The 72089-nt window shown below is 32.5% G+C and overlaps 1 protein-coding gene across 1 annotated transcript; it reads left to right on the top strand.

The window, feature by feature from the left end:
- Nucleotides 1–14306: 14306 nt before the first annotated feature.
- LOC134683958 (sodium-coupled monocarboxylate transporter 1-like) lies at nt 14307–70044 on the top strand. Its single transcript, XM_063543266.1, has 16 exons — nt 14307–14792; nt 16806–16874; nt 19507–19558; nt 20441–20508; nt 21244–21324; nt 32150–32223; nt 32938–33078; nt 52624–52753; nt 56136–56224; nt 57044–57156; nt 58256–58326; nt 59297–59383; nt 60583–60746; nt 63054–63154; nt 63842–63951; nt 69194–70044. Exons 1-16 carry the CDS (start codon nt 14445–14447, stop codon nt 69692–69694), a joined length of 2199 nt encoding a protein of 732 aa, XP_063399336.1. The 5' UTR covers nt 14307–14444; the 3' UTR covers nt 69695–70044.
- Nucleotides 70045–72089: the final 2045 nt, after the last annotated feature.

The raw sequence follows: 72089 nt of genomic DNA, 5'->3' as shown, positions 1-72089 counted from the left end.
ATAATATACACTAAATCTCTAGTTTAAACATATTTTATTGTTCCAAAAAGAGACAAATGGATTAGACACAAGTTTTCCAACTTAGTAACGTCTTCTCCAAAATCTCTGTTTATTCGTACAGATTTATTGACAGAAAATAAGATGACACTTAAAAATATTTCTGTTTGAGATTAGTTAGAAATAATCACTTAAAACTAGTTGTTGTGTGATGCTGAATAAGTTAATTTCTTTAAGAGTAAATATTTAATCCATCGTCAAGCAAAATCATTTTTATGATGACAAGAAATCTGTAGCAGACTGTTTTAAAATTATTTTACAGAGAAATATTTTATTTTTATATCTAATCGGATAAAATAAATTCGAAAATAAATTGAAACCGTCATCTTTACATCAACAATAAAAAAAAAATCAGACGACATAAAAAATGTTATTACGAACAGTTAAAATGGTCAATAAAATCGAATATGCTTTTATAACAAAGTCATTTCAATTTCAATTTTGTTTATTAATAGTTTATGCTGAATCGTAATTAAAAAATCTTGGAAAAATAACAACGTATATTTTCATGATATGGAATCCATTTGACATTTAAAATATTGACTATGATTACATTACAACTCAAAAGAAGAACACTTTCATTTGAAATAAACAGATTTCCCAACTAGCTGTTTTGGAATACTGTATATTTATACTTTGTTGTTAATTATTAATTCTAGTTTTTATTTTATTTTTATTGGGTAAAATTCAGTGGTTGTCATTGGTTCATATCTGTAATATATGTTTTTCGTGCGTTTTTATTATTAATAAGTTCGTATGTCTTTCCTATTGTTTTGTTTCAGATTTTTTTAAGTCGATGTCTTTAACACAGACTATACGGTAAAAAGTAAAATCACAAAAATTCACTAATGAAAGTCTCTAATCAAATAGCAAAATCAAAAGCTCAAACACATCAAACGAATGGATAACAACTGCCATATTCCTAAATTTATACATGCATTTTCTTATGTAGAAGATGAAAGATTGAATCTGGTTTAATGGCTAGCTAAACCTGTCACTTGAGTGACCAAAGCATCAAATTCCATATGAACATTTCGTAACCTAGTTTTATTTATTGCACAGTGTGTTAGTGACCTAATACGATGTCAATGGGGAAATTTAATTCCATGTGGGATGTGAGCGAGTTAGCACATCGTGTACGAATTTATCTTACCGAATAAATTAGTATGTTGCATTCAGCTAGGAGCCTATCAAAAAAAGAGCGAAATATACATGTGAGACGGTCAAACTCGTAGATCGAAAATAACGTCATGTCTGTAAAAGAAAGACAAACAGACAAAAAATAGTCCACAAGAAAAACATAGAAAACTAAAGACTAACCATCATGTACCCCAACAAAAACTAGGGGTAATCTAAGGTGCTCCGGAAGGGTAAGCAGACCCTGCTCCACATGTGGCACCCGTCGTGTTGCTCATATTATTACAAACCCGATAAATAGTATAATTTGGTAGTGCCCATTCGTGAAAGGAAAAGGGTTGTAGTTATGACATAAGGAACATATCCGATATCATCTGTGAAAAAGGTTACTAACGTAATATTCATCCATCTCGTAATGACTTCCGTCAAAATTTGAAGGGATAATCTGAACTTCACCATTTGGAACTTTTGGTTTAATAGCTTCATTTTGAGCACCAATCCTCTATCAAGTAAATCATGGTAGGAAATACAAGCCCGTTAATATCGTACCAATTGAGAGATATATGCTCTGTGGGAAGGCGCTGTTTGGATGATGCTACATTCAAATGGAAACTTCACAATTGGGAAGCTGACATCAGCTCTTTTGTTGTAAAGTTTTGTTTCCAACCGACCCTCATTGTCAAATTCTGAGGCACCTACGCTAAAGTCATCAAGTCTTCAACGTTAAGAACCTCCTTCCATTGATCTTTACAAAAAAACTTGCCAACATTAAAAAAACTTGTTAGCATGTATATGTTTTCTGTTATACTTTCAGTCGTTCATTATCCATACTCATAATAAATTAACCTAGTTTTGCAATTTGCAAAATTTCAATAACAAATATTCCTTTTAATATCCATATTTCTAAATAATATATACTGTGAATAAATCAGAAATGCTGATCAATAAATTATTGGCATTTCTTCGAAAAGCTAAAAAATTAAAAAACAATATCTGAATGAACATATAATATATATAGTTCTATAACAATCCACATCATTATTATCTTTATCTGTTGTTTGGCCGATACATTTCAGAGTTATCGTCAACTTCATATTGCTTTTACCCAATGATATCCCTAGAAGAGGGACGAAATATACCAAAGGGACAGTCAAACTCATAAATCTAAAACAAAATGGCAACGCCATGGCTGAAAATGAAAAAGACAAAAAGACAAATTATAGTACACATGACACAGCACAGAAAACTAAAGAATAAACAACACAAATCCCACCAAAAACTAGGGGTGATCTCAGGTGCTCATGAAGGGTAAGCCGATCCTGCTCTACACGTGGCACCCATCGTGTTGCTTATGTGATACCCAATCCGGTAAACAGTCTAATTCGGTAGTTCACATTCATGAAAGGGAACGGGATTGTAGTCACGACGTTAGGAAATATCCGATATCATTTTTGAAACGGTTATTCCATAACAGTTAACCAACTCGTGATAGCGTCCGTAAAGTTTACGAATAATGATTTCAACTTCACCATTTGGAACTCTTGGTTAAAATGTATACTTGACTAACTAACGAATATTACTTAACATGTCAAATTTTAAACCTTAGGCTTAGGTTTTCGATTGATAGCCTTGTACATGACTGTTGATAAATAAAGTATATATTTTCAAATATTTTGTTATACTTGTGTTAACGTTTATTCATAAAAACAGTTAAAATGTAATAAAAAATGAGATAATATCTTACAAGTCCATTTATAGATGCACGAGAAATAAAACAACGGTAGTAAGAAAAAATTAAAAGCATTTAACTCTCCTTAAAACGTTGAAGTTGTGTTCTAACACTGAAATTATTTTTTTTAAATCAACTTGCCTCTGACAAAAAACTTCATCGTTATGAACAATTCTCTTAATTCATGTTATATATATATACCAGACAGCCTTGTTAACTTGTGTACTGAATGGAATGCTTAACATACGCATTTATAGACAATAAAAGATAAATTAGTTGGAAAAAAAAACAAATTAAATCTCAAATTCCTAAATACCTAATTTTTTTAGATATATATATTTTTAAAGACTTTTTGAACGATTTGTGCAAAATATATATATACACATAGAAAAAAGTATTGCAACACCAAATTGAAATTCAAATTAAAAAAACACTTTTTATTTTTTTTGTTAAATAATTTGTTGAAATAGAAATAGTTAAACATTATTATTTTAATCACCTGAGTTTTATCAATAACTATCGACTCTATCAGTTCTTATCTGTACATGCAGCTACTGTACTCGTAAACACTAAAACAGATGTTTTTATCCTCATTGTTTTCAACACTTAAAATAACCAAGTTAATAAATTTATGTTATTGACACCTTGTAATTGGTCATCCACAACTCATAACTGCAGCAAGATGGTAGAATCCAGCATGACGGAAGCAGGGATTTCGCTGTGATAATTGCACGTATTGTTGGTCATCACCATTCCACTATAAGTCGTTTTTAAATTAAAAATCAGGCAAGAAACGATGTTAAAGACCTTCCGAGATCAAGAAGACCCCTATAACATCTCTTAGGGTAAATAAAGCATAATAAAGGTTGGTCAGAAGGAAACCCATTGCAAACAATACAATCCTAAAAATAGAATGATGACCATACAGGAGCCCTTAAACAAGAACTGTTCGAGATCGGCTCATCGCTACTGGTAATTGTGCGATGATACCATTTCGGGGACCTTTGCCTACGAACAGACACACAGATGCCCGTATCCAATATAGATCAAAGCTCACCAAAGTTGGGAATTAGCGTCGTGGAAAAAGAACCAGTGTTCCAATTCGGTTTATCTTCCTTGGCCCAATCGTAGCCCGAATTTGAACCATATCGAGCATATATGGGACACTTTTGGGCTAAAATTGCATGAAAGGACACCCCAGTTCAAACAAGTCATGAAATAAACTTACCCTTCGTCGAAATGGTTGCTGCTAGCTTAGCAACAAATTAGTCGAATTATGGCAGGAATCAGAAGACGTTAAGATGCGGTTATCTGTTTGAATGGAGGCTGCGCACAAAGTACTAATTCTTTGGCGTATAACGATCAACCATGATGTAAACAATCATCTAAAAATTAATTTTGAAATGTCTGACATTGTAAACTTTGACTACAGCCAAACTTGTAAAATGCTTTTTTTTGTACAAAAAACACTTCATTTTGTTATAAAAATTTTGGTTAGATAAAACTTTTTTTTTTCCATTCAATTTTTGTTCGTTTTAAAGCCAATGTTAAAATTAACTACGTTTCAATATTATTTTACAAATATTTTATCATATTCCATCCAAAATAAGAGACTGATTTTTCAAGTTGTAAAAAATCAAGGTGTTGCAATACTTTTTTCCATGTGTATATATGACAATGGTTCAGGAGCCTGTAATTCAGTGGTTGTCGTTTGTTTATGTGTTACATATTTGTTTTTCGTTCATTTTTTTACATAAATAAGGCCGTTCGTTTTCTCGCTTGAATTGTTTTACAGTGTCTTATCGGGGCCTTTTATAGCTGACTATAAGCGGTATTGGCTTTGCTTATTGTTGAAGGCCGCACGGTGACCTATAATTGTTAAAGTTTGTGTCATTTTGGTCTTTTGTGGATAGTTGTCTAATTGGCAATCATACCACATGTTCTTTTTTATAAGATAACAAATATTTAACCTAATTAAAATAATTTAAACCTAATTGATAGTAAAGCCTTGAAATATATAACCCATATCTGCAAATATACAACCAATTTCAACTTGATGAGAAGAACTTCAAATCTAAACCTTGCATGAATGCCTTTTACAGTCAGGAATCAAGTAAGCCTTTTCGACACCGTTATCGTCAAATTGGTTACATTTTTTCCGTAATACGTCAAAATATACTGATTGTGATAGGTATATAAAAAAAAAGTTATGGTTACCGTAATTTTGTCAAAAACAAATTAACGTGATTCGACAAAATCAATTGATACTTGTATCGTCTTAAAGAAAGTGTACATTTCATCATGCACCAAAAATTACCGTTTTAATACATCATTTGGCAAGATTGGGTTCTATTTGGTATAAATAAAGGCAACAGTAGTAAACCGATGTTCAAAAAATGAAAATCAATCCGGTTTACAAAGAAAAATTTGAGGGAAAGACATCAATTTTAAGAGGAAAACAAAAGAACAAAAGAAGAAACGTAGCATACATAGAATCAAACTACATGTATTTGATAACAAATGCCATATTTCTGTTTTGGTACATGACATTTTATTACGAAATGGTGGTTGGTTGAACCCTGGTTATATAGCCAACCTATATCTTCCGTATATAAATCTTGCCAAACTATAGCTTCCGCATATATTGCAATTTTTAAAGTATCGCTAAAATGACAACACTCTGTGACAGCCCCATATCAACATCACTAGTAAAACCATGAATATATAATTATACCCGCCATCTGCGTTATCGGTAAAGTTTGCCATTGGATACCAGATATCTCCATTGCTGCTCAACCCACGAATATATGCCCCATGCATACCGTACATCAGTATCGCCGGGAAAACCGTGAATATATATTCCACATCTCCACATAATCGTGAATGCATACATACCAAACAGCCATGTCATTTGATAACCCCCATATCAACAGTACTAGTTAAACTAGTAGTGGTTAGTGCATCGGACTACTAACACAAAGGTTCCTGGTTCGATTCCCGTCTGAGATGAAAATTTCAAGGACTTAATTTTCGGCTCTCCCTTGACACCATTTGCGAGTATGGTCTCGATGATACGATGATAGTCCGTCGGGAGGGGACGATAAATGGCTGACCCATGTTAAGAGAAAGTCATATCCTTGCACGTTGAAACACCATTGTAGATTTCGAAAAAGAGCAGGCCAATGCAGAGCACTCGCACCCGCAAAGTGGAAAGAGATTAATATAAGTTACAAAAACTTGTTTTCGAATCCACTATAAATAAATATGTTTAAAACTAAAAAAAAATAGTAAAACAATAAATATTCAGACCCCATTGGTGGGAGCACCTGAAATCTTTTCTGACTTTTGTTGGAGTCGCTGTTTTTTCAGATTGTTGTTTACCTTTTTGTCATTTTTCTGTTTGGTTATTGTCTTTTGTTTTAAGTTCAAATAAAGTGACAATCGTTGCAAAGCAGCACTTTATTGTGTCTTGTACTGTAAAAATCAAAATATGTTGATGGCATATATAAAAGAACAACAGGTACTTCAGATTTGACCGTGAAACAGGCAAAATGTACCTTGTTTTTAAAATTGTGTGCGTTCTTTTTTCAATATTCATAATAGTAATTTAGAAAGTGTTCTACAATGATCACAAGTCATTAAGCTTTCATTGTATCCCAAAAATATCTAAATTCTTTTCATATTTTGAAAGTTACACTCAGGCGTAGGAACTATTTTGTGTTAAGTATGTACTACTCTCTGGTACGTGTATACATGTGCTTTCTGGCCGGTCCCCAATTAGTAATGTTACACCAATTGTACATGCTTATTATACTATTAAATTGGCTGTTTCTTTGATTTGTCGTCAACTAATTATTTTAAAGTACGGATAACGATATGTAATGCTTGGAAAAATACAAATTTTATTTACCTAACCTTGAATGACTTTCCTAGTACTATTAGGTCATTTCATATAATATATAGATTGTCATTCAATATATATAATTGCTAATCAAGCTTTATGGATATCTTCTAAAAGTACAATACTGTTGTAAAAAGGACGTATACCTTCTTAAATTAGATAATTCCAAGATTAAAGTCGACAATTTAAAGACAAAAAAACAAATGAAAAAGGAATGTTCTAATACGCTTCCGAATGTATATATATGTAACATTATTTTCGCCCCTTCAAATTTACTCTTTATGTTTAAGATTATTAGGACAATCAGTCTATAAAAGTAAGATTTATTCACTCAAAAAAATAATGGTTGGTTTATTAGAAAAATGTCTGGATGTCTATAGATTGTGTGATCCTTTATTTAGGTAATGTCGTTTTAAAACATTGTACATATAATCTTGGAGAAGATTACGGACGATTATGAAGGACATAATAGTTTCGAAATAGATTCATCATTGAACTAGTATATATATGTTTAGGGGCCAGCTGAAGGACGCCTCCGGGTGCGGGAATTTCTCGCTGCATTGAAGACCTATTGGTGAACTTCTGTTGTTGTCTGTTCTATGGTCGGGTTGTTGTCTCTTTGACACACTCCCCGTTTCCATTCTTAATTTTATTCCATTCTAATTGTCTTTCGAAGTTAAAATTGCAGAAATCAAAGAGGAAGATGTTCATGTTTAACCACCCATATTTGACAATTTAGTACAATTCTAATGATCAGACATAACCATAAAAAGAGAACGTCCATGTAAACTTTAGTGATTCCTTCTTATTAAATACCCCTAAAAAAAGTAAACAAATATATCTTGTTTTCATATTAAATTCAAAACAGCGCATTTAGCACCCACAAATGTAAAGATAGGCTTTCCACAATGAACAGAACCAATATGTTACACTTACAGGAGGGCCGGGAGTGGTCAAACCATATTAAAATTTGGACATTTTAAAAATCTTAGAGTTTTTTTCACACTTAACATAATGTTCATTAATTGCTAAAAGAACCTCTACGGAAAAATCGAGAGTCAATAATAATGGCGACCAATATTGCGGCCTAACAGATCTTTGTCATCGGCAAAAGTGAGTACATTGCGCAGGATCCAGTTTTTTTTTCTATTGATGACGTCTTTATACTAATTCCATCGGATTTTGAATATGTATACTGATTGATATTTTAGACTTAGGTGCATCATTTTTGTATTAGTTGTTGTTGGCTTTGAACTTCCTGTCAGTAACTGTACTCTCTGGTTTTTATTTAACGTCTGTATGTTTTGAGGATGTATAAGTACCCGTCCACGTTCACTCTTTGCTTTTGTTAGATTACTATTGTATCCATCCAACAGATGGGTAAGCATCTTTAAACTGATTTGTTTAGTGTGTCATTCTGCTGTACTGTTAGGGTTTGTGCCTTCAACGATTCAGCTCGCAACATTCTATATGTGATTGTTTTTTCGTTTAAATCTTCCCTTTTTAAAGGACGTGTGTGAATGCGTGATTTTCTCGTTGTGTTGAAAACATATTGATGGTCTTGGACTGTTTTCTGCTCTTTGGTCGGGTTTCTGTCTCTTTGACACATTCCCCGTTTCCATTCTCAATGGTATCTGTAAAAAAAATTAAAGAAGTAATATTATAAAGGTTCAAATTGTCAATACATTATTCACTATAGATGGGTTTTGATAACGTTTGTCAACTACAACAAAAAGTTACAAATGTACTTAAGATGGAATATGATAAAACGAGGTAGGCTTTAGACATCATATACTCCGCTATCGTGTATCAAAACACGATGAGAGTATTAAATGCACAAAAACCACGTCAAAAACTATATGCAATATGATATAGCCGATGTCAGCACGAGAGTACGTTTACTGTTATATCTTTAAACGTACATATTAGTCGATTAATAAAGTTTCACCTAATTTAATGACAAAGGTTGAATTAACTGTATTTTTCATGCAGATTACATCATTTTAAATGTTTGCATTTTGATTGGTTTTTGTGACAATATTTATTTCAGACTGGTACGTTTTTGTTTTATTTTTTTTTGCCGTTTCTATTCATATTTTTGATTTCTTCAGACGATCGAGAGTTATTGAAAACAACTGATAACTCTGCATTAGAGATTTCAGACGTTCGTGGTGTCCCAGGGACATTTTTTAAGTTTGAACAAAATCATTTTGAAAGAGAATCTTTTTTATCTTATCTATTCAATCGAAAAAAAAGAATACTAAGACAGACAAATCCACTTTTGATTTATGTTATTCACCGGAAACAAATAGTCTATTATGCGCGCCATAATGGTGTATTTTTCCAGATAGAGGGGTCGCCTGTATCCTTGCACAATTTGCGTTCATCATTTGTTCTGTAGGTACTTCCTCACGATTTCCACATGACAGCAATGCTATTTGAAAATCATAAGAATTTTATTTGCAATGTAGCATCACACTTATCTAACGAATCGCTTTTCATGGGAACATATATGACGATGCCCCTAAACGCACGAATGATGTTCACTAAAACCAAAGTTCTTGACGAAAATGTATTGAACTCGAAAAGTTACTCTTGGTTCTAAATAAGCGTTAGGAATTACATATTGTAACAATCACATTAAATTTTGAAAAACAAGTCTTTAGGGACTTAACGAATGAATTTTCCTCGTAGTTCATTAATTTTTGTGATTCTACTTTTTAAATAAGTATAAACAAAATTTATTATGAAATACAAAAAACACAACTTATACAATATTACTTCTTTATATAGTGACAAACAACTTTATATAAATCTGACTCCAAATTAGTAGAAAAGATTCACACCTTAATCTTCAACATTGGATTATATATTTTCAAATAATGATAAATCTCCAAAGCAAACTGTTAAGACTACGTAATCCGATTATAAGATAAATAAAGGTAATAATTTCCAGATTATAAGATGAATAAAGGTAATAATTTCCAGATCATAAAACTGTCTCTTGGGTAGGGTTGATGTATTCAGAGTTTTTTTTATTTGTAGTCTTTGATCTTGTTGATGCCTGTTAATACTTTCGTCATCTCTGTAAAACAAACAAATCTATGAATACAAGTTGATAGTTGCAATAAAGAAATTATAATCAGTGAAAGCATGTAAAAGCTTTTTATTCATATATTTGCGCTTTGGGAAAAATAACGAAGGCGTTTGGAAACTTTACGAGCTCAAAATACAATAAGATATATAAGCTTAATTTCGTTTTTGTTTAATTTATATTTTACGGTTAACATTCAAATTTAGTAAATCAATGCTCAAAATTGTTTTTGTATCGATTTGATGAGTTAAGCCTTTTTCCGCTGATTTTATTGTTTGTTAAATCTTATGTCGTGATATTTCAACCTTGTGACAGGACAAGCGGAGATTTGGCGCCCATAAACATATCCAACATATAAGAAAGAAGATGTGGTATGATTGCCAATGAGACAACTATCAACAAAAGACCAAAGTGACACAAACATTAACAATTATAAGTCACCGTGCGGCCTTCAACAATGAGCAAAGCCCATACCGCATATAGTCAGCGATAAAAAACCCCGATAAGACCCAACCCTGTCTCATACCATATGTGTCTTTTCCAAGATAGGAGTCTGTACATGTAACTCAGGGGCTGCCGTTTATCATATTTTATTTTCTTTCTAGTGTTGTGATAATGAACGTCCTATTTCTAGTTTAGAATTGTTTAACCTTTGTCATTTCGGGGCTTTGATAGCTGGCAATTATGCGGTGTATCTGGGTTTGCTCGTTTTTATTGGCCGCATGAAGACATATTATGGTAGCTAACCGTTACGACATTAGCTGAAGCACGCCTCCACATGCGGGAATTTCTCCCTGCATTTAAGACCGATTGGTGCCCTTCGGTTGTTATCTGCTCTTTGGTCTTGTTGTTGTCCCTTTGACACATTCCCCATTCCCATTCCCAATTTATTAGGTCTCTTGGTGTGAGTTGTCTCATTGACAATCATACCACATCATATTTTATATTTTAATGAACGAGTCGAGATATATAGTATTTACTAGAACACACCCGTGATATTACGGGTCCGAGACTGATTAAAGTATATAACTATGCGCAAGCCTTATTTTAGTATTAGTATTGTCATCTGGTAAAGTCATGCCGATTATAAGATACACAGTTTTTCTCTGCTTTCAAATCTTTCTGTTTGAACCCGTCGAACTGGAAGTTATCAATTATTGGTAATTTTAATTATTTGGAAAACAAAAGGTCCAGGAATTGAGTATTTTTTAATCAACAGCATTGTCCTATACATTTAGTTATAAAGAAAGTTGAATTCTTTGATTCGCTGTTTTACGTCATGCCCTCTAACAAATTAAAGTGCATATTGTCTATTAATCCTAAATACACCGTTTGGTGGTGCGCCTGTCAGATGCGGAACGTACAGATAAGGTCATAGGTAACAGGTGAATATACTATTGGTATCGGTATCGGTCTCGACCCGGAACTTCTTAATTATTGGCAATATTAATTACGTGGAAAACAAAGGGGCCTGGAGTGGTGTAATTTTTAATCTACACCTTTGTACTATATTAGTTATATATAAAGTTGAATTCTGTGATTCGTCGTTTTTACGTGATGACGGCTGACAAATTGGACCTCGTAATTTTAGTATTATAGATAAAGATAATTACGTGGAAAACAAAGGGGCCTGGAGTGGTGTAATTTTTAATCTACACCTTTGTACTATATTAGTTATATATAAAGTTGAATTCTGTGATTCGTCGTTTTTACGTGATGACGGCTGACAAATTGGACCTCGTAATTTTAGTATTATAGATAAGGTATACTATTTATACTAAAAAAAACTATTGAATTGCATCAGTATATATACATGTGTGATCCTTCCCCAAGTCACAAATTTTGATTTTACTTGTCGATCATTTAATCTTTATGTCGGTAAATATATAATATATGTTATCAATTGGTTGTTTACCAGATATATAAGATGCACGTGCCAAAACCTAATAACTATTAAGCACATAACGCTTAGACTTTTGATAAATAATCTAAAATCTCTCTGTCTTTGAGTCATTTTTTAAACCAAAATATAATCGGCTGCGTTAATACGTATACTGTTTCAGCACGTGAGAGCGTGTATTTTGAAATGATACTAGTATATTATTTTGTAATAAGTCTTATCATGTTTACACCTGAAATTTATAGGAAATGTGTCAAACAAATTATACAGAACTACAAACGAAAATCATATTTAAAAAGGCAGGCAGACCGAACAGACAAAAATCAAACACTCGACAAGGTGAAGGAGGATGTATGATACTGCGTCCTTGATTATACATAAATCAACCAACAGAACGACAGGTTAAAAACTGTTACATGTAAATTGCACGCATGGTACAGGACGGCTTGATAGATAAATTAATAGTAGAATAGAAACCTAATCGTACAGTTAGCTTAGCCCCCGCGCTAAAGAACGTATATTTTTTTCATTTTTCATTATTCAAAACTCAATAAATAAATGAATAATGAAAAAGTTTATAATTCACTATTTAAGTTGAAAATTGAATAATGAAACAGAAAATTTATTGTTTGACTGTGACGCTATATATCCCATATTTCTGAATTCGTGATTTTGGTGTTAATATTTAACAAATATTCAAATTAATTTAAGAAAATAAAATTTAAATATACTTTAAAATGTTGTCTCTAAGTATGTATGACAGTTTGCTATCGTGGCTTGTTTGGTCTTGAAAAATAAGCTTCCTCTTACTCACCCAAACACATTAATTTAGAAATTATCTGTCGACTACCACGAGATCATACAGTCAAGACTTTTTTAGTCATTAAAAACAAAATAAATTTGTTCCTGAAAAAAAGTCCCTTACATTTGACAGTTGTAGGACAAAAGCGTTTCATTTCATTGCAGACATTTTTTTCTGATTTGTAAGCAAGAATCTGTCTTTGTTAATTTCGTGTTTTTATTAACTATTTTTAAACAAGATTTAACATGGTTAGTATAATGCTTGTAGATAGGGATAACAGTGTTGCCACTTTGATTGGTTTATTTTCGATGATGTTTTTTTCTTTCTTCTATCCATGCAAGTTGTACAGTTATGTAGTCAACTTTAGATGCATTCATATAATTTATGCTCCAACTAGGGGCATTATGTTTTTCGGTCTGTGCGTCCGTTCGGTCGTCCGTTCGTTGGTCTGTCCCACTTTGAGTTAAAGTTTTTGGTTAAAGTCTTTTGGTCAAGATAGTTGTTGATAAACTTGAAACTTGGTACACATGTTTCTTTTGATATGATTTTTCTAATTTTAGAAAATTAGAAAAATGACCCAAATTTTACGGTACACTGATAGTTCGAGTGGGGCATTCTTATACTATGGGCACGTTCTTGTTCAATATATTTTTAGTTATAACTTACAACTCAAACATCAAATGTCAAGTTAGATTACATTTGGCAAGTTTAACGCCTCAAAAAGAAAGTGTGCAAACGCTGAAATGTTTCGCCTGCTTTAATGACCATTGTGTTATGTTAAAAGTCTGAAAGATAAAGAAATGTTCAAAGGTTCATGACAATGCCGGGTAGTAATCTATATGTCTGCGATACAATCTCGAGGACCAATCACTACGAGTGATGCAACTGTTCTCGTCAACAATAAATTTAATCTACTCTACAAGATCTATTTTATAACTGTATAATTTATCTATATTATGTCAGTTGCAGCTGTACACGATAATCCTTTAATCCTGCGATAAACCTAATGGTTTTTTTTTCAGTATTGAAGGTTATTTTGAGTTGAAGGATTCAATTCACGTAATTTCGGCCAACTAACTTACTTTCTTAACCAATGGTAGATGAAAATTAATATAATCCCAATTCCATCATCTTTTGACTTAATGATATTGATAATTTTCGTAATATCTCCAGACTGGATAATTTCCCGCCATACGTACATCAATAATTCGTCTATGTCGGAATTCATACTAGTGATATCATGAACGGGTCATATGTTTTAGTACCCACCATTTCACTGAGTAATCAAATTGCTTCAATTAAATCAAATTAGCAGCAGGAATCTTACAAGTTTTTTTTAGAGACTAAACATTTGTAATTTTTTAGATTTGAGACTATGTACATCTTTTAACATAGCTTAATATATTATTTAAAATCTACTCAAAATGACGAAAAAAAATCCTTATGATACATTGTTGATACGTCTCCGACATCAAACTCTTTGAATGTATAATCATTACTCAACAATACCTCACCTCTTTTACACACAAGAACAAATATTGTTAACCAATTTAACATACTGTTAATAAGATCATAGTGATTCATATATAAATATATTTGTTTACCAAAGTGATTAACTAATTTAACTTTCAGTATATACAAACACCATACCTATATCGCAGTGAATATCACACTCCTAGGTAAATTTACAGTACGCTTTGTATACTTAAGACATGAGGTTATCTTAAATTGTTGTACTGCTAGATTGAAAAACTGTTTTAGAATATTTCCTCTGATAATGTTTTCCCTTGTTTAAAAGATTCGTTAAACATATTTAGTTTCAAAATGACGACATCGGACTTGCATAATTTCCATGCAGCCGACTATGCGGTTTTTGGCGGCATGTTGCTCGTTTCAATGGGAATTGGGATTTACCATGCATGTGCAGGAGGAAAACAAAAAAGTACAAAGGAATTTCTGATGGCAAATCAAAGTATGAGATCACTACCTGTAGCATTGTCTATTCTTGCAAGTTTCTTTTCAGCATCAACTCTACTCGGAACACCAGCGGAAATATACGAGTATGGTACCCAGTACTGGGTTTCTGTGTTCGGAGCTATGTTAGCTCCAGTGACTGGAGCACTTCTATTTGGACCTATGTTTTTTAAGTTGAAAGTTGTTAGTGTTTTTCAAGTAAGTTTGCACTATAATATTTTGTTAAACAATTATGAAACTTATATCATTTACATTTGACTATGATAGATGGAAAAAATAATGTGAAGTTAAATTACGAACAAAATACATTATCAGTGCTACTCTTTAGTCTACCAGTAAAGTATGAGCAGCAATTAATTTCGTCCTAACAGTCCTTTGCTGCATAAAAGCATGCCATCTGATTTTTGTTTGTTTACATGCTCTAATTCCTTTTTTGCGATATTGTGATTGAGGTTTACTTCGTTACAGTTTGATTTCAGCAGGAACTATAGCACGATTTCAGGAACACGATCCATCATTATAAGGGAGTAAATTGTTCATAAGTGATCAATTACAGAAATGTAGTTGCTTTATGGCAAACTTTAACGTTCTGGTGCATGAATGTTACTGCGACTGAATAATGTAATCTTATTGGAGGGAAGTTTAATTTGTAAATGTTCAAATTGTTGATTTCTAATTATATTACTGTTCATGTATGCTTCGTTTTAAGTGAGTGGTTTAACCAGTTATCATGAATACACTTATTATACATGTCTAAGCTCAAAATGTCATTAACTAAGAGTTAAAATGGAAGTCGAGATGCCGAATGTATACCAATTGACTAGACTTTAAAAAAAAATCCTGCAAACTATCTTATGTCAAGCTAATGTCAATCGTCTGCTGATCTCTTTGATGACACGAAAAAAATTATGATTAAGAAAACTAAGTAAAATCATATTAATCATGAAAAAATTTAATAAATTCTCGTTCAAGTACCTGAATACACGCACTTGGTGATCTAAGGTATTACAACCATGTTTGCATATGCTGACGTTATCATAAACTGTCTTGTAAACAAAGAGAAAAAATGAAATAAATTTGGTATAAAACTGAATGCTATACAAAATGTGTAAGGAGTTTCTCACCTACGATTGCTGCTATCAATGTAAAAGTGTATTGTTGACTAACAATTTAGCGAGTCTATTTATTAGTAAGATCAAGGACGTGTAATATACGTCCTTGGTAAGATACAGATTTTAAAAACTGTTCAAACTCTTTCTTCAAGTAGTCTTTGTCTTAAATATATAATAAAAAAAAAAGAAGAAGATGTGGTATGATTGCCAATGAGACAACTATCCACAATAGACCAAAATGGCACAAACATAAACAACTATAGGTCATCGTACGGCCTTCAACAATGATCAAAGCCCATACAGCATAGTCAGCTATAAAAGGTCCGATAAGACAATGTAAAACAATTCAAACGAGAAAACTAACGGCCTTATTTATGTAAAAAAAATTAACGAAAAAGATAAACTTCTGTCCAAGTTTCATAACAATGCATGAAGGTTTATTAACTTATAAAGTCCAAAAAGTTAATCCCCGATTGCATGTCGTCTGTAAATGTTAACTGCAAAGAAAAACTAACTAATGACGGTCCATCTATCAGAAAAATACTGAAAATGAAAATATTTTCCAAACTTTGTATCAGAAAATATCTCTTAATCATCAAAAATTTCTGCTTAAGTTGCACACAGTTCTATTAAGGTTTGGCAAGGTATTTGATGTGTAACAAACTTTAACACCAGACTGCACTTTCTTGTTAAATAGGAAATAAACTAAGTTCTTTTATCATTAAAATATGGAAAAATTAAAACGAATATTTCAAGTTTTTGCTCTGGATACTATATTCTGGACATTATCAAGCTTCTGTCCAAATTCAAATAAAAATAAGGTGTGTCAAGGTAATGATGACAAAAAAACTTTTAACCCGCAGATTGAACTTGAAAGATAACTTTAAAAAATAAAAGACATCTCTTAATCATAAAAATGTTTCTGATGAAGTTGCATAAAATTCTATAAAGATTTGTCCAAGAACTTATTTTGATTTGTAACAATTGAAACTTTAACCCCAGACTGTAATGTCTTGTTAAATGTGAAATAAACTAAGTCCATTTATCACTAAAATATGGAAAACTGAAAATAAATATTCATCTCATTTATCTCTTTCAGTATTTGGAAGAAAGATTTCAGTCCAAATCTGTACGTTTATTTGGTGCCTTGATTTTTCTTGTTAGAACTGTAAGTATACTTTCAATATATATACATAATGGTTTACTTTTTAAATTGTTATTTGGATGGAGAGTTGTCTCATTGGCACTCACACCACATCTTCCTATATCTATGTAGTTTACAAATAGTATAAGAAATTCGTGATAATGAAAGACCCAGTCGCTAAATATATTCACAAAGAATGCTTCAAATTTTATCACTTTCTTTTGCCGTCGGGTCATTTTTCGTGTAAAAATAAGCTTTTCTTTTTTATTGCTTTTAATTTGATTGGTTTGTCAAAGCTCCTCAGAAATTGTCATCTACATCTATCCGATAAAACAAATTAGCCTCTTCTACTGTAAGGATGCGAAATTGATAAGTTTTGTAAATGTTCCGGACCATATGAGTATTTGGACCATACGCATATGGTCATGACCACATGCGTATATTCATATGGTCTGACCATACGCGTAACTATGGTCGACCGTAAGCATATGGTCTGACCATATGAGTATAATACTCGTTTGGTTATCAATGGTCCGGACCATATGAATATTAAGACCATTTAGGTATTTTTTTTTAAAATTACATTATAAACGTTTCAATAATACAAAAACTTTATCTAAAACACAATGATGGTTACATGACAGTTTCTAAATTTTGTAATTAAAAAATTACGTAAAAATTAAATATTGATGCCATATATAGTTGGTTTTCCTAGCTAGTTACATTCTTGCATGAAGGCTTGGTGTGACATTTACTACCACACGGTATCATGGCTTTTTTTGCGTTTGTGAGTCTTGGTAGCGCACGATCCTTTTCAGTTACACCTTTTGTTTGCGAGTGCAACGCTAGCCTTTTTGCAGTTGCGTACAATGATACCGAGGTCTTTGGCCATTCTGATCTTTACGGTATTTTTAAAAAGCTCTTACTATATCAAATATAGAAAAATGACTGCAATACACCATATTCACAAGACATTTAAAATATTTAATAAAATTGAGAATGGAAATGGGGAATGTGTCAAAGAGACAACAACCCGACCAAATAAAAAAAACACAACAGCAGAAGGTCACCAACAGGTCTTCAATGTATCGAGAAATTCCCGCACCCGGAGGCGTCCTTCAGCTGGCCCCTAAACTTCAGTGATAATGAACGCCATACTTATTTCCAAATTGTACACAAGAAACTAAAATTAAAATAATACAAGAATAACAAAGGCCAGAGGCTCCTGACTTGGGACAGGCGCAAAAATGCACATATTGCCATTTACCCGTAACAACAAATCGTCAATGGTCATCGGTAATGATCATCGGTATAAAATGTGTTTATATTATTATAGTTTTGACAAGTAAGTAAAATAAACTTCTAATTTTTATTTAGCTAATCTTGTTATCATAATATAATAATAAAATTACATATATGATAGCGTCTTATTAATGAACGGTCATACCATATGAAGAGTTTAGAAGTATTAAAAGTAAGCTGTAACAGAATGCTAATTATCCCAACCATACGCGTACGGTCGGACCACGGAACATATGAGTATATACCCATATGGTCCAAATACTCATATAGTCCGGAACCTAAATATTATGTGCTGTGATTTGCATATGGTCCTGTAAATTCCACAAATGCTTAATTTTCTTAAAAACGACGACACCAAACTACATATGGCAAATTTGGGCGATATTGTATTATCACAAATATGGATAAAATGCGTAGACGAAACGCGAGTCACGAGTTAAATTATATCTGTGGGATTATTTTTGTTTACACCACCATGCCAATTCCATTCTTGATAAACATTTCGTCTCTGAGGATATGGATAGAAGTCATAGCCTAATAAGCAATAAAAAAAATATTTCTCGAGTGCCGAAATATCGATAAAATTTTTGATTTAGACATAAGATCTAAAATCATATGTTTTATATGTTTGATGAACTTATTTTGAAATGAAAACGAAAATATAATACATAAGATTGAAAATGTAAAGTTAACAACCTATTATATTAAAGATATCCTTGATTGATATTTTGTTAGCATTACATGACAGTACAAAGGTACTTTTATACCCTGAAAGCACAAAGTTAATTATATAAAACTGTCAACCACTGCAATAAATTTGCTCCCCGGTGTTATAAAACATTTGCAATCTTATCAAATAATACAGTTTTCAGGGAAAATCATTTGACCCATCCTGTAATGTCTAAATTGCAGGAAAGCCTTGATATAAAGGGTCATTTATAAGTCAAACACATTATTATATGAAAAAAAAAATCTCATAAACAACTTGTATAATATACGTCATTCCATTTGTGTTTCAAAATTACAACGAAAAAAATCAGCGGGAGAATTAAAAGCTTATATGAAGGGTTGCTGACAGTCACCCAACGTCAAACTTGTAGCCTTATGCATAGTGTTTAATAAAGTCCCAACAAAAAAAAATCAACGTGATGTTTAACCACCGCCTTCATTTTCATTCTTTCTTCGTCAGGGTTAAAACACACTGGAGAAGTACAATTCGTAATAATAACAAATGTAAAACAAGTATATTGAATATTAATGAGAATATTTCAATTGTCTTATACATGAGTGTCAAAGTGTTTGCTAATTTATTGTAAATCAAATGACATAACGGAAATATTGTTTACCATTGCAGATCATTGGTATGGGCATTGTTCTTTACGGTCCATCAACTGCATTGAGTGCTGGTAAGTTTTGTTTAAAAGAGTAACAAGTTTAGATAACCTAAACTAGAATCATGTGAGGGTATCATGAGCTCAATAGTCAGTACTTTGGTACTGATAGGATTTGTAACAAACTTTCGATATCGTGCTGTTTATAAATTTTGAACCTGTAAAGAAAACATGGTTGAATTCCCTCAGGCAGAGTTGACCTTAGAAATATTTTGCTTCTTTTTTGTGATTTAGTTTCTGTTATCTTTGCCTTCAAATATTCGGCTTTGCGTTCGAGATGGGGATAAGTTCAGCAAAGCGCTTTAGATGCATGACGTTTACAACTTGTTGTTTAATTTTTATGCAACAAAAGTAAAAATGCTGAGACTGGCAATTCAAAAATAACATGACTATTATAAACTGTGAAATTATTGAAGTTACTCAAAATCACACTACATTATGTGCATGCATGCTCTTGATCAGTATTTGATCTTGGTAGAACATTTTAATAAATAATCATCAGAGCTTTTTATCTTGCTGGAAATGATATTACAAACTATGAAAAGTTACCAAGCTTAAACCTAAAGTATAGCAAAGGCAAATAAGTCAATTGAATATTTATTTCAGTATTACCCATTCAAGAAAGGCAGTAGATCTTTTCTTACTGCTGAAAATGATGCTGTAAAATTTACCAATATAATGGGGAATGGAAATGGGGAATGTGTCAAAGAGACATTAACCCGACCATAGAGCAGACAACAATAGAATCATCAACAGCTCTTCAATGCAGCAAGAAACTCAAAAACCCGGAGGAGTCCTTCAAATAACCAAACACGATTACTTTTTTTTTGCCTTAGAATATAAAATTTACATCACATAAATATGAAGAACTAATGATGTTATATAAACAAATTTCAGTGACAACATTTCCAGAATGGGCAGTAATTTTAGTTGTTGGTGGAGTGTGCACATTTTACACTACCATTGTAAGTACATAAAAGATATAACTTCAATGATATGCTGAAAGGTGTAGGCGTTAGGCATCAATGCTTTGCAGTGTACATTTAACGTGAGATAACAAATTTCTGAATTCCAATTTTCAATGAATTTAATAGCATGTTTGCATTTGCCTTTTAGTTGAAATTCTGTGTTTCTGTTATTTTGTTGTTGTCCTCTTTAAGTTGGCGTCTTTCCCTCGGTTTTAGTTTGACACCTGGATCTGCTTTTACTTAATCGAACTATCGAACAGCGGTATACTGCTGTTGCCTTTATTTAATAGGTGTCATACAGTGTATGTTACGATATACACAAGAGAGCGTTAGTGCAATTGAAATTTCTTTTTATTTAAAACATCATAATAGTGTGGCTAATGCTCAATGATAGCTTTCAAAAAATTAGTCTTTACTGACTTTGGATTAGATGGAAGGTGTAATGAGAGAGTGGAGATATATCAAAGGGACATTCATATCATTATTCGAAAATCAACTGACAACGCTATGGCTTAAAATGAAAAAGGCAAACACAAGGGTACACAAAACACACCATAAACAACTAAAGACGAGCAACATGAAAAGCACCAAAAAAGTTATAAAAAATATTAGATATTTAATTGTTTATAAATTGATATTTTCTACAATAAAGGCCATATACAAATAGTCTTATTTATATTTCTGTAAGATCTTGTATGTGGCAAAACATTATTTTTTTTTAAATGATTTTAGGGTGGATTAAAGGCGGTAATTTGGACTGACGTATTTCAGACATTGGTTATGTTGGCAGGAATGCTTGCAGTGATAATCAAGGTAAGCCATGTACTAAGTATCAAGGTTTGGTGTAATATACAAGAAATATGATTTGTGATTGATTCCATTTTATTTTATATTATTATCTCCCGTTAGTCTTACCAGGTCTCGGTCTGTGTGTCCCTCCATATACACAAATTCTCATTTAGCTTTAAAAGAGGGACGAAAGATAACAAAGGGACAGTCACACTCATAAATCTAAAACAAACTGACAACGTTATGGCTAAATATGAAAAAGACAAACAGACAAACAATAGTACACATGACACAACATAGAAAACTAAAGACAAACAAAACGAACCCAACCGAAAACTAGGGGTAATCTCAGGTGCTCCGGAAGGGTAAACAGATCCTGCTCCACATGTATTTTTGGTAGGATTATTTGTCCTCATTTTCTCTTGGCTATGCTATTTCGTTTGCCTCAACATTTTTTACAAAACTTTATAAATTTCACTATTTTTGAAGTATTATATTACCTATAAACATAGTAAACGCAATGCTCTGATACCCTTTCTGAGAAAACAGTTGGTACTTTTGTTTGCCATTATGTGTTAGTTAATGAAATCATAGAGTCTCCTCATGGGGTTTTTGATTATTTGATTACTTAGCTGTTTTTATAGCGATTATTTGATAACCAGACCATATATTTGATGATTTTTTGATTATTTGATAATCTAGGACTGTATTTCTGATTATTTTATTATCTTGTTTAAAAAAATAATTAATCATTATGTGATTACATTGGTAAAACATTTGTGATTATAAGATTACTTGGACCTCATTATACACATTTCGATCCGAGCATTTTTACTGGAGCTTAGTGACATTGACGATTGTTTTCAGTATTCGGACAATACCACCTTGTGAAGTCAATTCAACTCATCCGAGATATTACCACTCTTTTTTTTTACATTTTTACAAGAGTTGTGGAATTCGCCTCGACATTTACTATAGTTTTAAAATTTCACTATTTTTTTTAGTATTATTACAATTATATAGTAAACGCAATTGCTGTGAGACCATTTCACAGAAAGCTCTTACAATTTTCATCCCGTTGTCGATGGGGTTCGTGTTGCTTAGTCTTTTGTTTTATATGTTGTATTTTGTGTACATTTGTTTGTCTGAGTTTCCCCCCCCCCTTTTTTATTGCCATTGCGTTGTCAGTTTATTTTCGATTTTCGAGTTTAAGTGTCCCTCTGGTATCTCGTGACTCTTTTTTGTACTATTGTATGACATTATGTGTATTTGATGATATTCATTGATATTATACACATTTCGATCTGAGCATTTTTACTGAAGTTAAGTGACATTGACGATTGTTTTCAGTATTCGGACAATAACTCCTTGCGCAATTAAATCAACTCATCCGAGATATTACCACTCTGTTTGGTTTTTTTTGGACATTTTTGGGACTGTTACCCTATATTTACCACATTGACAAATTGTGATTCACGATTCCTCATTCATACATCGCGGGGAAATTGCTATGTTGCACTTTCATGTTTCATATTTTAACAGTTCTAAATTTGTCTTTCTGCGGCTTATGAATTATTATAGTTGCCGCTAGATTTCTTTCACTTTGCTATCATTGTTTACCTTCGTCAGTCATCCCCTTAGAGAATAAGATGCTTATCAATATTTATCGGTTATAAAAATTCCTCTTTGAAGTCTAGCCTACCTACAAGATTGTTGATATTTTATTCGTATTCATTTTAAGAATGTAAAGTAAGATACTTGTGACTTGTGAATGACGCTTATTAATTTTTTATTCAGATTTTATTGAGAAGTAATGGAAATAATCTAGAAATAAAGGATTAAGGATTACCACTTTGAATTGAATATACAGTTTAAATGAGTCAAAATACTAAAACATAAACAAACAAGCTTAAGAGAGCTTATACGATGGCCTAAAAGGCTCTGTGTTTTAGACCGTACTTTGACCTATACTTGTTTACTTTTATAAATTGTGACTTGGATGGAGAGTTGTCTCATTGTCACTCATACCACATTTTCTTATATCTAATTAAATTAGCCCTGTTTTTGATTCTTATTTAGTCTCTATGGCCCTATATTGATTCTCAATCAGGACTTATGGCCCTATGGCTCTCGGGACCAATTCAACAGATATTGAATCAATTCAATACATGTGACAATACACACTCAGCAATGTTGTTACACTATAAGATGCATTGATGTCATGTATGCTACTAATTCAATATAAATTGATGTTGATGACTTTTAGTTTTAAATATTGTTCAATGCATTTTTGAATATTGTTTGTCTTACTTGTTATCTGATAAGAGTCAAGGTCTTCTTTAGAAAAACAATGTTATTGGCCCCTAGTTACATATTTTGCTTTACATTTTAATATTTATTAAATTTTAAAATTTTATCACTATAGAGGATTCAATTTTACTAACATAATTTAGTTATTTTATATTCTGTTGTTCTGTTATTAGTTTAAGGCTCATCATGGGACCTCAACCTTCAAATTGATTGGCCATAACACTTGCTCTTAAGTGTATAGTTTTCTTATACGATTGTTGGTACTTTAGGAGTGTTAATTTTATTAAGATTGTTTGTTAAAATAATTTAACGATGACGAAAGTCATTGACGCCTCCTCGTATCCAAGCTAAATTTTCAGTTTAATAAGTTTTATTTTGATTCTCAACAAAAAATGCAAACTTTTGACAGCTTTTAAATTCTGAAATCCCCATTGAAATCAATTTCTTAGTCAAAATCATTAAAAACAATTTCTCAAACATCTTTTGGTTATATTTTCGCCAGGTTGAATCCACAAATATATGTTTAAATGTCAAGTACCAAGTCAGGAATATGGCAGTTGTTATCAAATATTCCATTTCTATTCTTGTTGGCGTTTTTTTTTTACAGTTCAGTGTTTCGGTTGTTCCATTTTGTTTCCTCTTATGTTGATATGTTTCACTCAGTTTTGGTTTGTGACCCTGATGCGTTTTAGTTAAATCGATTGTAAACTATTTAACAATGGTGTATTAAATTCTAATTCGTAAACTCAAACGAACATAAACTATTTATCAAATAACCACAAACTCTTACATGGGAGACGCCACTTGTAGAGACAAGCGCACATCTAATTATAAATATGTTTATAATATTGTTGACAGTTCATATAAATATATATCTATTAAGCAACTTGTACTGGTTTCCCCATACTTGTGGTCCACAAATCTGAAAATAAATAATATGATTGATAATATTATTTATTTGGCAAAATGCTACTGTACACTTTGACTGCAATGGCTCGAATGACTTTAAACCACCCGATTTCACTAGTGCATGAACTCAATATTCCAATCGAACCGACCTTACTCACCGTGTAGAACGCCACATGCGGGGTGTCGGCTATGTTTGACATGGGGTGGCAATTTCGAAGCGAAGAAAAACTATCAAAGTAAGTTCAAGTATCAAAATTTCTTTATTTAGAATTTTAAGTACCATTTAATGTACTGCACGGAAGGAACTGAAACACAATCTATTTCCTACAAGGAAAATCAGTCGTTTTCTGTGCTCTGTTTTCTCAAACACCTCTCCCTAGTTTCCCGTGTTGCAGATTTTGAGGTTTCATATGCAAATTTCGGGATACAAAACTACTTTAAACGACTTCCCTCCGCATCATTTATATAGACTTGAATTCCTATTATAAAATTTAACCAAATACTAGCTTCATACTCAAAATTGATTGGTTTTAAAACTAGTTTTTCATCAAATTATAAAGTGTCGCTCGGGGTGTCAGATTTTGCATCTCAAGGGGTAGAGGCTTCCAATAAAAAACGAATAGATTTGCATATAACTTATGTAAATCGGTTTTTATCTGATACGTTTTAATTCAAACACATCTGCTATATAATGATAACAAATAAAAAACAGAAAGGACTTCATTTTGCCTCTTTTTATAAGTCATAAAAGACATGTGCTTTTGATTTCATAAATAGTAAAAAATGACTCAAAATATTTTTTTTTGAAGCTCGACAATGATTTCTAGTCCTTTTCAGTTACTATAATGGTCAGATAAAAAGTCACTGATGTGGTTCAATGCACCGAAACATGGAGGGAAATCATAGAGCAGATCCTCCATATAAGATTTTGCCGAAGCCACCAACAGTCAAACTCTATCATTGGCATCAAAGTTGATCCCCAAGATGCAGGAATTAATTTTGCAGTTCCAAGCCAAAAGATACTATCAGACATCATCGCCATGGACTTGGTATCCCAAAATCCGACCTCTGCTTTATATAGCTTCTATAAAATGATGAGTTTATGTTATGTGCTGACGGTTTCGAAGATGGAATAAATGTAGGGAAAGAAAAACACTACCAGAAGACCAAATAAATACAAAGCAAACAATTATTGGGTATAGACAATTTTTTGGAACTTTTTCTTTGTAAAAGAGCACACGAGGCGCTTACAGATTTAAGTCTACGATTGAAAGACCGTAAAGAGCTCGCCATCCTCCAAATATTTGGTCTTTATAAGTTTGAAGGAATGGCGGGTGACAATTGACATCAATCGAGATTTGTGTTTGTGATCAGTGGATTACAGGCGCCATTGTTATAGCTAACGGAACGTTTGGGATTGGCCTTTCTTGTATCTACTGAGTTCTTTCTAGTGCCAGTGACATATTTGGAACACAATCACATCATGTTAATGAAAGCACAGTAGATATCTTGTATCAAAGAAATCATATCAGCCTCATGGAACAAGATGATATGTTTCAATGTTAGAAACAAGACATCTTAAACAGAGGTCAGACTTTGGGATACTAAATATCAAGGTCCATGGTGATAAAGTCTGATAGTATCTTTTGACTTGGAACTGCAAAACTTGTTTCTGCGTTCGGCTTTTTTGCGCTCTTATAAGCTTTCTGTGATGTGTTCAATACGTTTTTGTCCACCTATTAAATATAGAAAATCAGCAGCCAAATTAAGTTTTCAAGATTTTGAATCGCTGTTTTGAAATAGTTAAGAATAGTAGTGTCATCCTATTCATGCTCCTTGAAGCTGTATAACCATTGGATGATGAAGATTCCGGTTGGATTTTCATTGAAGAGAGTAACCAAATTCGTTTTGGAGTGAGTGCTTTTTGCGGTGTGAACACACGCTTTCGGGAGGAGCCTGCTGATGAACTTTGATGACGTTTGATTGTTGGTGGCTTCGGAAAATCTTATATGGAGGTCTGCTCTGTGATTTTCCTCCATGTTTCGGTGCATTGAGCCACAGCCGTGACTTTTTTCTGACAATGATAGTAACTGAAAAGGAATAGAAATCATTTTCGAACTTCAAAACAAAATGTTTTGAGTCATTTTTTACTATATATGAAATCAAAAGCACATGTCTTATATGACTTAAAAAAACAGACAAAATCAAGTATTTTTAGTTTTAAATATGTTATCATAATAAAAGCAGATGTGTTTGAATTAAAAAGTATCAGATAAAGACCGATTAACATGATTCATATGCAAATCTATTAGTTTTTTTTATTGGAAGCCTCTACCCCTTGAGATGCAAAATCGGACACCCCGAGCGACACTTTATAATTTGATTAAAAACTAGTTTTAAAACCAATCAATTTTAAGTATGAAGCTGGTATTTGGTTAAATTACATAATAGGAATTCAATATTATATAAAGATGCAGAAGGAAGTCGTCTAAAGTAGTTTTTATCCCGAAATTTGCAGATGAAACCTCAAAATCTGCAACACGGAAAACTAGGGAGAGGTGTTTGAGAAAACAGAGCACTGAAAACGACTGATTTTCCTTGCAGGAAATAGATTGTGTTTCAGTTCCTTCCGTGCAGTACATTATATGGTACTAAAAATTCTAAATAAAGAAATTTTGATACTTGAACTTACTTTGATAGTTTTTCTTCGCTTCGAAATTGCCACCCCGTGTCAAACATAGCCGACACCCCGTAGAGGCGTTCTACACGGTGTTACTATAATTAACCAAACACGTGTTAACTATAAACAAACTATTTACATGTTCGATTGGTACAACTGAGATAAATACATTTAAATTCTAATTCGTAACCTCAAACGAACATAAACTATTTATCAAATAATCACAAACACTTACATAGGAGACGCCACAAAGAACGGGAAAATAGCATTGAATATTCATTTGAATTTCTTAATTTTGATGAACAGATAACTGTGCTGGAAAGTCTTCTCTAACGTGACCATCTTTTCCTTTGTCCGATTTTAACCTATTATGCTTCCGAAAAATCTTATCAGTAGTATAGGTGTTTGCACTAGCTCTTGTGTATGAGAGACGAATCATTTCGAAACTTATGAACATTTGATTACTTGGTGAATGTCATTTCAACTAAATATTAATTAAGGTGTATGTCAGCATCTTTAATAAAACTACTTTAGGAAATTCATTTTGTTAAATAATATACCAATATGCATGTCTGAAATTTAGCCTAATAGCTTCAATAACTTTCAGTATTGTCTAAGCATTCGCCCTAGTGACTTAAATAATAATATGTTAAGTTACTTAAATAATAAATAACATAGTTGCATCATCAACAGCCACCTGCCCAGTGTCTTCACTAATAACCAGCCCAGTGTCTATAATAACAACCTGTCCAGTGTTTTTGGACAACTACCAGCCCAGTGTCTTCAATTACAACCTGTCCAGTGTTTTAACAACAACCCATCCAGTGTCTGTAATAACAGCCTGTCCAGTGTTTTTAACAACAACCAGCCCTTTGTCTTCAATAACAACCAGCCAAGTGTCTTTAATTAAAACTTGCCCAGTGTTTTCAACGACAACCATCTCAGTGTCTTTAATAACATCTCAAGTGGCTTATACAAAAACTGATCCAGTGTCTTCAACAACAACCAGTCCAGTATATAACAACCAGCCGAGAAGTTCAACAACCAGCTCAGTGTCTTCAATAACTAAACAACCTGCCCAATGTCTTCAACAACAATCAGCAGTGTCTTCAATAGCAACATACCCAGAGGCTTCAACAACAAACCTGCCAAGTGTCTTCAACAACAACCTACCCAGCATTTTCAACATCAACATGCCCAGTGTCTTGAATAACTACCAGCCAAGTGTTTGTAATAACCACCTGTCCAGTGGCTTCAACAACAACCAGCCAAGTCACTTCAAGTGTCTTCAACATCTACCAACACAATGTCCTCAACCCGAAGACTCGAAGAGTCTTTAACAACAACTACCAAATAATCTCCAATAACTACAAGTCCAGTATATTCAATAACAACATGACCAATGACGTCAATAACAACATTCCGAGTGACTTAAATAACTGTAACGATCAGCCCAGTAGCTTCAATTACTAAATGCCGAGTGGCTTCAACAACAACCAGTCAAGTGTCTTCAACAACATGCTGCCCACTGATGTCAATAAGAACCTGCCCAGTGTCTTCAAAAACAACCGGCCCATGGGCTCTACAAACAACCTGCCCAGTTGCTTCAATACCAACCTGCCCAGTGGCTTCAATACCAACCTGCCCAGTGGCATTAATAGCATGCCCAGTGGCTTAATATAACTATCAGCCTATATCTTTTAAAACGACATGCCCAGAAGCTTCAATAACATCATGCCCATATGCATTAATAATAATATGTCCAGTTGCATCAATATAACATTTCCAGTGGCTTATTAACTATCAGCCCATTGGCTTTAATTACAAATTGCCAAGTTTCTTCCATAACAACACGCCCGGTGGCTTCAACAACCTGCCTAGTGACGTCAACAACGACCTGCCCATGGGCGTCAATAAGAACAAGCCAAGTCTCTTCAACAACAGACTGACCAGTGGCTTCAATACTTACCTGCACAGTGGCTTTACAAACAACATGCACAGTGGCTTCGATACTAACCTGCCAAGTTGCGTCTATAATAACCTGCTCATGTGGCGTCAAAACAACATACCTAGTGGCTTAAATAACTAACAGCCTATGGCTTTAAATACGACATGCCTAGTGGCTTCAACAGCATTCAATAACAACATGGCCAGTGGCTTTAATTACAACTTGTACAATGTCTTCAATAACAACATGACTAGTGGTTTCAATAAAACCCGCCCAGTAGTTTCAATAACAACATGCCAGCGGTTTGAATAACTATCAGCCAAGTTGCTTATATTACAACATGGTAGTGGCTACACTAACAACTAGTCCAGCGGCTTCAATAACAACCTGTCCAGTGGATTAAATGATTAATAGTCCAGTGCATTCATATAATATCAGTAGGTTTAACAATCAATCAGCCCAGCGATTAAGACAAATAGTTACCCAAAAAGTACTAAACCTAAAAGAAATCTACTAGTATCATTCCAAGTGGTAAATTAGGCAACAATAATCAAAATGAAACTCTTGGTTACTGTATAAACTTTTAGTTAAAGCTCATGATAACTATAAATTTTATCTGCTGCACATGTCAGATATCTTTTTATCCTTTTCTAACTTTTTTAATTGTTAGTACCCATTAAAAATCTGAACTGGATACCATGAAAAGAAGAACTGAATTATTTATTACCAAACGTGTTGTTTGACTACATGTAGGTCAAAACTGATCCCCTTTACAAATCCCTTCTCTTGATTAGCTTCTGAAACAAATTCAGCATTTTTATATAGTTCTTGTTAAATATAACAGTATAATTGGTTGAATCGTGATAAACGGGATAGAATAACCATTATCAATCCTGTCTAAAACGAACGATTTTTTATCATTATCCTTCTCATTTCCCTAAACAGATCATGAAGAGGGATTCTTTTTCATATTCAAATGACATGTACTAAATTGTATCTAAATGTTCATTTTATATAATAAATTTTTATATTCAATATGATGAAAAATCATACATAATGTAAACAATACTTATCACCTTGATCTTTAAAACGCTCTTGTTACTTGTGCTACTTGGTGCGTCAAGGTCCGTGTAACAGCGGACCTAATTTTCTTCTCATCATCGGAAACCTACGCAAGCTCGTCTGACAGGTATTCTTTGACTGTATCCCATCCTGCTGGTGACTTATCAGCAACCGTTATAAAAATTGTTCAAGGTTATGTCTGCAATTTTGGTTAACATGTCTCTATCTGTTATGTTCATATCATAAAGTCATAGAGGTGACTTTCTTCACGTTCAGAACTTGCCAAATTACGCAAAGTACAAGTTGAAGAGAAACTAATAAAATACTACTGTACACTTTGACTGCAATGGCTCGAATGACTTTAAACCACCCGATTTCACTCGTGCATGAACTCAATATTCCAATCAACTGACTTTACTATAATTAACCAAACATATATAGTGTTGACTATAAACAAACAACATTTTACATGTTCGATTTTGTACAAAATTGATAAATACATCTACTATTACCTTTATTTACCTTTAAAAATCAGAAAGCAATGCAAAGAAGACGTATCGTATTTTATTTTATAGGTTTGTAAATTCAATTTTCCTTCGAGAAAACATTCAGTCAGTCAAAAACAAAACACACATCAACATAATTGTAACTTTTTTTTACCTGCAATAATATTTAAACATTAGTTCCTGAAATTCACAAATCAAATCTTCACAACAAGGAATTTGGTTTCTTTTTCTGTAAGTGTTTTGTTATTACGATTCGTGGTACAATGTACTTGCCAAAAAAGTTTGATTGACAAATACGAGAAATTCGGCTTATTTAACAAAGGATGTATTATTGTTGATTCGTAAATAATGTTGGAATTCCAATTTTAGTGGAATCGATGTGTAGATGAATCACGAATTCATTAATCAACGAATTACAAATTTACTTTTGGCTAGTATGCAGAAGTTCTCCAAAATTAAGAAGTAAGAAAAGATGTTTTCAGGAAACTCTGTTATTGCATCTAGTGGACATTTCTGTTGTTTTGTGACAGTTGAAGATATATATAGATTCCATAACTGCAACAGGTTACGATACTTCTCCACTCGAGACAGTTAAATTTAATTATTTAAATCTCGAGGCTTGCCGAGCTTTTTAAATAATTAAAATTTAACTGTCGAAAGTGGAGAAATATTGTAATACACGAGTTACAGTGGTGGAATCTGTTTCTCTAATGAATTTTATCCTTCTGTTTCAAAGATTTGAAGAAAGTTTTGTACTCTAATGTGATGTCATCAGGCATGGTCGCCTTTTTTCATGAATTATTTTGAGCGTTGTGATAAACTGCTGCTGTCTGCTACCAATCCTACAACAGTGTTTTCCTAGCTGCTTGAGTGAAATGAAAAATTAATTCCATGCAAACTTAAAAAAGATTAAGGTTATATATAATAAAAATCTTTTTGGAAATATAGACGTGCATATATCTCAAAACATATTTTAAGAAAAGGGACCTGAGTGTGCACTTGCTTAAAAAAAATGTTTTATTTATATTGTTATACGTAATTAGAGGCGACAAAAAGCGAAAATGTCATTATGAGAGTTTTGGGACAATCGTAACTATTTGTTGAAGCTTTAATGAAGAGGTTATCTTTCTTGTGTAATATGAATGTTTTCTCGAACAGCAAAATAAAAACAAAAATATTGTATGTACTTTCAAAAGAATAAAAATCTGTTTGGCATGTTATGATGAATATTGGAGTCAGATTATAATTATTTGAAATTACACACCCTCACTTACACTCAAACACACACACACTGCTGCGCGCGCACAAACAAATTATCCTTACTTTTATCCTGTTATAAGTAGCTGCTTCCTTAACAGTGAAACAGTAAATTGTTTATAAGTATGTCATATAAACAGCTGGTGATTAATGTAAATCAAATAATTAATTTCCTAGGGTGCCATCGAAGTTGGAGGCGGATATGAGTTATGGAATATTGCCGATAGAGGAAAAAGAATAGAGTTTTTTAGGTATAAATAAAATCTAAGATGATTTATAAGAATAAGTAACCTTTTTACATTATTGAGCACTTTTGAAGAAAATGCTTGACAAATATCTAGTTGAAATGTATATCATTTGTTTTAGCATTTAAAAGATAAAATTGCGATAGTTTTAATATTCTTACTCAGCAAATTTAACGTTTTGTTCCCCTACATCAAATGTGTAAGTTATAAAAAAAAAACAATTTTCAATCATACGTAGAAGAATTAAACATTGCATAGAATGTCAAACTCAGCACACGTGTTCAGCCAATTGCAATCTCACATTCATCTATGATGTACCACTTTAATTCTTACCTATACGTCGTCTTCCAGAAAGAAAAACACACCCTTTTTTAGAGGAAACAACTTGCCTAAATAAGGTGTTTTCCATGCAAGATTTAAACGTTTTAAATCTAAGTCTCTTGCTTCGATATTGATATCTGATTTGATAACATGAAGTAAATAAGCTCACCAAAGATACCTGGATAAACAGTTTGTACCAAAAACTCATTCGTGACGATATAGACAAAATTTTAGAAAATTTATAAACAACATTACCGTGAAAAAGACCTCTTATTATTCAATATAGAATAACGATTTAAGTTTATATTATATACATTCAATTTATAAAAATTTCAGTTTGATAATACATTAATGTCATATGTCGTATTTTAGTACCATATATTATAATGTTATTTTCAGATTTGATCTTGATCCACATGTAAGACATACCTTCTGGGCATTAACCATCGGTATTTACTTTGTTTGGCTGGCACCATATACTGTGGATCAACAAATGGTGCAAAGATTTTCTTCTGCACGATCATTAAAAGATGCAAAAACGTACGTATCTTTTTTATCAACTGATAACAAAATTTGCATTTTAATTTCTTGAGTATGGCTCCGATAGTTATATTAATGGTTCATAATGGTTTATTCGTTCATGATTGACGGATGTCATACAAACATTATTTATCGTTAATCATTAAATTGCAAATCTGTCTCCACGTTTGCAGGTTTGGGCAAATAACTATAGACCGATGTTGTACTGCGATTGTACAATCCAAGATGGCGGTATACCATGAATTTTCCCTAATTCGACTAAGTTCATCTATACCTGGGAATTAATATCCTCATTGTTTTGGATAATTCAACACAACAACTTATTAATATTGTCCATCAGACGCGTTTTTTCTTCTCATCATGTAAAAAAAATAGAATTATAGATAGCGTTGAAAATACCAAATTTCGAAAATTTTTGACAAATCAGCACTAATCTAATTTGCCTTGGGGGAAAAAAAATAACTGTTTCATTGAAGCAATAAGTTGTATTTTGAAAGAAGGTGTTGCTTATGTGTATTATAGGATTAAGTTTGATAACGATTTTAATATGAGTCAACAAATATATGAAAATTCAATAAATATATTTAACAGACCTAACTGTGGATTCATTTTTATTCGTTGGATTCAAATTTTTTTAGATTTAGTGGGTAAAGGTGAACCAAGAATTTAAATGTCCAACGAAAAACAAATTCCTAAGGCCTGTATGTAGAATTCGGCAAAACCACGAAATCAAATATCACAAACATGCACATTTTGCTCAATCCACGAAAATTGGTACCCACGAAAATAAATGAATCGACAGTATCCCATAACCACTGCAAGGTTAAACTAGCATCTCATCAATATTTTATAATTTTCAAGAGGTTTGTTAACACAAAACGACAACCTGATTACGAGTGTTAGCTTTTTTGTTCTATTATTCTGTCAACCTTAAATATTATTAAAGATTGTAACAATAACATTAGAGTGGGTTTTTGTCGTTTATGTCTAAGTTTCCCAATTTTTTTCTTCAAAATTCATAAAATATCATATTGGGCAGACAAGCTGATAATCACCAACTTAATAATTTCAACGTTTAGCTTTTTTGGAGAAAGTTCTATTTGTTGCATTTTCAGATGTTTCTTCTGTACCAATTCAGACATATGACAGTTGTTATCCATTCGTTTGATGTGTTTGAACCATTGATTTTGCCATTTGATTTGGGACTTTCTGTTTTGAATTATCCTCGGAATTCAGTAATATTTTGTGATTTTACTCTCAATGCCACTGTTAATGGTCTTGGCTTTTGAAACGCCGGCAAAGATTTATTATGGGATGATGTCAGAGTAGTGAAAGAGAACACCCATCCATTCGCCTTTGCAATAAAACTGCAATCTTTTTTTTTTAACTAAAATCTAAGTCGCAACATTTAAGGTAATTTTACGTAAAACAAAAGAGCATGTGAATGATTATATTTAACGCTTTTATTGTTTTAAACTTTGCTTATTGGCCTAAAATGAATTTTTCACTAACACATTGTAAATGATTGTAATATCAGGGGGGTCGGAGGGGTCCTGAATATGCTGCAATTTAAATTCTGACATCCCGAAATTCGACAAAAGAATTCTCGGAACCCGAAAGGAGCAATCCCAAAATCCCGAACTTAACAACACCCGATCCTGACGTCCCGAAAAGGTACTTTCCCCCTTATCAGACTGTGAAATACGATATTCTTTGTTGTGCTTTTTCTACCGTTATTTTTCGTTTTTTTCCATGGCCTTTCTAATGCTTTTTCGACTTCTCAGTTTGAATGTCACTTGTGTATATCTCGTGTATCCTGTCCTCGCTTTGCCAAATGTGACCTACCAAAATAGACACATCACCGGGTATGTAGTTGCACGAGGATCAATATAAATGTAACATGTTGAGCAGGATCGGCTTACCCTTCCAGAGCACCTGCGATCACTACCAGTTCGTGTTGTTTAGTCTTTATTTGTCTCTGCTATGTTTTGTGTAAATGTACTGTTGTTTTCGGATAATCTTTTCATTTTTTTTTATAGACATGGCGTTCTTAGTGTATTGCGACTTAGGGTTTAAATTTCCTTTTGGTATCATTTGTCTCTCTTTTTATTATTTTATAAAGAAATATTACACACGTTTACAGTTCATTCTGTTTTGTAATGTTTTCATTTTCGTTTTTGCTTGTAATTTATATGCTTTAAATGATGTAATCCTATATCGTTAAATTCCTAGAGGGAATTAATTTTTCATGGCTTTATTTTCGATTTATTGTTTTAAAAGTGCTCAGTCAGGTACAAAATTTACATTTACTGAAAAAAAAAATGAGAGACAACGCTATATAAGTACTTTTTAGAACGTTTTGAAATACAAAATCAGATGTTATATAATTTTTGGAATGAGATATAGAAAATCATGTTACATTACTACAAAAAGTGACATAGCTTCTAACCTTCCACGTATTGAATGTCATCTTGTTTTCTTATAGTTAGTACTTGCTAAATAATAAACAGGAATAATAAGGATATATTTATTAATTTGCAATTTATAAAAGGGGACAAGGATGTTTAATACACAATTAATAGGCATATTTTGGGAAAACTCACAGACAGCACGTTGAAGGAAAAAACAAATAAACTACGAACAGTCCATGAACAATTACACAAAGTCAAAAATAAAGAATAGATAACATATATGCAAAATAAGATAAACGCAGATACTCTTGAAGGGGACATAATTCCGGTTTCTTGAATTACTATGGTCGATGATTTACTCATTGCAAGATTACTAATAACTCTTTAGTAAGTCAAGTTCTTATGGTGTAACACCACTAATTCGGGCTCGGCCAGAAAGCACATACCAGAAAGTAGTACATATTTAACACAAAATAGTTCCTACGCATGAGTGTAACTTTCAAAATATAGAGAATATTTAGGTATTTTTGGCATCAAATGAAAGCTGAAGGACTGGTGATCATTGTAGAACACTTTTGACTTAAAATTTTGAATATTAAAAAAACTGAACCAAATTTTAAAAAAAGGGTACATTTAGTCTGTTTGTCAGATCTGAAGTACCTGTTTTGGTACATCCGAAGTTACGGGAACCAGTTCTTTCTTATATGCAATTAAAGGTATGTTGATTTTTTCAGTACAAAACACAATTAAGTTTTGCTTTGACATGCAATGATTGCCACTTTATTTGAACTTAAAATGAAAGAGGTGTGCCTGCTTGAAATGGAGGAATTTAACATAGAAAGCAATGGGACCATGAATTAGTGGTGTACGTCCTTATACTTTACAACAATGAAAATTTCGATTGCGAATGTCTTTATTCTCTTACATACCGGTGTGTATGTTTAGTGATATTAAAACTATTATAATTAAAGGTAGACATTTTTATGATAACTCACAATATTTAGTTTGGAATTCTAGATAATTTATGATATATAATATATCTAGATTTATATGAAATGTAGCAAAAATGCCAAGAAATCGGATATATATAAAAGATCTGGAATGATTGCTAATAAAACAAATAGCTATAAAGATCAAAGTGCAATGAGGTGAACGTATATAAATTAATCAAAAATGAAATGTTTAACAATAGACAAGTTATGAAAAAAGTAAAATTACAAAAATATTGAACTCCGTGGAAAATTCAAAACGGAAAGTCCCTAATCAAATGGCAAAATCAAATGATAAAACACATCAAAAGAATGGATGTAAGATAATTAGTAACTTTAATTTTCAAAAAAGTTTACTGTAGTGTATTTTTAAGCAGCAGAATAATCTAACTTCCTGATTTTAACCATCCTTATTCAAATCATTCTTAGTGATGTAAACTCATGGTTTGATACCAGGCTTCAACTTTGTACCACAGACGCGCATTTCGTGACTCAAAGTTTAAATTAAAACAAAAGTTAAAGAGCCTAGTTGACAAATTAATTCCAAAGGTTTGGTCAATTACAGCTCGGGTAATATATGACTGGGATATGAAATACTTAGTATTTCGAAAATAAAAGTCAAACTCGTGTAAAATATCAATTTATATCCAAGTTTTTTTTTTAGATAGTTCTTTCATTGGCAGTCATGCCACATCTCCTTTTTTATATTTACATATTTTGATTAAATAAAACTTTCTTAATATAAACGACAAAATTAAAAAAAGTGTTCAAAGTAATTTGTTCCGGGTTTCAAAATAATTTACCAAACGTGATGACAGGGCAACGTCATACGCGATGGCTACACCACAAATATCATGTTATTTTATTTTATTTGTGTATACACATTCGTACAAACATCGATCTTATTTATCATTCTGTCACTACTTGCTGTTTGCGTATGTGTGAGGTACATTTTTTAAAGACAAATAAGCAATCACCATGCCATAAAGACAGACTTAAATGAATTAAAATGGGGAGGTAATAATATGGTTTAAAAATGTCCGTGTGATAATAAAAATAAAAGCAGAAATTTTGGGTAAATGACAAGCCTTGTTGGCGCATATTGACTGTGATGCTATGTGGGAGATTTGTTTAAATATTATCAAAGAAAGAACGTTACGGATAGGTAAAGCAAACATAAGAAAGTTGCTTAAGTTTAGCAACTTTTTGTCTTCAGTCTTGTTTTGGCGATGATTGTGTTATTGAAAATTCGTTTTGTACATTGTGTGTTAAATAAATTGAAAATAAAATTAACTAGTGTTTACTATAACTGTAATAATGTATAATAGTTCATAAGATATCGCCTTTGATTTTCCACATTAGAGACCATTTTAATACATTTGGTTTTAGGGATCGATATACCTACACCATATCATCTCCTTTACCAACTACTCGGAGATATATGAGATGATAATAAGAAATCCGTAATTCTGATTCCATGACCGGCTATGGCTTTTTATTAGTCCGTTTCGTTTTTCAGCTCTTCACTGTTTGTATTAGTTTTAGATTTCAAATATTTTGGACTCTCTTAATTGTGCAACTGCTCATATGGTGCCGTAAAATTTATATTATGTAATTGTTATCTTTATCAACTTGCAATTTCTTTGAAACCAACCGTAGTTGAAAATATTTATTTCGATTCTCAATTATATTATAAAGTTAAATATGCAAAAATATAGCAAATGAAATGAATAAAGACTCAAGTGGTCAGCATGTCATGATCAATATGCTAATTGTTACATAAGGTTGGGCTTTGCTCATTGTTGAAGGCCATTCGGTAACCTATATTTGTTAATTACTGTGTAATTTGGTCTCTTGTGGACAGATGTCTCTATGCGATCATGCCACGTTTTCTTTGGTATATATGGCAGTCAGCAGGGTTAAAGAACATCAGTTGTTCGACCTGTTAGTCAAATGCGTTTTGTTAACATAAACTTTTTCACTCTTTTGGTCTTTTGGAAAATGTTGTTTGTGCTGTTTTTAGACCCTTCTACAACGAAATTTGTTTTACATGCACACGTATAAAAATTGCGGTTTTTATCCAACGCAATCATAGCTTTGACCGTAGTTTTCAATTTAGACTCGTTTATATTTTTCGTTTGGGCTTGTATCATATTTTTCCTCCGGTTTATATGATCCGTTCATCCTATATTGACTCCTAAAATTCAAGAGTCTATCTAAAAATGAGGGTACTTTTTTCTTAAAATGAGGGTACTTTTTATATGGCCTTCCAAATACCGTTTCGATCCCTAACATCACTGAAGAGACATTTTATTGTCGAAATCCGGATCTGGTGTACAAAAAAAATATTGACACCTTATGTTTGTGGCATAACATCGTGGAACAATATCCAAGTTTTTTTTTAACTCTGTTAGATAGTTCTTTCATTGGCAGTTATGCCACATCTCCTTTTTTATATTTACATATTTTGATTAAATAAAACTTTCTTAATATAAACGACAAAATTAAAAAAAAGTGTTCAAAGTATTTTGTTCCGGGTTTCAAAATAATTTACCAAACGTGATGACAGGGCAACGTCATACGCGATGGCTACACCACAAATATCATGTAATTTTATTTTCTTTGTGTATACACATTCGTACAAACATCGATCTTATTTATCATTCTGTCACTGCTTGCTGTTTGCGTATGTGTGAGGTACATTTTTTAAAGACAAATAAGCAATCACCATGCCATAAAGACAGACTTAAATGAATTAAAATGGGGAGGTAATAATATGGTTTAAAAATGTCCGTGTGATAACAAAAATAAAAGCAGAAATTTTGGGTAAATGACAAGCCTTGTTGGCGCATATTGACTGTGATGCTATGTGGGAGATTTGTTAAATTATTATCAAAGAAAGAACGTTAAGGATAGGTAAAGCAAACATAAGAAAGTTGCTTAAGTTTAGCAACTTTTTGTCTTCAGTCTTGTTTTGGCGATGATTGTGTTATTGAAAATTCGTTTTGTACATTGTGTGTTAAATACATTGAAAATAAAATTAACTAGTGTTTACTATAACTGTAATAATGTATAATAGTTCATAAGATATCGCCTTTGATTTTCCACATTAGAGACCATTTTAATACATTTGGTTTTAGGGATCGATATACCTACACCATACCATCTCCTTTACCAACTACTCGGAGATATATGAGATGATAATAAGAAATCCGTAATTTTGATTCCATGACCGGGTATTGCTTTTTATTGGTCCGTTTCGTTTTTCAGCTCTTCACTGTTTGTATTAGTTTTAGATTTCAAATATTTTGGACTCTCTTAATTGTGCAACTGCTCATATGGTGCCGTAAAATTTATATTATGTAATTGTTATCTTTATCAACTTGCAATTTCTTTGAAGCCAACCGTAGTTGAAAATATTTATTTCGAATCTCAATTATATTATAAAGTTAAATATGCAAAAATATTGCAAATGAAATGAATAAAGACTCAAGTGGTCAGCATGTCATGATCAAGATGCTAATTGTTACATAAGGTTGGGCTTTGCTCATTGTTGAAGGCCGTTCGGTAACCTATATTTGTTAATTTCTGTGTAATTTGGTCTCTTGTGGAGAGATGTCTCTATGCGATCATGCCACGTTTTCTTTGGTATATATGGCAGTCAGCAGGGTTAAAGAACATCAGTTGTTCGACCTGTTAGTCAAATGCGTTTTGTTAAAATATACTTTTTCACTTTTTTGGTCTTTTGGAAAATGTTGTTTGTGCTGTTTTTAGACCCTTCTACAACGAAATTTGTTTTACATGCACACGTATAAAAATTGCGGTTTTTATCCAACGCAATCATAGGTTTGAACGTAGTTTTCAATTTAGACTCGTTTATATTTTTTCGTTTGGGCTTGTATCATATTTTCCCTCCGGTTTATATGATCCGTTCATCCTATATTGACTCTTGAAATTCAAGAGTCTATCTAAAAATGAGGGTACTTTTTCTAAAAATAAGGGTACTTTTTATATGGCCTTCCAAATACCGTTTCGATCCCTAACATCACTGAAGAGACATTTATTGTCGAAATCCGGATCTGGTGTACAAAAAAAATATTGACACCGTATGTTTGTGGCATAACATCGTGGCCACAAGTTAATTGTTTTCTGTCTAGTATTAAATTTGTATTAAGATCCATTTTGTTACATCTTGTGATCAATTTTTTTTTGGCAATCGCCAATGGCAGTCAGCATGGTTAAAGAACATCAGTTGTTCGACCTGTTAGTGAAATGCGTCTTGTTTAAATATACTTTTTCACTTTTTTGGTCTTTTGGAAAATGTTGTTTGTGCTGTATTTAGACCCTTCTCCAACGAAATTTGTTTTACATGCACACGTATAAAAATTGCGGTTTTTATTCAACGCAATCATAGCTTTGAACGCAGTTTTCAATTTTAACTCGTTCATATTTTTTCGTTTGGGCTTGTATCATATTTTCCCTCCGGTTTATATGATCCGTTCATCCTATATTGACTGTTAAAATTTAAGAATCTATCTAAAAATGAGGGTACCTTTTCTAAAAATGAGGGTACTTTTTATATGGCCTTCCAAATACCGTTTCGATCCCTAACATCACTGAAGAGACATTTATCGCCGAAATCCGGATCTGGTGTACAAAAAAAATATTGACACCTTATGTTTGTGGCATAACATCGTGACCACAAGTTAATTGTTTTCTGTTTAGTATTAAATTTATATTAAGATCCTATTTGTTACATCTTGTGATCAATTTTAATTGGCAATCGCCAATGGCAGTCAGCAGGGTTAAAGAACATCAGTTGTTCGACCTGTTAGTCAAATGCGTTTTGTTTCAATATACTTTTTCACTTTTTTGGTCTTTTGGAAAATGTTGTTTGTGCTGTTTTTAGACCCTTCTACAACGAAATTTTTTTTACATGCACACGTATTAAAATTGCGGTTTTTATCCAACGCAACAATAGGTTTGAAAGTAGTTTTCAATTAAGACTCGTTCATATTTTTTCGTTTGGGCTTGAATCATATTTCCCTCCGGTTTATATGATCCGTTCATCCTATATTGACTCTTAAGATTCAAGAGTCTATCTAAAAATGAGGGTACTTTTTCTAAATATGAGGGTATTTTTTATATGGCCTTCCAAATACCGTTTCGATCCCTAACATCACTGAAGAGACATTCATTGTCGAAATCCGAATCTGGTGTACCAAAAAAATATTGACACCTTATGTTTGTGGCATAACATCGTGGCCACAATTTAATTGTTTTCTGTTTAGTATTAAATTTATATTAAGATCCTATTTGTTACATCTTGTGATCAATTTTAATTGGCAATCGCCAATGGCAGTCAGCAAGGTTAAAGAACATCAGTTGTTCGACCTGTTAGTCAAATGCGTTTTGTTTCAATATACTTTTTCACTTTTTTGGTCTTTTGGAAAATGTTGTTTGTGCTGTATTTAGACCCTTCTACAACGAAATTTGTTTTACATGCACACGTATTAAAATTGCGGTTTTTATCCAACGCAATCATAGCTTTGAACGTAGTTTTCAATTTAGACTCGTTTATATTTTTCGTTTGGGCTTGTATCATATTTTCCCTCCAGTTTATATGATCCGTTCCTCCTATATTGACTCTTAAAATTCAAGAGTCTATCTAAAAATGAGGGTACTTTTTCTCTTAAAATGAGGGTACTTTTTATATGGCCTTCCAAATACCGTTTCGATCCCTAACATCACTGAAGAGACATTTATTGTCGAAATCCGGATCTGGTGTACAAAAACAATATTGCCACCTTATGTTTGTGGCATAACATCGTGGCCACAAGTTTATTGTTTTCTGTTTAGTATTAAATTTATATTTAGATCCATTTTGTTACATCTTGTGATCAATTTTATTTGGCTATCGCCATTGGCAGTCAGCAGGGTTAAAAAAACATCAGTTGTTCGACCTGTTTGTCAAATGCGTTTCGTGTAGATATACTTTTTCTTTTTTTTGGTCTTTTGGAAAATGTTGTTTGTGCTGTTTTTAGACCCTTCTACAACGAAATTTGTTTATATGCACACGTATAAAATTGCGGTTTTTATCCAACGCAATCATAGGTTTGAACGTAGTTTTCAATTTTGAATCGTTCATATTTTTTCGTTTGGGCTTGTATCATATTTTCCCTCCGGTTTATATGATCCGTTCATCCTATATTGACTCTTAAAATTCAAGAGTCTATCTAAAAATGAGGGTACTTTTTCTAAAAATGAGGGTACTTTTTATATGGTCTTCAAAATACCGTTTCGATCCCTAACATCACTGAAGAGACATTTATCGTCGAAATCCGGGACTGGTGTACAAAAAAAATATTGACACCTTATGTTTGTGGCATAACATCGTGGCCACAAGTTAATTGTTTTCTGTTTAATATTAAATTTTTATTAAGATCCTATTTGTTACATCTTGTGATCAATTTTATTTGGCAATCGCCAATGGCAGTCAGCAGGGTTAAAGAACATCAGTTGTTCGACCTGTTAGTCAAATGCGTTTTGTTTAAATATACTTTTCACTTTTTTGGTCTTTTGGAAAATGTTGTTTGTGCTGTTTTTAGACCGTTCTACAACGAAATTTGTTTATATGCACACGTATAAAATTGCGGTTTTTATCCAACGCAATCATAGGTTTGAACGTAGTTTTCAATTTAGACTCGTTTATATATATTTACATATTTAAATTTGTTTTACAAGCACACGTATAAAAAATTGCGGTTTTTATCCAACGCAATCATAGGTTTGAACGTAGTTTTCAATTTAGACTCGTTTATATTTTTTCGTTTGCGCTTGAATCATATTTCCCTCCGGTTTATATGATCCGTTCATCCTATATTGTCTCTTAAGATTCAAGAGTCTATCTAAGAATGAGGGTACTTTTTCTAAAAATGAGGGTACTTTTTATATGGCCTTCCAAATACCGTTCGATCCCTAACATCACTGAAGAGACATTCATTGTCGAAATCCGGATCTGGTGTACAAAAAAAATATTGACACCGTATGTTTGTGGCATAACATCGTGGCCACAAGTTAATTGTTTTCTGTCTAGTATTAAATTTGTATTAAGATCCATTTTGTTACATCTTGTGATCAATTTTATTTGGCTATCGCCAATGGCAGTCAGCAGGGTTAAAGAACATCAGTTGTTCGACCTGTTAGTCAAATGCGTTTTGTTTAAATATACTTTTTCACTTTCTTGGTCTTTTGGAAAATATTGTTTGTGCTGTTTTAGGCCCTTCTTCAACGAAATTTGTTTTACATGCACACGTATAAAAATTGCGGTTTTTATCCAACGCAATCATAGGTTTGAACGTAGTTTTCAATTTAGACTCGTTTATATTTTTTCGTTTGGGCTTGTATCATATTTTCCCTCCGGTTTATATGATCCGTTCATCCTATATTGACTCTTAAAATTCAAGAGTCTATCTAAAAATGAGGGTACTTTTTTCTAAAAATGAGGGTACTTTTTATATGACCTTTCAAAAACCGTTTCGATCCCTAACATCACTGAAGAGACATTTATTGTCGAAATCCGGATCTGGTGTACAAGAAAAATATTGCCACCTTATGTTTGTGGCATAACATCGTGGCCACAAGTTAATTGTTTTCTGTTTAGTATTAAATTTATATTAAGATCCATTTTGTTACATCTTGTGATCAATTTTATTTGGCAATCGCCAATGGCAGTCAGCAGGGTTAAAGAACATCAGTTGTTCGACCTGTTAGTTAAATGCGTTTCGTTTAGATATACTTTTTCACTTTTTTGGTCTTTTGGAAAATGTTGTTTGTGCTGTTTTTAGACCCTTCTACAACGAAGTTTGTTTTACATGCACACGTATAAAATTGCGGTTTTTATCCAACGCAATCATAGGTTTGAACGTAGTTTTCAATTTAGACTCGTTTATATATATTTATATATTATTTAAATTTGTTTTACAAGCACACGTATAAAAAATTGCGGTTTTTATCCAACGCAATCATAGGTTTGAACGTAGTTTTCAATTTAGACTCGTTTATATTTTTTCGTTTGTGCTTGAATCATATTTCCCTCCGGTTTATATGATCCGTTCATCCTATATTGACTCTTAAGATTCAAGAGTCTATCTAAAAATGAGGGTACTTTTTCTAAAAATGAGGGTACTTTTTATATGGCCTTCCAAATACCGTTTCGATCCCTAACATCACTGAAGAGACATTCATTGTCGAAATCCGGATCTGGTGTACAAAAAAAATATTGACACCGTATGTTTGTGGCATAACATCGTGGCCACAAGTTAATTGTTTTCTGTCTAGTATTAAATTTGTATTACGATCCATTTTGTTACATCTTGTGATGAATTTTATTTGGCAATCGCCAATGGCATTCAGCAGGGTTAAATAACATCAGTTGTTCGACCTGTTAGTCAAATGCGTCTTGTTTAAATATACTTTTTCACTTTTTTGGTCTTTCGGAAAATGTTGTTTGTGCTGTATTTAGACCCTTCTCCAACGAAATTTGTTTTACATGCACACGTATTAAAATTGCGGTTTTTATTCAACGCAATCATAGCTTTGAACGTAGTTTTCAATTTAGACTCGTTCCTATTTTTTCGTTTGGGCTTGTATCATATTTTCCCTCCGGTTAATATGATCCGTTCATCCTATATTGACTCTTAAAACTCAAGAGTCTGTCTAAAAATGAGGGTACTTTTTCTAAAAATGAGGGTACTTTTTATATGGTCTTCAAAATACCGTTTCGATCCCTAACATCACTGAAGAGACATTTATCGTCGAAATCCGGATCTGGTGTACAAACAAAATATTGACACCTTATGTTTGTGGCATAACATCGTGGCCACAAGTTAATTGTTTTCTGTTTAGTATTAAATTTATATTAAGATCCATTTTGTTACATCTTGTGATCAATTCTATTTGGCAATCGCCAATGGCAGTCAGCAGGGTTAAAGAACATCAGTTGTTCGACCTGTTAGTCAAATGCGTCTTGTTTAAATATACTTTTCCCTTTTTTGGTCTTTTGGAAAATGTTGTTTTTGCTGTATTTAGACCCTTCTACAACGAAATTTGTTTTACATGCACACGTATAAAAATTGCAGTTTTTATCCAACGCAATCATAGGTTTGATTGTAGTTTTCAATTTAGACTCGTGTATATATATATATGTAGAGTTGTCACTGACTCAGACGTACTTATAAATATAATTATTTTCTGTGACTGTATCTTGCATTTATTTGTAGGATCCTTTACTATAGATAATTGAGCTGATCTGTAACAATAACATCTCCATGCCTTATATATCATGTACTGTAGATTAAAACTGACGAGGAAAGGTAACACATGGCCACCGAAAGCTTTATTATTGTGAAGCCCAGGTGATCGTGTGGTCTAGCAGGACGGCTACAGTGCAGGCGATTTGGTGTCACGATATCTCAGTAGCATGGGTTCGAATCCCGGCGAGGGAAGAACAAAAAATTTGCGAAAGCAAATTTACAGATCTAACATTGTTGGGTTGATGTTTAGACGAGTTGTATATACATAATGTGCACAGCCATGTATCACCATCATTGCTGGTGATCCGATGGATAAATCTGTTGTAGAGTTGTCACTGACTCAGACGTACTTATAAATATAATTATTTTCTGTGACTGTATCTTGCATTAATTTGAAGGATCCTTTACTATAGATAAGTGAGCTGATCTGTAAAAATAACATCTCCTTGCCTTATATATCATGTACTGTAGTACGCCGCTAGATTAAAACTGACGAGGAAAGGTAACACACGGCCACCGAAAGCTTTATTATTGTGAAGCCCAGGTGGTCGTGCGGTCTAGCGGGACGGCTACAGTGCAGTCGATTTGGTGTCACGATATCTCAGTAGCATGGGTTCGAATCCCGGCGAGGGAAGAACAAAAAATTTGCGAAAGCAAATTTACAGATCTAACATTGTTGGGTTGATGTTTAGACGAGTTGTATATATATATATATATATCAGTCTAAAGATTTGCACAAATCTAAAATGTACCGTATTTCTCTGCTATAGTTTGCTTCTTTAAAATCACACAGTGATATTATGTGTGTCCATTTTCCCGGTAATTAGTTCCTTAGAGTTGTGATTGAGGATTCACAGGTGTGCGATTACGCAATTCATGACCGTACGTTCATCTGAAATTTGCCAGGGGTGAAGTTCTAAATGGATTATCTCTAGATAATTGTTTTTTAAACCAAACCAATTTAGACATATTATTTAAACCATAACCAGAGCCTTATTTTAACAGAAGCACTTGCCATTACTAAAGTATTCAATCAGGAAAACAAAAATAGTCAATTAATTTGTCTAGAAAAGATAGAGAGCAACTGTTATCACAAAGAAAAATATAGCAAGTAGAATTTTATCAACTGTTCAATTGTGTCACTGTTTCAATTTAATTATAATGTTTAATCATTGTTTGTTCTATAATTAAATTATCATTTATGCAATCTTTGCATGAATTTCACATCTTTACGTACATTATTAGTGTTTTCGTAATCACTTGTTGCTGCCATGAAATATGGAATATGAATCTGCCATTATTTATTAGGTTTTTTTTTTTGTTTTTTTTTTTGTTTTTGTAAGACTTAATATTACCGACTCTGATTAAAAACAATTTGTATCATATATAAGTACAGTAAAATGCTCTGCTGAACTGTAAATTTTTATTTTTTGTTGCATAGACTTTGGAGTACTGCAACATTCTTATCTGTACTCTTTACTATCGGGAAAAGAAACTAGAGTTTGAAATGAGAAAGATTTGCAATTGTGCACCAATTTTATCTTATGTTTTTGTGGGTTTATATTGTTCAAGGTACTCTTCGGTGCAATAATATATGGGCTGATTGTTATTTGTTACTTTTTTCCTCTGTGTTACACGATCTTGTACGTTTCGTATTGTCGCATGATATCTGCTTCTGTTTAAATCTTAACCACTAATATCTCATTTGGTTTTAATAAGATAGTGTCTCATTATCTGAAATCCAGGAATTCATTTCAATATCAGTTATCTAAGCATATAAGTAAACTGCGTTGTCTTTTCGCACAACTCATTTTTTAAACGGAATATGCATCAATGGGCACATACATGTACCAGGTCACTGATTTTTCTTTCTCTATTTGATAAATATAGGAATCATGTGAGGATGTAAGATCTGTTTTTATCTATATCTTTATGTTATTGTGGCTGCTGTTATGTCAGTTCAAAAGAAATTTATTTTCTAACAGTTAAAATAAAAACAAAAGTACAGGTTATTTGGTCAAGTATGGTTAAGACTGGTCGAGTATTGTTCAGACCTCTGGTCAAGTATGGTTTAGAACAAAATGTCAAATATAGGTCGAGAACGGGTAAAGACTGTTTCAGACTGGTAGAGTAATAGTTCAGACTATTTTCAATGGCAAAGATAAGGGTCGAATACAGGTCGAATATGGTTAAAGACTGTTTCAGACTGGTCAAGTATGGGTTCAGACTATTTTGAATGGCAAAGATAAGGGTCAAGTACAAATCAGTACAGTCTAGTACGGTTAAGACTGTGGTCAAGTAATGTCGAGTACAAATAGGACTAATCCATACTGGTCAGTATAGTGGAGTACAGATATAGGCCATTTCAGTTGTTTGCTGGTTTGTAGTGGTTGTATTCATGGACTTCACAAACAAGAAAAACATATTACGATTGGTGCCACGAAAAATGGAATGCAAATAAGAAATTAAAGACAAAATAGAAATTATCAATAATGACACCACATTTGGAAAAAAAACTTAATGTTCATAAAACAAAGAATCAAGCATGAACTAAAAATATGTTCTCTTTTTCTCTTCCTGTAACACCTTACTTTAAACACCTACATTAACTTTAAAAGTTGTTAGGTTCGTTTTGAACCCATGCATTAATTTACTTTGCAAGTCTGTTAATACCTAATGCGTGTATATATTGTAGTGATATAAAACTGTTTAATAAATTGAAAAATATATAGGACTTTTATATGACGAAAGTGTATACAAAAATAATATTCACCCAGATCAAGAATTAAACGGAAAACATATGAAATATTACAATATTTGTTTTATTGTCATGAGAAACAGATAAGGTTCATTTATTCACTACTGATCCTATTTTAAACCATTAATACAACAGAATGGAAACGATGATTACGTGAAGCCGACGTCAATTCGACAGAAGAGCAGGGAACAGTCCAAATCCAACCTAAACTCAGCGTAACAAATTTGCACCCGGGGACGTCAGCTGGCCATTAAACAAAATTATATACTAATGTTTGAATAGTTCTACACTGGTAATTTTTTTTGGACCTTTCTTTATAGCTTGCTGTTAGGTGTGGGCTAAGGCTCCGTGTTGAATGCCGTACTTTAACTTCCTTTTTACACATTGTGACCATTTTGTCTTGCATTCACATTTCCATTCCATTATATATCCTATGAAATTTATTCAGTTTTTAAAGGTAATCTTACATATATTAATTGAGTTAAATTGTCAGCCTATGCGTGATGAGTACCTTAAATGTGTATGCGCTATAGTAATATAAAACTATTTTAGTAAATTGAAGATTCTTATATAACAAAAGTATACACAAAGGTTGTTTTCATCTAATTCAAGAACAATAAACATTTTAAAAGATGGAACTCTAAGGAAAACATGATAATAAAATGATATCAAAAAAAAATCAAGAGCGAAGATATTTCTGGATAATATGTCTAAATTACTAGTGATTATTAGAATTTAGTCTAAGTGAAATTTGACACACTCTCTTAATTGCAAGTTCAGTGTTCATAAATAATCGTGAAACAAACAAAAGTATGACAAATAATTTCACTGTTTCTAATGTTTTACCATCCTACTTGTAATTCTAGGAACTTATTTACTATTCATTGTTTCCAACAACTAATTTATATACATTTAAACAAGTTATTGTTGGGCTACTGTTTTTTCTCTACCTCATTTCAATCTTTTCACCATTGTTTCTACCATTGCAATGCGACGCTCTCTACCAATAAAACCTGATCGCAACAATAAAGCAAAAAGTATCTGATAAATCTGAGAATCATGTAAGGATGTAAAATCTGTATTTATCTATACCTTCATTTTATTGTGGCTGTTGTCAGTTCAAAAAGAAATTTAAAAACATCAAAAATTTTAAATTAAAAAAAAAGTACAGGTTGTTTGGTCAAGTATGGTTAAGACTGTTCGAGTAGTGTTCAGACCTATGGTCAAGTATGGTTTAGACTGAAAAAAAATGTCGAATACAGGTCGAGAATGGGCAAAGACTGTTTCAGACTGGTCGAGTTGTAGTTCAGACTCTTTTTAATGGCAAAGATAAGGTTCAAGTACAAATCAGTACAGTCGAGTACGGTTAAGACTGTGGTCAAGTAATGTCGAGTACAAATAGGACTAATCCATACTGGTCAGTATAGTGGAGTACAGATATAGGCCATTTCAGTCGTTTGCTGGCTTGTAGTGGTTGTATTCATGGACTTCACAAACAAGAAAAACATATAACGATTGGTGCCACGAAAAATGGAATGCAAATAAGAAATTAAAGACAAAAAAGAAATTATCAATAATGACAACACATTTGGAAAAAAAACTTAACGTTTTTAAAACAAATAATCAGGCATGAACTCGAGTTACACCTACATTAACTTTAAAAGTTGTTAGGTTCGTTTTAAACCCATACATTAATTTACTTCACAGGTCTGTTAATACCTAATGCGTGTATATATTGTAGTGATATAAAACTGTTTAATAAATTGAAAAAAATATATGACTTTTATATGACGAAATTGTATACAAAAATAATATTCACCCAGATGAAGAATAAAACGGAAAACATATGAAGTATTACACTATTTGTGTTATTGTCATGAGAAAAAGAGAAGGTTCATTTATTCACTACTGATCCTATTTTAAACCATTAATACAACAGAATGGAAACGATGATTACGTGAAGCCGACGTCAATTCGACAGAAGAGCAGGAAACAGCCCAAATCCAACCTCAACTCAGCGTAACAAATTTGCACCCGGGGACGTCAGCTGGCCATTAAACAAAATTATATACTAATGTTTGAATATATAGCTTGCTGTTAGGTGTGAGCTAAGGCTCCGTGTTGAATGCCGTACTTTAACTTTCTTTTTACACATTGTGACCATTTTGTCTTGCTTTCACATTTTCATTCCATTAGATATCCTATGAAATTTATTCAGTTTTTAAAAGTAATCTTACATATATTAATTGAGTTAAATTGTCAGCCTATGCGTGTTGAGTACTTTAAATGTGTCTGCGCTATAGTAATATAAAACTATTTAGATAAATTGAAAACTCTTATATAACAAAAGTTTACACCAAGGTTGTTTTCATCAATTCAAGAACAATAAACATTTTAAAAGATGGAACTCTAAGGAAAACAAGATAATAAAATGATATCAAATAAAAATCAAGAGCGAAGATATTTCTTGATAATATGTCTAAATTACTAGTAATTATTAAAATTTAGACTGAATGAAATATGATATACTCTCTTTACTGCAAGTTCAATGTTCATAAATAATCGTGTAACAAACAAAAGTATCACAAATAGTTTCACTATTTCTAATGTTTAACCATCCTACTTGTAATTCTAGGAATTTATTTACTAACTAATTGTTTCCAACAACTAATCTATATACGTTTAATCAAGGTTTTTTTTCCGGCTAATGTTTTTTTCTCAACTCTTTTCACCATTGTTTCTATCATTGCACTGCGACGTCTGCACTAATGAAACCTGACCGATACGATACAGCCAAAAGTATTGAAAAAAGTAAATTAACATAAATATCCAATGAAAATTCAAATCGGAAAGTCCCTTATGAAAATGGCGTTGACAAATTCATATGAAATCGGACGGTCAAAGAAATACGCTAGTAATTATTTGACTACTTCCCTGCAATACGTACATCATAGTTTATTTTTGGAAATATTTTCAAGACCGTTGCATGTTTCATTATTTTATATGATTCAATTATATAAGCTATTATCGTTCGTCCCACTGTCTATATCACTCTGTTCAGGGAACAGTCCAAATCCAACCTAAACTCAGCGTAACAAATTTGCACCCGGGGACGTCAGCTGGCCATTGAACAAAAGTATATACTAATGTTTGAATAGTTCTACACTGGTAATTTTTTTGGACCTTTCTTTATAGCTTGCTGTTAGGTGTGGGCTAAGGCTCCGTGTTGAATGCCGTACTTTAACTTCCTTTTTACACATTGTGACCATTTTGTCTTGCATTCACATTTCCATTCCATTATATATCCTATGAAATTTATTCAGTTTTTAAAGGTAATCTTACATATATTAATTGAGTTAAATTGTCAGCCTATGCGTGATGAGTACCTTAAATGTGTATGCGCTATAGTAATATAAAACTATTTTAGTAATCAGGTTATCTGCATGTTGATATCGTAAAATATCAGCTGCTTGACATTATATGAAGGCTTTTTGATCTTGTTCGCTACGCTCACTCGACAAAAAGCTTCATATTATGTATCGCAGCTGATATTTTACGATATCAACATGCAGATAACCTGATAATCGGTACATACTAGGATATCATGACACATTGTTAATACTTATCATCGGGTTTCTGCTTACATGAGCAACATGACGGGTACATCACATAAAGCACATGGAGCACAAGTTGCTTACTGTTTTGGAGCATCAGATATCACCGCCAGTTTTGGTGGTTCGTGTCGTGCAGTCTCTATTTTTCTCTGTTTTATTTTGTGTACCTTTTTTTAGTTTTGACCTAACTTTGATATTTTATATGTTTTGTCAAATTAAGAACACACAAGACATACCAATTGTCCATTGTACATGTTGTATTAAATTTCAACTTTTCTCCATCAATTGTCTATCGGGTGTCGTCTACAGTTGCTGTTTGTGTTGTTAAATGCAAACATTATTAAATACTACGTTTCGGTTATTCATAAGCTAGTATGCTGTTCGGTATCAGTACGTTATAAGGTTCAGAGACAACAAGTAATTGAAAAACTATAACCTATATTGTAATTTATGTTTCAGGGCCTTGCTTCTTAATGTTCCTTTTATGTTCATCTTGATAACACTGTGTTCATTTACTGGTTTAGTTATGTTTGCTTTTTATGCTGACTGTGATCCACTCAAGACACACGAGGCCGAAAATCCTAACCAGGTATGTTGTCAAATTACTACGCAACCCGGAGTTCTGGTTCCTTGTGAAATAAAAATGAAATCGTTTGAAAGTGCTTTTTTTAATTCGCCTTAATCAGGATCACTAATATTGGTGACCTAGGCTGTATAAGCATGGTAATAGTTAAAGACCCTTGTGACCTAAAAAGAACTTAAAATACTAGCCAATTCCATCTAAGCTGACCTCTGCCTAAGAAAAAATAGATTTTCTTGTTTGAATTGTTTTATATTTGTCATTTCAACGCATTTTAACGCTGATTATGCAGTTTGGGATTTGCTCATTGTTCAACTCCTTACAATGGTATATAGTTGTAATATTCTTTATCATTAATTTTGTCTCCGGTGGACAGTTGTCTTCACTTGTAACCCGAATTTGCTTATTTGCAAATTTATCACACACAAAAAACGAAAATTTAAAATGAAAGGTCCTTCATCAAATGGAAAAACTTAAAGCTTAAACAAATGGAACGAATGGAAAACATATTACTGACTTGGTACTGGCATTTCCTTATTGAGATAATAGGTGAAAAAAATTAATATAAAAAAAAGGTGCGGTATGAATGCAAATTAGTCAACTCTTCAAGAGACCAAATGACATAGAAATTAACAACCATAGGTCACCGTACAGACTTCTTGCCAAAATCTCTTATCTTGACATATTTTGGATGTACAAATCAAATCATAAGCCAAAAACTTTGAACAAACAAGTTTTATTTAACTTTCTCATATGTCTGAAAGTCAACTTTAAACATTTTTTTCATCTTATTACATTGACCTTTATTATCGGACCCAAATATGTCCTTTTAATATCAACATCAACAAATTGCTAACCAAGATTTTTTTTTATCTTAAGTTTTTGTGTTAAATTTTATTACTACGGAGTGTTTAGAATCATATTCAAAACAGTGTGGTCCTGGCCATTGATTGACGACCTAAATTATCCCATTGACTGGGACAGATTAGGTGAACGTTTGTCGGTAACAAACACTACTCACTATGTACTTGTTAAAGTCACTGAATCTGTGGGGTCACCAAAGGTTCTCAACACCTAAATAAAGCAATTCGAAAAACGAATCCTAAATAATACAATGTGTTGATCTATATCAATAATATAAATCAAAACATAAAGGTTATTCCTCTTTTATTCCCCTTTAAAAGTGTCCTGTACCAAGTCAGGAAGATGGCCATTGTTATAATATTGTTCGTTTCTGTGTGTGTGTTGCATTTTAACGTTGAGTCGTTTCTGTTTTCTCTTATTTTTGAGATAAGACGTGGCACGGTACTTGTCTATCCCATATTCATGTATTTGGTTTTGATGTTATATTTGTTATTCTCGTGGTGTATTGTCTGTTGCTTGGTCCGTGTCTGTGTGCTGTTGCGTTTCGGTGTTGTGTCGTTGTTCTCCTCTTATATTTAATGCGTTTCCCTCGGTTTTGGTTTGTTGCCCCGATTTTGTTTTTTGTCCATGGATTTATGAGTTTTGAACAGCGGTATACTACTGTTGCCTTTATTTATTCCTGAATATTTTTTCGAATTCTTTTATTATTAGAGGCGTTAAGAACCTTTGGTGACCCCACAGTTTGAATTCTATAATAAGTAAGAAGTGAGCAATGGTCGTTACAGACAAACGTTCACCTAACCTGTCCCAGTCAATGGGATAATTTAGATCGTCAACCAATGGCCAGGACCACACTGTTTTGAATATGATTCTAACGACACTTGACTCTCCATAAAGATACTGTGTTACTGCTCATTGCGAAAGAATAAAAAAAATTAAAAGTTTACGAGAATTGGAAATATTAATCCACTCATTACAAAAAATCGACTTGCTAATCGCTAGCAGATATTTTATTGTTTATTAAAGGATTAAATGCAAAACGTAGGCGAAATGGTTCGGAGACAAAATTTTATACAGCTAAGGGCGAATGGGTTATTCCGAAATTAAAATGCCAGAACAATGTATGTAAACGTGTCCAACATTGCAGTTGTCCCTGAACGAAAACAACTTTGGGTACGATTCCACATCAATAAGTAAAAGTGGATGGGTGTTACATAAATACTACAGCTTAACTCTGGGTTGATGCCACTCCTTGTTAATCAATAGTCTCCAATGGTAAGAATCTGTTCAGAAGTAAGTCCTTCTGTACTGACACGATGTACAGATATTTTCTCATTCTTCGCTCATAATTTAAAATTACAACATATTAAATTTCCAATATTAGATATTATTTCGAAATCAAAATTCTAACTTATTTAGGCAATGGTAGCCTTGGATGGAATTGGTTACCCACGATGCGTTTCTTTTTGTTATACAGCATCTGAAGTTATTCAAGGATTAGTACGTTCTTGGGTTTTTCGATTTCAGCATTAGAATTTCCTCGAACGCACCAAATTAAATGAAAACGTTTTAAGTGAATGTTATAAAGAACCACATGTGTCCACATAGCATTCGTTCATGAAAGAAACATCCTTAATCATAGTTAATATGAGTTGAATTGAATAATAAACTCATCATAGATATCAGCAGGATTATGATTACAATTATGTACGCCAGAAGCTGGTTTTATCTACCAAAGATTCATCAGTGACGCTCGAATCATAATATATTTCAAAAGGAAAATAGAACACTAAGGTGAGGAGTGTTGAAAATCCTGCAAAATACAGCTTAGGTAATTTACTCCTTAGTGTTTCGAAAATTTCAAAGTTGTAAAAAAGACCTAGTGTTTCTTGAATAACTATTGTCAAGTTCGCTCATGACCAACCAAAACTGAGCTTGTTAAATTTGATGTATGCCTTGTTGTGCTTTTATGTTAAATTTGTTTGTTTTATAGTGGTTAAGATGATAGCACAATGTTGACTGCTGTACCCCTATTTTGACATTTTTAGCTATTGTGTCTGTTTGTTTTGTTCACGTATCGTTGTCAATATAATGGAAATCGATGCGACTATCATACAAGTGAGAGGTAAAGCTAGCTATGAAGCCAGGTTTTATCCACCATTATGTTTGAGCTATTGCTTTTTGAATTTTCCTCGGAGTTCAGTATTTTTTGTGATTTTACCTTTTATATCATGTCACTATCAAGACACTTCAGCTTTTAGGTTTATAGCGCTATCGGAAAATGATAATCCATCAGCTATGGCACCGAAGTAGAATTAAAGCAATGATAAGCTGTTTGTCTAACGGATATACTTATTTTTATAGGCGAATAATTGCCATAGTCATGACTTGATACTGACATGTTTAAACGTTAGATATTCTCATCATAGATACCAGTCTAACAAACACGGACAATTCAATAATAATATAACCAAAACAATTAAAGACATAAAAACTTCATTTACTGATTAGAATACTGATATTGTAGCTTCTGCCTCTATTCGTTGTGGAACTGTTTAGGGACGTTCCTGGAATACCGGGTCTGTTTGTTGCATGTCTGTTCAGTGGAGCAATGAGGTATTTATATCTTTATAATCAATAATATAATCAATAAAGGTATAGATTAGACATGGGTGAACAATAATAACAAAGAAAACAACACAAGAGCCATATGCTAACTATATGAAATACAGTTTAATGCGCATCTGGTGCAAGAAAATTGGTACCGTTAATTTTATTAATCACAAATGATGTTTTGGTTTTTTTCTATTATAATCTCCCTGTATTTAATCATATTTGAATCCCGAAAATTATAATTTGATATGCAAACTTTTCTGTTTCCTCGGAATATCTATATGTTTATATGTAATTGAATTTATTTCCAATATCATGAATATATTTTTGTTACAAAGAATGCAACGACTATCATTTATATCCAAGGGTTTTTTTTCTTTTTTTTGTTGTGTTTTTTTTTTAGATTTATATATTTATTGAAATCTTTACATTTGTTAGTTTAAAACATTGATTACCGGTGCCTTATCCCAGCCTCGTTAACATAAGTAATGCTATTTATATATACAGGAGTTAGTGGTTGTCAGTAGTATATCTATTTATATCCAAATTGGTATTTAGATGACATTTATTTAACAGACTGTATTTTCCATAGAAAAACAATTAAATTGAAAACAGATCCAATGAACAAAACATGCAAAACAACAACAACGAACAACATATACAAAACAATTTGTATGTAAATAAATGTCAGTAGATATGAATGTTACTGTAACTTGCCATTTATTGTTATCATACTTATTACTGTTTAATCTAACTTAATTTGTTGATTGTAATATTAATAATACTTAATCAGAAACCATATCTATCCTTTTTTATTTATAGTTCAATATCTTCAATGTTAAACTCGTTGTCTGCTGTTACGTGGGAAGATTTTCTCAAGTTGAAATTTTACAAGGTGTCTGATGAGAGAGCCACATTTGTCACGAAATGTCTCGGTATGAACTTGTAGTGGATTTCATTTGTAAAACTATGTATATAAATATCAAACGATAAAAAAATAGTTCATCTAAATTAAAACCTTTATTTGATACATAAATAGGGAATAAACGTCAGTGAGACAGTTTTATAAACTTACAATGCGAATCAACGAAAAATAAGATCCAGTACATCATTCGGATGGTTTTAAAGTATTTTGTAAATTTTGACACATTATATGACGTCAGAGGTATAAAAAATGAGCAATATTCAGCTATTTTCTGTTTTTTTAAGCTCCTTCAAAATGATAGCATGTGTATCTTCATCTGAATATAGATAAAAGTGAAATATATAAATCCTATTTAGTTAGTAAGTTATTTTTTACTTTAATCTATCTTTAAAAGTATAATACAATGAATACAATTAAAAACGTGTTAAAATTCATACAATCATTGCGTTCCGAGTTTAATTCAATACCGAAACGTTGTTGTTCACAGAAGCTTTAATTCACACTTCATAGGACTAAACCATAATCGGGATACATCTTCTAGAACTTTAGTTATATTGCACGAAACATGCCACTTATGTTTAAAATATTAAATGTTTATTTGTCTAACACTTTCACTATTCATTAACCGATACTGACATTTTATGTTACAACAAACATTTGTATAATTGTTGCAAGACGTACGATGACATATCGGCTATAGTTTCATCAGTATCATTAAGACTCTTGCAGAAAGTTGTCTCATTAGCAATCATTCAATTGCAATATCATATTTAAAGAAACATTGATGGTACCAATATTACCATATGTGCATGTCTACTCGGTGTTGCGTGAAACCATAATATTTGAAAATCCGAAATACATTCATAGAAAAGCTGACGAAAACATAAAAGAATCAATAGTAAAGCCATACACACACAAGAAATCTGAACTAAACATGAGTGAACTACAATTCTATATCATAATTATATGTTATCTGTTAAAAATTTTAAATATCATATTTATTTTAAATTATGATATTATGTTTAACTTATTTGAACGTTCATATGTCCAGGTATTCAATAACATCGATATTATGTTTAAACTGGTACATTGTCTTTGATACATTACAGTATTATTGTTTGGCTGCCTAGGCATAGGTATGGCATTTGCTGTTAGTAATATGGGCGGTTCTGTATTACAGGTAAGATGTATTTTCATTTCGGCATTTGTCAAAACGTCATCCAATCTTCATCTAAAATTTGTAATATTCGGCGAGTACTTTGGGAGTTAATTAATTTTATGTAAAACTATGAAGATGTAATATACTTTTAAAATTGAAAATGTAAATGTTAAGATATGTCTCAAAACTGTAATTTTGAGAGATTCCGTCATATTTATAAATAACCAGCATTCCGATCTTTTTCGTTTATCATCTTATGCAGTCGTAAAGGAAGATTGGCAATTACCCGTTTTAGAATCTTATAAATTCAGGAAGATATTTTCAAAAGCGTTCCTCACAATGTTGGCTTACACACGTTCTAAGCAATGACAAATCAACCAATGGTGTGATGAATTATTTTTTTTCCTTTTTGGGCTTTAAAAAATTAATATATCCAAAGTAGATTCTGATACGGTGTCTGCTTAGTCTGCGTAGCAAAGACGATGTAATTGATTTTTTTTATTTATGGCGTCTAACTCTACTGATTGGCTGTTTGTTTCCGAGGGTGGTACTATCATAAATACAGTAGTCAGTGCTTTGGTACTGTAATGGGTTTTTTTTTATCTAGACAGTAAAACACCTTCAAATGATTATATATAACTGTATAAGACTTCTATTTCTATCCATCGTACAAACCCACATGCAAAAGAAAATTAAACGTCGCATGAAAATTTATATTTGCGCTTTTATGACAAAGGTAACCAGTCAGGCACATAATTGTAAAACCCAATTTCCGGGGGTCTGCATGGGTAGTACATAAAAGATTATCTTGAAGAAATGCAAAAAAAAGATAATAATGGAGTGGTTAAACATAAAGAATATAGAATTAAAGACAATAATTAAAGAAAAAAGGTTATAAAAATGAAAAAAAAAATACAAAAATGAGACACTCTTCTCCCCAATCCAGACCATCATTGGAATATTTTAACGTAAACTGTTTGACATTTTTCAGGCATCAATCACTTTGAACGGAGCTGCTGGTGCTCCATTGGTAGGACTGTTTATACTAGGATCTTGCTTTACTTCAGCGAATTGGATAGTAAGTGTCAAATACATTGATTGATTATTGGTGTTTAACGCCACTTTTAAGCGCCGCTTTTGGGCTATTTCGTGAAGGTCAGTTTTTGTTTGTGGAGAAAGGCGGAATGCCCGAATAAAAAAAAACCACTGACCTTCGAAAGGAAAACTTACAATCTTAGTCAATTTAGATTGGAGTCGAGTGCACTAGCGGGGTTCAAACTCACAACATCAGTGTTGACTGGCTAGTAGTTACAGTAGTAACTTCTAAGACCATTCGGCCACCACGGTACCAGTGTCATATACAAAAAAAATAAAGAGGCGTATATGTTGAGAACAACATCTATTTTTCAGTAATAATTCTAACTGCGAAGTTAGAAGTTAGTTCATAAAGACTGTAAATCGTAACTTTAAACTTTATTTGCAATTCAATACAAATGTTAATTTAAAATATGTCAAGTCGAGACATCATTTTTTATTTGAAATTCAAAACAAAATAGAATTTTATGAAATATAACCTCTGTCGCCCATTTTTCAAAAATAGAAAAAGTCACATAAATCTATCAATTTACATCATTAGACGATTTTTATTATTTCTGTCTGAAACCAATATTTATATTGTTGAACTGTTTTTTGCATGTTTGCTTAATGCCTTTCAACTTCTTGCATTCAACAAAGTAGCTGCAAAAGCTACGAAGTTGCCTCGTATCAGTTATTGTTGTGATTAAAATCAAGAAGAGTGAAATGATTTGTAAATGCTCGTATATAAGAACAAGACTTTATACATTGTATAAAACGAATCAAGGTTACTGAATAGTTGGCTTTAAGGAAATATTAGATTAACTGTCGGTATTTTGGGTCTTCGATGCTCTTCAGCTTCGTACTTTATTTCTGAGCTTTTAACATTTTCGATTCGAGCGTCTTGCATACACAATTTTAATTCTGGAATTGATTTTGTTGAGTTTATTTTCAACCAATGTTATGACGTCACGCAATGTATTGCCTAATATTTTCAGTGCTACAGCCAGTACGTTGATACTCGAAAATATTAGGCAGTAAGATCAAAGGGAAAATATACGAATTACCGATATAAAGAAAATCACCGGCCTCAGGGGACACAAATATGAGTGGTATACCTTTAATCTATCGCTTTTCGCTATAATATGTATTACGCTTTAAGGTTTAATTTTAAACTTAGATTCGAATTTCTTACTTATAAAGGGTGCCCTAATTGGTGGAGTTGTTGGTTTTGCTTTTCCTATGTGGTGCGGAATCGGAAAGTATACAAATGATCCCCAAAACTTTAAGTTATCAACATCAACTGAAGGATGCAACTTGACAGCGTTGAACGGTTCTGTGTTTCAAGTTGTAAATAATACAGAATTGTAAGTAAATGTGGTATTTCTTTTACAAAGCATTATGCAATCCCATGTAAATAACATAAACTCAAAATAGTGAGTTATACTAATGAAAGATTTAGCGAGCTAAACAAAAAACAGGTTTATAATCCATTATTCTGCATAATAAAATGCTTGTACCAAGTCCGGTTTGCGATAGTTGTTTAAGTTTGTTTGAGATTTTGATAAAAGACTTTCCGTTTAAAATTTTCATTGTTTTTTTTCGGTATTTATGCTTTTTTGCTTTCACCATGTTTACTTAAGGATCAGTTGAAAATATAGTAACCTTAGATACCACAATTATATGTTTGGGTTTTTTGCTATAGAAGAATAAATTTTAAGTACTGTTGTTTTTACAGCTACCTCAATTGTAAACAGTGTAAAAGCCATAGAAATGCAAGCTCGTTATAGTCTTTTACAATAGTATATTATATTTAGCAGTTTTTAACATTATGAAAAGAACATAAATGTGTAATTCTCATATCATTTAAAAATATGGGAACATAAAATTGAGAATGGAAATGGGGAATGTGTCAAAGAGACAACAACCCGACCAAATTAAAAAAACAACAGCAGAAGGTCACCAACAGGTCTTTAATGTAGCGAGAAATTCCCGCACCTGGAGGCGTCCTTCAGCTGACCCCTAAACAAATATATATTAGTTCAGTGATAATGAACGCCATACCAATTTCCAAATTGTACACAAGAAACTACAAAGAACATGTTTTGATGATTGGTCGATAGGGCTTCCAGTAGTGGCCTTTCATGTTATTAGTTTTTCGATAGACGACGTTAACCAAACTTGTTTCTGTTACCAGTGTTAACAAAATGTCGGCGATAATGCTACAAATCGGCTCGACTTTAAACATAATTATTTTCAATTCGCCCTCATCTTTAAATAGATAAACACCCAAACATGCATTTAAATGGCGATAATATAATTTCGTATATTTTTTTCAGAAAACACATTTCATGGAGTACAATTTGTGGCGTCAACCAAATAAATATGTCCATTTCTCATGTCACTTTAATGACACACATACACAATTTACGTGTGACGGATATTACGAGGGAGAGAATTAAGTTCCTTTACCTTAATTCGAAGGATTAAAAGAATCGAGTTTATTTTTAAAGGAGTTTTTTTGTGTTTAAACTTAACCAAGTCACTCACAAATATATCATACAGTGATTTGTGAACTGATTCAGTTTATACAACAATAAATTCCTTTATAAAAAAAAAGTGTAATCCTATCATGTATACACATAAATTTTATATTGGTCACGAACACATCTTTAATAGATGTTTTTTACGTTTTAACAATTTTTCAAGGTGTATAACACATGTGTTTAATATTTTGAACACACTTTACATATTTAATACCTACTTTAAGGCGTTTTAATTGGTTTCTTGATTTTTGTACGTCATACGTTGGTTTTTATCTCCTTGAATTATAAGGTATGCATATGACCGCCAGTGAAAAACTAAGCGACCCATAAAACCCGAAGGACAAAGATATAAAAAGCTCACGAGCATTGAGTAATAAGCATAAAGTACTGTACAGCGACAGTAAAAAAAAAAACAACGATGACAATTAGGATAACTACTAAAACAATTAACCGTGGCAAACTTCAGCCTTCGACAATCACTGGATAATAGACGTATTTACACTTGTATGCAAATTTGTCCGCCATTACGTAAAATCACACAGGTTCCCGTAAAATTTGACATCATAATTTAAATTATTTGACGTCACAATTTAAAAGTGATTGTTGATTGACGTTAAAAGGTGATCCGGAGTAGATCTAAGGTCATTGCAGCTAGTTAAATATGTTTGTGGGAGGATATTTTACTTCTCAAACTTGAATAGTTGTAAGACGTCAACCAAACAGCGTATTGACAATATGATGTGATAAATAAAAAGGGTTTGACTCATTAGATCGGAAAAAAACACAAAATACCGATGTAAACTTAAGTTCAGGTCTCGTTGTCATGAGAATTTGAGTTGTCTAGTAAAATAGTGATATGAATAAACGTTACTTTATAATCGTGTATCTTTGTTTACATTAAACATGACGTCATAACTAAAAATAAAATCCCTAACACCAGAGCCAAAATCGGAAACGTTTATGGTATTTCCGTTTCATTTTTGACAAATATTTAAGTTACAAAAAAAAAATTCATACACATATTCGTCCCCATTCACAGGAACTGCCTGCCTCATATTAAATCATGTTCTGTCAAACACTGAAAGAGAGTATATTCTCCTAGAATAATGTTTCTGCATTTACTTACAGGGAAGGCCTCCAGCAATTATATGGACTGTCCTATATTTGGTTCAGTAGTATTGGCATCTTAATAGTTGTTATTGTTGGATTGTTTGTGAGCTTTTTGACAGGTATGTTTAAGTTTCACAGATATATATTTATTTGTCCCGTTTAAACTTTCATATTTGTTTTCCTAAGGCCCGTTTCAATCTGTTTTACGGAAGTGATATTCTATAGGTGCGTATAATATCGATGTCACCCAGACAGTGCAGTGGATTAGTCCCTTAGAGGTCTTTTGTTTATACTGCTCCCTATAAATAAACGTATATAGGTGGCGGTCGTATTTGTTAACCATCATAAAATGTAATCTAAAGTTAGGACCATTCTAAGACACCAAAATATGTGTTCTAAAATTAGGACGATTTCTATGACTTTTCCCAAATGACGACATGTTTAAAACACCAGAGTAGAACTACGACACGTACTTGTCCTATTAGCGCTTCGATAGACCGACTCCCGAATCGAATATTTTTCTGTAAACCTCGTACCAGATGTTTGACCTTATTTGATCACCAAAAACAATAGTAAGTGTAAAATACAAAAAAACATAAGAGGGGACTTATATGATGCGAATTATATATTTTCTCCTGTTTTGACCTGTTGGGGCGGAGGTCTGCTAAGCGGAACAAATTTGCATTGACAATACAAATAAACATAACGTTACTGTACATTTTCTTTTTAGATATTCTCTGTTAAACTGTTGCTTGTCGCAAACACACATAAACAAACCTACACACGCTCGTGATTTTACATTTCAGGGGTTACGGAGCATGTAGATGAAAACTTAAAACTGCATTTCTGGCAAAAATTCGTTTACTGTCTGTGTCCAGTGATGGGATCTACTAAAAAAGAAAAAGAAATGAAACAGGTAATTGTGTTCTTTATGTGCCTGTTCCAAGTCGGGAATCTGAACTACCGGTAAATATCGGTATGCTATGTATGTACATGGCCGACGACAGGAATCTGTAAAAAATATAAATATGTTCTTTATGTACCTGCCCCAAGACGGCTATCTGTAAAACAGGTAAATGTGTTCTTAATGTACCTGCCAAAAGTCAGAAACCTGTAAAAAATATGTTCTTAATGTCTCTGCCAAAAGTAAGGGATCTGTAAAACAAGTAAAGGTGTTCCTAATGTCTCTGCTAAAAGTCAGGGATCTGTAAAACATGTAAATGTGTTCTCAATGTCTCTGCCAAAAGTCGGGTCAATCTGTAAAACAGGTAAATGTGTTCTTAATGTCTCTGCCAAAAGTAAGGGATCTGTAAAACAGCCAATATGTCTAATGCATGTTTTTAGCTCACCTGGCCCAAAGGGCCAAGTAAGCTTTTCCCATCACTTGGCGTCCGTCGTCCGTCGTCCATCGTCTTCCGTCGTCGTCGTCCGTCGTCGTTAACCTTTACAAAAATCTTCTCCTCTGAAACTACTCGACCAAATTAAACTAAACTTGACCACAATCATCATTTGGGTACCTAGTTTAAAAAATGTGTCCGGTGACCCGGCCATCGAACCAAGATGGCCACCACGGCTAAAAATAGAACATTGGGGTAAAATGCAGTTTTTGACCTATAACTCAAAAACCAAAGCATATAGAGAAAATTGAACAGTAATAAAATTGTTTATTAGGTCAAAATCTATCTACCCTGAAATTTTCAGATGAATCGGACAACCCGTTGTTAGGTTGCTGCCCCTGAATTGGTAATTTTAAGGAAATTTGGCTGTTTTTGGTTATTATCTTGAATATCATTATAGATAGAGATAAACTGTAAATGCAATTATGTTCAGCAAAGTCCGAATAACAATTAAGTCATATGACCAAAACGATCAGTTGACCCCTTTAGGAGTTATTGCCCTTTATAGTCAATTTTTAACCATTTTTCGTAAATCTTAGTTATCTTTAACAAAAACCTTTTTCTCTGAAACTACTGGACCAAATTAATCCAAACTTGGCCACAATCATTTTTGTGGTATCTTGTTTAAAAATTGTGTCCGGTGACCAGGCCATCTAACCAAGATGGCCGCCACGGCTTAAAATAGAAAAAAGGGCTAAAATGCAGTTTTTAACTTATAATTAAAAAACTAAAGCATTTATAGAAAATTTGACAAAAGATAAAATTGCTTATCGTATCAAGATCTATCTGCCCTGAAATTTTCAGATAAATCGGACAACCTGATGTTTGGTTGCTGCACCTGAATTGGTAATTTTAAGGAAATTTGGCTGTTTTTGGTTATTATCTTGAATATTATTATAGATAGAGATTCTGTAAATAGCAATAATGTAAAGCAAAGAAAGATTTACAAATAAGTCAACATGACTGAAATGGTCAATTGACCCCCTAAGGAGTTATTGTCTTTTACAGTCAATTTTTAACAATTTTCCACTGAAACTACTGGGCCAAGTTCATTATAGATAGAGATACTTGTAAGCAGCAAGAATGTTCATTTAAGTTAGATGTACAAAGACATCACCATCACTAAAACGCAATTTTGTAATGAATCCGTCGGTGTCCTTTGTTTAATATTCACATAGACCAAGGTGAGCGAGACAGGCTCTTTAGAGCCTCTAGTTATTATTATTATTATTATTTTCTTTTTCTATCACGCTTTCATTGTTACTGAACTAGTATATATTTGTTTAGGGGCCAGCTGAAGGACGCCTCCGGTGCGTGAATTTTCGTTGCATTAAAGACCTGTTGGTTACCTTCTGCTGTTGTCTGCTCTATGGTCGGGTTGTTATCTCTTTGGCACATTCCCTATTTCCATTTTCAATTTTATTTCAATTACTGCGAGAACTCTCAAATCATACATTTGTGTTGATTTGACCTGTTGACACAATCTGTTATGCATCTTTGTTATTCCATTTCGCTTGTTTTGTGTTATATCTCGTCTCACTATTAAATGTACCGCCTTTGACAAGTGTTTAGAATAACGATAAATTTTCACTTCTGTTCTCGTTCTTTGAACAAAAAATTATTATATTGAAAGTTACTTGATTACGATATTTAATTGAACGATATTTTGTTCCAGGTTATAGTTAGTCTTTTTGACATTCATTTACATATTGTATTTTACTGTGTCGTAGATCAAACTTATTCGTTTAGTTTATGTTTACTACTTTTTGTCTATATTTTTTTTTATCGAGTTAAGCCATTTAAATTGATATTTCATATTGTGTCTTTCTATGTTGTAATGTTATTATACTACTGGTTCAGTTAAGAGTGATGTTTGGCGCCTGAAAAACGTTAAAACTCGATACATTTGATTGCACCTGTCCTAAGTCAGGAACCTTTTGTTAGAGATTGTAGTTTCCTCATGTGGTTCATCAGTGCTTCTCGTTTCTCCAATGTTTAGACCGTTGAACTACCTGTTTGAATTGTTATACACTGGTCATCAATATGCCCTTTGGCGCTTGCTGATCAGTGCTAACCAATGCTCAGTGTTTTGACCAATAACACGAAAATTGATATATGTTTTTAACAAAAAAAACTTACGGTGTCACAAATAATTTAAGAAATACACGTTCACTCAAGGTACACTAAAATGCATTCGCTGTCTGGAGTTTGATCTAAATACTACTCCCACATAAGTAACACTATATACTTATTCAAATTGAAATAAAATACTAGTCATGTCGGTTTCCTCGTAAATATAACAAGTCTATATTGTTATCAGAGACTGCTGTAACAATTCGTGTCTAATAAAAAAAAGTTTATTTTTTTCAGACCTAGTATTGTTTTTATGGTTTATCTAATAATGGCTACTTTTATAGTTAAACAAATGTCAAACACTCAACTGTCAAATCCTTACTTAAACAAAACCTTGTGAAGAAAAGTAACATGACATGATTGAAATCGACATCGCACGAATATCTCTGTGTTATTATTTACGGCATATAAGCAACCTGAAGTGCTCTAGTTGCAGTATACATTATACAATATATGTACATAAACGGAAAATATCAAAATGTATCTTTATAATTAATATAAACACAGAACGAAAGGCGATGCTCACCGAACTTTTCTCCGTTTCGTAGCGAGGATAACGTGGTATTGTCTGTCTTTAAGGCTTAGATAATGGAATCAACTGTTTTGTTTTTTTGGTTTTTATACTTCCATAACCATACTCGTTAATGTTAAGATTTCTGTATAACATACAACACTATTTTGTGATTCATAAAACTGTTAATTTCATATTGGGTACAGGAGCAAATATCTTAATACATTATGCGTGTCATGTGACCGTACAAGAATTCTTACAAATCGCAAAATACATTGGTATCTTTTTACCGGTATTGCCATTACATATGTTGAACCTCGGATTCACCTATATTTCTTCCGTAAACAAAGTTCAATATTATATCGATGATCGACATTAATAAGGTAAAAGTGAAGCTGTCGCCATCTCATCAATAGAGATCAAGTAAATTTTATAAACTCGATAAATCAAGTCTATAGTAATGAAGACGAGAGAGTGAAGAAAAGTGCTGAATACATTCGTTGAACGGATCGGCAGTGGTCTTGACAGTTTTGTCTTTAAAATGGCCGTTACGTTTTAGAATTTACAGATATGAATATACATTTATAATTTCGTATCACATTAATACAAGGATATACAATATTGTAAATGTTAGGTCTAGTAAAAAAAAATAACGGTAGCAATTTTCTTGCACCAGATGCGCATTTCGACAATACATGTCTCTTCAGTGATGCTCATTACATCTATGGTTCTAGAAACCAAATGGAAGAATGACTAGCGACAATGATGTACTTAAGAAATATTATGGAGTCTCTATTGATAACAGTTATCTTGTATATGTTTTGCATATAATATAAGTCAGGAGAAGCAGTCAATGTATGTTATGTCTCCTGCTGTAAGTGGTCATGACAGTTTGAAATCACATTTGTATCAACAATCTTATTTGTGTCATTGTCAATGATTTACGAATCACACATTTTTATATTATTTCTAATATTTAGTTACTCCTACGGCATATAAAGCGTTCAAATTCCCCAAAGTTATATTGATCGTCCTGAATATGCGTGTAATATTTTCCGTCGGACGTTGAGCAAGAAACATATTATTTATGAATTTGAGGAATAAATCCATTAATATAAAAAAGAAATCAGCATAAAAGTAAGAAAAAACATACCCCCCCAAAAAAAAATATACATTGTAATATAAACGTAAACAAAAACGACATAATATATATATAAAAAGATGATGTGGTATGATTGCCAATGAGACAACTCTCCACAAAAGTCCAAAATGACACAGAAATTAACAACTACAGGTCACTATACGGCCGTCACTAATGGTATCGAAATGACAATGTAAAACAATTCAAATGAGAAAACTAACGGCCTTGTTTAAGTAAATTTTATAAGACTTGTCACATATACACATTGTCAGTTTTTCTGTCGAAGGTTGGTAGTTTTCTCTTGGCACTCCCATATTCTCCACCAATTAAACTGATCACCATGATATCCATCATTTTGGTATTTGTGATGGAACTTATAATCGTTTAACTTGAGATTTGTGTTAGACGGGAGATAATCCAACTTGAACCATTGTATTGTATGAGTGGTTCTGGTTTTTTTTTTATTTTTTAGTCCATTTTTCTCTTTTAATTTTATTTTTTTCGATAGTCCACCCCATGATTTTGTATTCTTTATGGTTTAAACCATTTTTTTTCTATTCTTCGTGGTTTAAACCTAAAAAAAATTCTTTACTGTTGAAACCTATTTTTTCTATTCTTTATTTTTTAAAGTTATTTTTTTTTCTTTATTTTTGTATAGTATCTATATTGTATAAACTCCATCCCATTCCAAATGTATCAAATATCCAAGGTTTAGTTATACTCTATATACCGGTTTTACTGCTTCTCTGTAAGTGTCTATTATGTGTAGGACCTCTATCAGTAGACCATGCAGCAGGTCTCATTTAAAACAAACCCCGCTGTTTTATTAGAACAACTTGTATTTCATCTCTGATTTAATTTTTAAACACCAAGTTAAAAGTCCGTTTCCAATACTTATTGCACCAGGGCTCATTTGCTATAATTATACGAGATAAATCTTTTTTAGATTTTACAATATCATTATTTTATGTTTCAGTTTCTTGAAAACTTGAAAAACGCACCATCATTAGACATTTTACAAACCAAGAAACCTATATTAGCAGCAATGATAGATACTAACACAGGGGCGTTGGTGTTACAAAATGGCACAACTGGTACATCAATAGAAAACACTTTTTCTGCTGAAAATGGAAACGAGGCAGACGAATCGGAAGAAGGTCATAGCACAAATACAAACGAACAGATTGATGACAGTATAGATATGGATATTTCCGAAAACCAAACGGACGGTATCATAGAAAATGTATCTTCTTCCGGTATTGATGAACATAACACAACTTATACAGAGACAGACAAACATTTGGATACAAATGAAATTGAGGAAGTCACCAATTCCCATTACGAAACAGTGATAAACAATATCGGTACTGCAAAAGATGTTAATGATATTTTAGATGATATTGATATTATTGTATCAGAAGCTGAAGATACAAAAAGGGAAGGAAGCGAGGATAATGACAATGAGAATAATTTATAGAGAATATATGATGTTCAAACAACAAAGTAGGATAGATATAAAAAAAAAATGAAAGTTCGGCAAGATTAAGATGCGCTAGCTTTAATGAAGAAAAATTAAACATTTGTTAGCTATAAACAGTAAAAGAGATTTAAGAATATTCATCATGCTTATAATGACTTGAAAAGTCAGATGTAATGCAAACCGGCTATTGGTACTTAACGGAACGGAACGGAACGAAACGGAACGGAACGGAATTTCATTTAAGGTATCCAAAGGGGGCATTTATCAAAATTTCGAAAAATCTTTAAAACAAAACAAACTTTAAAATTTCTGTGTTTTACGGTTTTCCATATACAAATAACACAAATGTATACTTGAACTCATCTTCACAGGTGAAATGTGTAATAATGTATAACATCGTAAATATGCTGTACATAGATGAATATATGTCCTAACTCATTTACAAGTCAGGGAAAAAAGTCCTACCCCTTTCATTCATTATGATATCTAAACAGACTGACCTCAAGTCGTCCTTTCCGTCGATGATTAGAAATATTGGTTCTGATTTTAACTTTTTAAATTTATTATTCCGTTCCGTTCCGCAAAGTACCAATTGCTCTGAGGAATTGGTATTTAATGGAATCAACGGAAACAGACATCTATAATGTAATCAAAGCAGTATGATAAAAAAAAAATGTCTGACACCTCTTTTTTTGCATTAGTGGTACATGTGTTTTCGATAGCTAGCATTATAGACCTGATAAATAATTAAAAATTTAACACAAAGGCAGGTTTGACAAAAAGTCTTACTTCTTCCGTTCGTTATTATATTTAAAAAGAGTCCTTCCATCGCCCGTCCCGAAGATGATTAGAAACAGAAATCAAGTTGAATCTGATTTAAACTTTTTACTTGATTATTCCGTTCCGTTCCGTTCCGCAATATACCAATTGCTGTGAGGAATAATAAAATAAAGAAAGTATGAAATTCTGACACCCCTTTTTGCACGAGTAATACGTGTTTTAGATAGCATTCCCGACCTGATAAATATTTTTTGTTTTTTCACAAGACGACGGGCGTATCATGCGCTCATGGCGCAGCTGTTTATTTAAATATTGATCAAGTCGAAATGCTTTCTAAAACACTTACCACTCATTAAAAAAAGAAGGGTCTGACTTGTTTTTGTCATACTGCTTTTATTACATTATAGATGTCTGTTTCTGTTCGATTCCGTTAAATACCAATTCCTCAGAGCAATTGGTACTTTGCGGAACGGAACGGAACGGAATAATAAATTAAAAAGTTTAAATCAGATTCAACTTGATAACTGTTTCTAATCCTCGTCGGAACGAGAGGTGGAAGGCCTCTTTTAAAAAATATAATTACCAATGGAAGAAGTAAGACTTTTTGTCTAAGCTGCCTTTGTTTTAAATTCTTAATTATTTATCAGGTCGGGAATGCTAACTAAAACACTTATTTCTCGTGCAAAAAGGGGTGTCAGACACATTTTTTTTTTATCATACTGCTTTTATTACATTATAGATGTCTGTTTCTGTTCGATTCCGTTAAATACCAATTCCTCAGAGCAATTGGTACTTTGCGGAACGGAACGGAACGGAATAATAAATTAAAAAGTTTAAATCAGATTCAACTTGATCACTGTTTCTAATCCTCGTCGAAACGAGAGGTGGAAGGCCTCTTTTAAAAAATATAATTACCAATGGAAGAAGTAAGACTTTTTGTCTAAGCTGCCTTTGTTTTAAATTCTTAATTATTTATCAGGTCGGAAATGCTATCTAAAACACTTATTTCTCGTGCAAAAAGGGGTGTCAGACACATTTTTTTTATCATACTGTTTTTATTACATTATAGATGTCTGTTTCTGTTCGATTCCGTTAAATACCAATTCCTCAGAGCAATTGGTACTTTGCAGAACGGAACGGAACGGAATAATAAATTAAAAAGTTTAAATCAGATTCAACTTGATCACTGTCTCTAATCATCGTCGGAACGGGCTGTTGAAGGCCTCTTTTTTAAAATATAATTACCGATGGAAGGAGAAAGACTTTTTGTGTAACCTGCCTTTGTGTTAAATTTTTTATTATTGATCAAGTCGAAAATGCTATCTAAAACACATACCACTCATGCAAAAATAGGTGTCAGACAATTTTTTATCATACTGCTTTAATTACATTACAGATGTCTGTTTCCGTTGATTCCGTTAAATACCAATTCCTCAGAGCAATTGGTACTTTTCGGAACGGAACGGAATAATAAATTTAAAAAGTTAAAATCAGAACCAATGTTTCTTATCATCGTCGGAAAGGACGACGTGAGGTCAGTCTAGATATCATAATGCATGACTTGCAAATGCGTTAATTTCATGATAATTTATCAGGACAATCCGACATATTC

The sequence above is a fragment of the Mytilus trossulus genome, chromosome 9, assembly GCF_036588685.1.
Source record: "Mytilus trossulus isolate FHL-02 chromosome 9, PNRI_Mtr1.1.1.hap1, whole genome shotgun sequence".
Classification (NCBI taxonomy): domain Eukaryota; kingdom Metazoa; phylum Mollusca; class Bivalvia; order Mytilida; family Mytilidae; genus Mytilus; species Mytilus trossulus.
This window is presented reverse-complemented; position numbering and strand designations above follow the sequence as displayed.

Excerpts from the sequence above, each read along its gene's own strand:
- LOC134683958 (XM_063543266.1), top strand. The coding sequence starts at position 14,445 with ATGACGACATCGGACTTGCATAATTTCCATGCAGCCGACTATGCGGTT. Across the intron at positions 52,754-56,135 it reads AGGCCGAAAATCCTAACCAG|CTTCTGCCTCTATTCGTTGT; the intron begins GTATGTTGTCAA and ends CTGATATTGTAG. Across the intron at positions 57,157-58,255 it reads ATTTGTCACGAAATGTCTCG|TATTATTGTTTGGCTGCCTA; the intron begins GTATGAACTTGT and ends GATACATTACAG.